The sequence below is a fragment of the Oryctolagus cuniculus genome, chromosome 2 (genome assembly GCF_964237555.1).
Source record: "Oryctolagus cuniculus chromosome 2, mOryCun1.1, whole genome shotgun sequence".
Lineage (NCBI taxonomy): Eukaryota > Metazoa > Chordata > Mammalia > Lagomorpha > Leporidae > Oryctolagus > Oryctolagus cuniculus.
Genome location: NC_091433.1, coordinates 77897324 through 77969412, shown reverse-complemented (window position 1 = coordinate 77969412; position 72089 = coordinate 77897324). Strand labels below are relative to the sequence as shown.

At 43.8% G+C, this 72089-nt stretch overlaps 1 long non-coding RNA gene across 3 annotated transcripts; it reads right to left on the bottom strand.

Annotated features, from left to right (window-relative positions):
• Positions 1 to 19513: 19513 nt before the first annotated feature.
• LOC103352203 (uncharacterized) lies at positions 19514 to 56815 on the bottom strand. Of its 3 annotated transcripts, XR_011386333.1 has the most exons (6): positions 56584 to 56815; positions 52194 to 52320; positions 51835 to 52064; positions 43692 to 43839; positions 31656 to 31739; positions 19514 to 20960 (listed from the first exon to the last, which is right to left on the bottom strand). It is a non-coding gene; the product is annotated as an uncharacterized lncRNA (long non-coding RNA). The 3 variants fall into 3 exon arrangements; XR_007914058.2 differs by lacking the exons at positions 19514 to 20960; positions 31656 to 31739; positions 43692 to 43839 and adding an exon at positions 43884 to 51693; XR_007914059.2 differs by lacking the exons at positions 19514 to 20960; positions 31656 to 31739; positions 43692 to 43839; positions 56584 to 56815 and adding exons at positions 43884 to 51693; positions 55883 to 55949.
• Between the last annotated feature and the right edge of the window lie 15274 nt (positions 56816 to 72089).

Below are 72089 nucleotides of genomic sequence, written 5' to 3'. Positions count from 1 at the left end.
AATAATTACTAATCATTAATAATGCTATTACTAATAATATTGTTGCTGATATTACCAATAACAGTATTAACATTAGTATTTCTATTAGTATTACTTAAATAGCAGATGATTAAAACATGCTTTATATAGCATTTCACTTGCTGACAAAAAGGTTTCTAAATAATTAATAGGTCCCTTCCCATTGAAGATCGACAGGGCCCTCCCCCTCTTCTCATAATCCCTGACAGCTGCACATGACCCCTGAGAAGAAGCACAGCGCTAAAGTGGGCCACCTACTTCAAGAGGTGTCTGTTCTGAAACTAAAAACACTCGCATCACCAAAAACCAAAGGCTGGCAGAAAGCACACACAGAATGAGGGCAGATTCCCATTGCCAACCCTGAAATAAAGTTGCATTGATAAAATGTCTAAGGCATGCTTGACCTCATTGCATCCTCAGTCTTCCTAAACCAAAAGCCATCTGAAGTGTGATAAAAATATACTTCCTAAATGTGCCTGCTGCATTACTGAAAACACTCAGCATCTGCACAAACCAGAAAGTGGGGCTCCCCTCCTTCCCCCATGTCCCTCTATGCCTACCCAGGCCCAGCAACTCTTAGAAAACAGCTCAGAAGAAAGAGTGCAGCAGAAAGCAGGTGTATTGGCTTATGTGTGTTAGCTGCTGAAACAAATAGTCCTAGCATTCCAGTTAACACAAAAAAGTTTTCCTTCCTTCCACCCTAGCCCTAATTGGGTGTGAAGATGGTGATGAGGGTGTTAGACAGTTAATGCTCCTTGTATTCATTCAGGAATCCAGGTACCCATAGAATCTGCCCTCTTATGCCAGCGGCTTCCAAAGTCATCTTGAGCATCGAAACCAGGGAGCAGATGTGGGAGGAGTAGATCGGACGCAGTGTGTCTGCTTGGTTGGACCTAGAAATGGTGACTGCACTTAACTTTCCTCTGGCTAGAAACCCCTCTGCAAGGGAGCTGAGATGTGCGGCCTGGCTGTGGAGAGGAGCAAACAGGCCTAGTGATATCCTAGCCTCCGTAGGCACATCAGTGATGCTGTGGCCTTCAAATGTACAGCTACAAGTATAAGAGTAAAAACACAGGGCACATTGTTGGAAACTGTGTTTTATTATTTTTTTATTTTTATTTTTTTTGCTCACAGTTCCACAGAATCAGAAATTGAGAGTGGAAAAATAACTTATTGTTTTGCAGTATATGAATATATTAGAAATGCAGAATTGCTCTCAATTTGCCTCAACTACAGATCCAAGAAGGGAATTTAATTACAACTTACATTTGAGAGGGGTGCAATAGTGATTCATGTAGGCAATATGTTGGCAAATATTGAATGAGTCTGCGCTATTACAAGTCACGACAAGAAACAAATTGAGTCCTTAAAAATTTGCCTAGAGAAGATGAAAAGAAATATCATGTGAAGACAAATTAAAAGCACACTTATAAGCATGAGTTACTGCAGAAAGCAGAAGAAAAGCACCCTTAGTACAAGGTAAGTCAGCAAAGCTTCCAGGAAATAAGTTATAAGGAAGAACTTATAAGCTGTAAGGAATGAGTGTTCCAAGATTTAAAATAGAGGAAACGGGAGGAGAGGGTTATTAATGATATAGAAAAGGCCAAAATGATACTAAAAATGAAATAGGATGAGTAAAATCACTCTTGGAGGAGTGTAGGGCACGACTGGAGTAGAGGAAATGAGTCGGGGATGTGGAAACAAACCTGAGTCCTCACAGATTGCAAAGGAAGTGGATAGATGTGAGAGCATAAGAGAGGAAAACAGCTATGGACAGAGAACTCAGAGCATCGCAAACCTGTCGTGAAGATAGGTTCTACAGTTGGTTTTTTTTTTTCTTTTTCTTTCTCATACAAAACATTGAACTCTTTACCTAGAGTAGAGTTAATTTTCTGTATATAATGTTAAATGAAGATAGATCTTAGTAAAAAAAAAAAATAACTGGGAACAGGAGAGGGAAGAGGAAGCTGGCGGGTACGGTGGGAAGAATCACTGTGTTCCTAAAGTTGTATTTATGAAATGCATGCAAATAAAAAACATAGGTTCTGGAGGAAAGGCCATGAAAATACTTCGCAGAGGTAATGAAATACCTGTATGTGGAGGTTAAGAATCATTTAATTAGGCCAGCGCTGTGGCATAGTAAGATAAGCTTCTGCCTGTGGAACCAGCAACCCATGTGGGTGCTGGTCTCTGTCCCAGCTGCTCCTCTTCCTATACAGATCTCTGTTATGGCCCAGGAAAGTAGTAGAAGATGGTCCGAGTGCTTGGGCCCTTGCACCCACGTGGAAGACCTGGAAGAAGCTCCTGGCTCCTGGCTTTGGATTGGCCCAGCTCTGGCTGTTGTGGCCATTTGGGGAGGGAACCAGAGGATGAAAGACCTTTCTCTGTCTCTCCCTCTCTTTGTCTGTAAATCTATCTCTTAAATAAATAAATACATAAAATCTCTTTTTTAAAAGATTTATTTTTTACTTGAAAGAGTTACACAGAGAGAGGAGAGGCAGAGAGAGAGACAGGTCTTCCATCCGATGGTTCACTCTCACTTGGCCACAACGGCCGGAACTGCGCCGACCCGAAGTCAGGAGCCAGGACTTCCTCCGGGTCTCCTATGCGGGTGCAGGAGCCCAAGGACTTGGGCCATACCTCCACCGCCTTCCCAGGCCATTGCAGAGAGCTGGATCAGAAGTGAAGCAGCTGGGACTAGAACCAGCACCCATATGGGATACCAGCACTGCAAGTGGCGGCTTTACCTGCTGTGCCATAATGCCAGCCCCCATACGTGGTCTTTTGATTCTCAACAGACATTGACCATAATTGAAGATCTACAAACTCAAAACAGAGTTTTAGCTATTGAAGATTATATACATATGATGTTTATTTTCATTATAATACCATGGCTAAAATGGAGGTAGGCAGGAGGGATCTCCAGGTGAAATGTACCAAACTTGAGTGTTTCACTGCTGGAAGAACTGATAGATGACACACAATGAATAGGAAGAAATGACAGATGACACAAAAAGACTAGAGAGATAGTCCTTGTTCATGAATTGGAAGAATGAGATTGTTACAGTGTCCACACTACCCAAAATACCCTACGGTTATTCTCCATCAAAATACCATTGACATACTTGCAAAAATAGGAAAAGCCATTTTATTCAAAATAGCCAAAGCAAAATAATAATAATAATGATAATAATAAATGAAATAAACTAGAGATATCACAATACTGACTTCAAAGCTACAAAGTTATAGTAATCAAAACACATGGTAGTAGAATAGAAACTGACATGTAGATCAATGGAAACAAATATAGAACCTGAGAACTTAGTCCATTTACACACAGCCAACCGATTTCTTAAAAGATTTATTTATCTGAAAGACAGAGCAATAGACAGAATGGGGGAAATAGAAAAAGAGGTCTTCTGTTTGCTGGTTCATTCTCCAAATGGCTACAACAGCCAGGTCAGGGCCAGGTCAAAGTCAGGAACCAAGAATACCATCCAGGTCTCCCACATGGGTGGCAAGGGCCCAAGTACTTGGGCCACCTTCCACTGCCCTCCCAGGCCACAGCAGAGAGCTAGACTGGAAGAGGAGCAACCAGGACTAGAACCCCGCACCCATATGGGATGCCAGTGCCACAGGCAGAGGATTAACCAAGTGAGCCACGGCGCCGGCCCCTGGCCCCTGCTCTTTGACAATATAGTCTCTCTGAGCAGTGGTGCTGGGAGATCTGGGCATTTGTGTGCAGAAAAAGTGCAAATACATCCTACCTTTCATCATACACAAAAAGCAACTCAAGATGAACAAAAGACCTAAAGGTAAGACCCAAAACTGTGAAATTGCCAGGAGAAAACTCGGTGGAAACACTTCAAGACTTTAGTATAAGCAACACTTTTTTGGATAAGATCCTAAAAGCACAGGCAACAAAAGCAAAACAAGGCGAATGGTCAAACTGAGACACTTTGGCCCAGCAAAGGAAACAATCAACTGAATGAAGAAACAGCTGACAGAATGGGAAAAGGTATTTGAAGCTATTTATCTGACAAAAGATCAATATCCATAATATATGAGGAACTTAGGGAAACTCAACAGCAACTGAAACAACCCACACAGTCAAGAATGGGCAAAGGAGGGGCGAATATTTGGCCTAGAGGTTAAGACACCCTCATCCCATGTTGGGTGTCTGGGCTCAGTACGCAGCTTTGGCTCCTGACTCCAGATTGCTGCTAATGCGGGCCCTGGGAGGCAGCAGTGATGGCCTACATAACTGGGTTCCTGCCACCCATGTGGGAGACCTGTGCTGTGTTCCCAGCTCCTAGTTTCAGTCCCAGTAGGAAGCTGTTACAAGCACTCAGGGAATGAACCAGCAAATGTGCTCTCTCTCTCTCTCTCTCTCTCTCTCTGTAATGGGAAAAGCATCTGAACAGACAATTCTCAAAATAAATGCTAGGGGCTAAACTAATATATGAAAAACTGCCTTATATCAGAATCACTGGCCATCAGGGAAATGCAAATCAAAATCACAATGAGATCTCATTTCAGCTCTGTTAGAATGGCTATTACAAAGTAACAAATGCTGACAAGGATATGGAGAAAGGTGAACCCTTACATACTAATGGTGGGAATGTAAATTAGTACAGCACTATCAGAAACAGTGTGGAAACTCCTTAAAATACTAAAAATAAAACTGCCATATGATCCAGCAATCTTGCTACTGGATATTCATTAAAAAAATTCATGGTATCAAGGAGATCCTCACATTGCCACATTTACTGTAGCACTATTACATAACAGTCAGGATAGGAACCAACCAAGGTGTCCATCAACAGAGGAATGGGTAAAGAAGACATGGTATATACACACTCAATGTAATGTTAGCCATAAAAAAGAGGAAAATCCTGTGATTTGCGACAAAATGGAGGCTATTATGTTAAGTGAAATTAGCCAGACACAAAAAAGACAAATGCTGCATGTTCTACTTCATTTGTGGAAGGGAAAGAAACTCAATCTGAACACAGAATACATGTAGTAGAGGATGGGAAAAGTGGGGCAAGGTGGGGGTGAGAGGGAGGTACCAAGGTACCAAGTCACAGTTCAATTGAAGGAATAAGTTCCCAGTGTTACTCAGCAGAGTGGGCAGCTCTGGTTCCCAACAGCCTACTGTGTGTTTTCTAAGGCAGTAGATGTGGGGAGCAACTCGGACTAGACTAAGTTACTGGAATTAAGACTTATTCTATGCATCTGCTTTCCCACAATATGGCGCTGAGAAGGGAGTAACAACTTCTACGCAGCTGCCTCTCGCCAGCTTGAGTGATGACCTGCAGGAGCTGATCCTGCTCCTGATTGGAGGAGAGCAGCGTACTCGGCGGCGTGTGGGTAGCAGAGTTGGGATTGGTGGAAGAGGACTATAAAGGAGGAGAGAGACAACATGCACCAGGAACATCTAAGGGGAACATCTATCTGAAGGAACACCTGTGCAGCCCCCGAGAGAGCCGGCCGGCGGTGTGCCGCTCCCCCGCGGAAGTGGGGAAAGTGGCTAGGGGGAACCGCCCTTCCACGGAGGTGGAAGGGATGGTAGCCAACCCGGGAAGAACCAGCAGCAAACCCGGGGAGGGCCGAGCAGACAAAAGAACAGCGCAGGGTCCTGTGTCGTTCCTCCATGAAGAGGGGGAGCGACAGTAGAAGAGACCAGCTCCAAGACTCCATTCTTAAAGTAACGTCAGAGGGAGAAATGTTAATTATGCTGGTTTGATCAGCACACACTGTATGTACGCATTGAAATGTCACATTGTACCCTATCAGTTTGTACAATTATTGCTAAACCAAAAAATGTCACATCTTAGCTTCTGGGAGAGTATAATTCTTCAACCAATAGTGAGTGCTTAGCCAGCCAGTAGTGCTGTTAGCGTGGAAGAAAAGACAGCAATCGGAGTGCTACTGCGGTAGTTCAAGTGTGAAATAACAGGATCTGGACTAGGATGTTCAGATCTTGGAAATATTTCTATTTCCCCATAATAATATGTTCAAGTTGGGAAATAAAATATTGTTCCATTAATCTAGGTCTTACTGGGGTGTGGGGAGGTCTTTGCAAGTTTATGTCCATGTTTAAAATAAAACTTCCTGGCAAGGTAATTCTTTGGCAGAAAAATCAAATCAGCAAATCTCACATTTTCCTTCATAGGAAAATTTTGTTTAGCTGCACTGACATTCTATTTGGCCAGGGAGTGACTCTTATTCAAAGGCAAGCTTTGTGTATTTTGTACATGGATGTCCTTTGTATTTGAAGCTGACAACATTTGCATAATTATAAATGGTCTGGGTTGATGTAACCTGCTATACTAATGGAGCTTTTAAAGTGCATTTGTATTTTCAGAGCCCAAAGAAGTACATAATGAGTATTAGTGAGCCTTCCAAACAATTTTTAGCTCACTCCTGGCATTGATCAACTGTTATGCTTAGTGTGGTGAAACTTTCTTCCAGATAAAACCCAACTTTGGCCCTGCAGTCTGTTTTTCCAATGGCTATTAATCAGTTCTTCAAGCTGCCTCACATTCCTCTTGGAGATAGGGTGTCAAGTAAGCAAAAACAATCATGGGTTCATCCAGGAATTGGAGCCGTGTGAGCTAGTATATGTGCTAGACCGCTTGACTGGGGCATATTGGTCTAGATGGGAAAAGACTGGTTCCTCTCTATGGTTGCATAGGTTCTATTGCTTGTGTATCACCATCCCTCATAGCCTCACAAGTGCTGAAAACAGTGCGTGATCCAAGCTTGACTGCCAAAACAAATGCATTTCTTGAGATGTGAACTGAATTTAGCTTTACAGTAACTTGAGATCATTGGTTAGGGTTTATATAAAATGTTTTCTTAATGCAACTGTATTTCTCACAAAGAATTTGATCTATAGGGAAAGAAACTAACAAGACTTTTTAAATAGAGACCCAAATCAGTCCCCTTATCCTTGTAGTGCAAATAAATCATATTACTAGGTGATATGCATCCCATATTGGAGTCCCTGGGTTCAAGGCCTGGTTCCACCCTTCATTTCAGCTTCATGCACACCCTGGGAGGCAGCAGGGGATGGCCCAGGTAGTTGGGACACTTTACCTACGTGGTAGACCCTCCAACTTCCTCCGTCTGTCTTTCCACCTTTCAAGTTAATATAATAAGAAAAAACGTTTTAATTATTTTCAAAACTAAATTATGAAAGCCTTTTATAAAAACATTTGGGAGTTAGAAAAAAAAAAAAACAATAAAAGTGCCTTAAAGGGAAGAGGGAAGAAAGCAAGCTTGAACTTTCAGATGTTTCAGACCTTGCAGCTCTTAAGACTTTTTTAAGAGACTTCTACCACCCGTCCAGATGTCCAGGCTCTTGTGCTCTGCACAGACCTGGAGCCCACCACTAACAATGGGAATCCCCAGAGCAAGCTCTTCTCATGTTTCCAGCTCTGATGGTCAACGCAGAAAAGCAGTTTTCAAATCAGCAAACCCCTGCATATGCTTAAGGATCTTCTTTGAAACTTTCCCTCTGGCTGGCGCCGCGGCTCAATAGGCTAATCCTCTGCCTTGTGGCACCGGCACACCGGGTTCTAGTCCCGGTCGGGGCACTGGATTCTGTCCCAGTTGCCCCTCTTCCAGGCCAGCTCTCTGCTGTGGCCAGGGGGTGCAGTGGAGGATGGCCCAAGTGCTTGGGCCCTGCACCCCATGGGAGACCAGGAGAAGCACCTGGCTTCTGCCTTCGGATCAGTGCGGTGCGCCAGCCACAGCGGCCATTGGAGGGTGAACCAACGGCTCTCTCTCACTGTCCATTCTGCCTGTCAAAAAAAATAAAAATAAAAAAAAAAAACTCTCCCTCTGAAGCAAATCACAACTATTTGGGGTTGTTTATGTCCTTGTATGGAAAAAGAATGCATTTTGCTGGAGAAAAACAAAAATAATGAACTAGATTTATGGTTAATTTCTTTCAATTATCTTCCTCAGCAGAATCTTAATCTGAAGATATTCAATGAAATAATGTCTCAGTTCTGAAGAAAGTTGCTGGAATTGCAAACATAAAGTAGGGAATAGATTCTTCATTTTTAGGCTGCATATTGTAACAATCCAGGCCGCCTCCTTGCCACCAAGATCTGGGCACTAAATTTTGCTGTGAGTGAGGAAGCAAATGCAGCAGTTGGAGGGTGAGGACAGCATTGTCTCATTGCTGCTTTCCAGCTGTAGTGACTGTCTCGTGGTTACGTAAGACAGCCTTGTTTTGGGAAATGCACACTCAAGTGTTTAGGGTTAATAGAACATCAAGACAATAATGGACTCAAATAGTCAGAGGAAAAACAAGAGGGAAGAAACACAATGCTAAATCAAATGCTGTAAAATGTTAATGATTGGAAATGAGGAAGTCTTTTGTACTGTTTTGCAACGTTTCTGCAAATTTGAAATTATTTCAAAATACAAAATAGAACAAATAGAAGAGGGTACAATCTGTTGAAAGGCCTCCAACAGGCCAAATTTGGGAATATTTAAAGCTCAAAAAACTACTGATTATAGTTGATTGTTATCCAGAGAATAAATCAGAATCCTTGATCCACATTATATTTAAAAAAAAAAAAAGACCTGCTTATCACCTCCAGAGGCTACAATTATATTAACATCTTGCTCTGAAATATTTTAGTGAAAAAGTTAATACTCTATAGTTTTGAAAGAAATTATCGCCATCATCAGTTGCTAATGAAAGAATGCTTTTCTTCTCAGAAGACTGAAAGCTACTATGCATTGAAGAAATAATGAGGCAAAATTACCATTTAATAACCACCAATGAAATGATCAGTAATGCAAGGATCATCAGTGCATGCTGGAAAAAACGCATATGTGTAATTACATAGGTAGAAAAATAAAGCAAATGGTAAAATGTTAACAATATTGAATTTATGACATGGGTACATAGATATTCCATTCTTTGGTAGTTAACCATACAGTGATACAAAAACTTCCCTGATAACCAGTGCCATTCCATGACTGTAATGTGGAGATTCAGGTGTAACTAGGTTGTAACTAGGAGATAATTCATTCCCTCAACTGTGAAAAGATCATGGCATATTTGTTATTTTGCCTCCCTCTCAACCACAAAAATATACATAATAAAGAGGAATTTTTCGTTGGCTGCTGAATTTCTCGAGGAGTTTAATTCCTGAGAGCGGCAAGATGATTTGCTTTGCACAGACAGGGGAGAGTTCCTGAAACAGGATAAAGTGGAGTGGGAAGCTCTGCCCTTGAGGTCCACGGGAAGGGTGCTACTTGGCACAAAGTGGAGAACCAAACCGACTGATAGTCTGACACACTCAGTTGCACTTAAGACTTAAGATCTTAGAGTTGCTGTTATTCATATATGGATAATCAAATTGCTCCTTATCGTCTATTTTTATCAATACACGTCTATCTCAAGAGAAGTCTGAGGAAGTAGTTAGAATTCAATTGTGTCATGTATTCATGGGTAGTGGTTCTGATACTCACTTTAACTATGAGCTGTCTCCATGGTGGAGACTGAAGGTCAAAGACCCATCAACTCTAGCATAACTCAGTGCAGTTCTCAAATTGACAAATTATATCACATCTCATCTTCAAAGACAATGTCCTCTATTTCAAAAGCTATTCAATAAAATCTCTCACAGTAAGTAACATTAGTTGCATAATTTAACATTTCCATTGCTACCATAAAACATATTTGGGGGGCCGGCGCTGTGGCGCAGTGGGTTAACGCCCTGGCCTGCAGGGCCAGCATCCCATGTGCGTGAGACTCGGCTGCTCCACTTCCAATCCAGCTCTCTGCTGTGGCCTGGGAAAGCAGTAGAAGATGACCCAAGTCCTTGTGCCCCTGCGCCCACGTGGGAGACCCAGAAGAGGCTCCTGGCTCCTGGCTTCAGATCGGCACAGCTCTGGCTGTTGCGGCCATTTGGGGAATGAACCATCAGATGGAAGACCTCTCTCTCTCTCTCTCTCTCTCTCTCTCTCTCTCTGCCTCTCCTCTCTCTGTGTAACTCTGACTTTCAAATAAATGAATAAATTTTTAAAAAATATTCAAAATTCTCAGTTATATCTAAACATCTTACCCATACTCAGTCATATCTAAACATCTTACTCATATAATTTCTAAATGTGTTATGAACTAACTGGTCCTTGTACACAAGACCAGATCTGACCTGCAGCTGCACTGTCTCTGTGGCTGCAAATCCTAACCTCCCAGAGGACTGGAAGATGCTTCATTGCTAGTATTTTACCAAACGGCAGTGTATCACTCAAAGCCACCCATTTGTCGTGGGTGTGCCACAAACTCTCAGATGGAATAAGCCAGCTCTGTAATCTTGTGTAGCAAAACCACCAACCAGTGTAGAAGGAGAACAAAAGCTAAAAAACAATATTGTCTTAAATTGTAACTTGCAGGGAGCTGGTTGAGAAGGCACAATGAACAGTTCTGTGAAAAACTTTCAGGGATTGTTGCTTCAAACACGTCAATCTTCACAATGGTTTGGAAGAGCTCTGACTTTAGCATTTTCTGACTCCATAATTAGGTCTTAGGATGGTTGCGTCCAAAGAGGTGCGCATAGTCCTCTCCTCTGAGTGTACGTGAGAAGATTCACTGGAGGACTTTGATATTTATTTATCTTACAAAAACAAGATGAGAAGTACACTACAGATATTTAATATGCTGATTGACAGTAGTGCCACCTGTGTTAGCCAGGATTCCCCCCGGCAAAACAGACCAACCTGATCTATGGAGATACGTGAGAGGTTTACTGTGGGGCTTGGCTCATGTGGTTGTGAAGGGAGAGAAGTTCCACAGCCTGCTGTCTGCGAGGTGGAAGTCTGCAAAGCTGGTAGGGTCTGACTCAGTCTCAGTCTGGAGGCCTGAGAACCGGGGGAGCTGAGGGAGGTGGCGGGGGGGGGGGGGCATAAGCCTTGGAACCTGAAGGCTGGAGAACCAGGGGACCCAGTGTCCACAGGCAGGAGAAGACAGTGTCCCAATGCAAGCTGGCAGAGAGAATTTGTCCTCCTTTCCTCTTTGTGTTCTCTACCGGGGTCCTCGATGGACTGGCTGAGGCCTGCCCACATTGATGACGGTGGGTCTTCCATACTCACCTCACTGATTCAAAGACTAACCTCTTCCAGAAACATCCAAGGCTTTCCCAGCTGGCTGAATGTTCCGTAAGAAGTCAAGGTGACACATAACGTAGTGACCATGGCACCACCCTCAGGCTGTGGATAAGCCATTCCTGTGTGGCATCCTGCATATCAGCATGTGCTCAAGGGGGCTGGCATCGTGGCACAGTGGGTGAAGCTGCCGCCTGCAGCTTCACCATGACACCAGCATTTCATACTCACGTCCTGGCTGCTCTGCTTCTGCTACGTGCCTGGGAAGGCAGAGCAAGACGGCCCAAGCACTCAGGCCCTGCTACCCATGTGGGAGACCAGGATGGAGTTTGTGGCCCACAGCTCTGGTTTAGCCCAGATCTGGTTGTTGCAGCCATCTGGGGAGTGAACCAGTGAATGGAAGGCTCTTTCTCTGTCAGTCCTTCTCTCTTTGTCACTATGCCTTTAAGATAAGTAAATAAATATTTTAAAAATGCATTCAAGGGAAGATGGGGGCTTCCACCATATACACACTGACAGACCCTGTCTTGGGCTCCACTGTTTTTGGATCTAGCACTATTTTGTGTGACCCACCTAGCTGGGTGTGAATGAAATGATTGAGTCTTAGCCCAAAAAAGCCTCACAACTTGGACAAATGGCATAGACGCCACGAAAACAAAAGCAAAAGCAAAATCTCTTTGAAGATAACAATAGCACAAGCACAAGAGAGGAAGAAAGACCAAATTGACATTTCTACTCGCCATAGATCTTCATTGACTAGATGATGTGGTTAAACTGATAATGACCTCAGGTTTTTAAAATCTTTGAGAAGAATGGCAAGCATAAAATATTATCAAGGCCTTTGAAATGTGAATTTATATCCAATTTCATTCATGATGAACCTCATACCTGAGGACCCAATGTCCTTGGAATAGTACTTGATGAAAGGATGAGGCCATTATGATATGCAAGCCATAAAAATTAATCATCTGAAATTTGAAGGCACACCTCATAACTTTTTTCAGTAGGATTTACTCATAAGATACTTAATCCTGGGGCAGGTGCTGTGGCTTATCAAGCTAAGCTGCTGCCTATGATGCCCCAGCAGCCCCTAGTTGCACTGATTTGAGAGACAGCTGCTCTACTTCCGATCCAGCTCCCTGCTAATGCACCTGGGAAAGTAGTAGAAGATGGCCCAAGTCCTTGGGCCCCTGCACCCACATGGGAAACCCAGATGAAGCTCCTGGCTCCTGGCTTTGGCCTGGCCCAGCCCCAACCGTTGCAGCCATTTGAGGAGGAGATCTCTCTCTCTCTCTCTCTCTCTCTCTCTCTCTCTCTCTCTCTCTTTACCTTTCTTTCCTTCTCTCTCTGTAACTCTGCCTCTCTAATAAATAAAAATAAATCTTTTTTTAAGTTTTATTTTTTTACTTGAGAGTCAGAGTTACAGACAGAGGGAAAGACAGAGAGAGGTCTTCCATACGCTCATTCACTTCCCAAATGGCCGCAATGGCTGGAGCTGAGCCTATCTGAAGCCAGGAGCCAGGAGCTTCTTCTGGGTCTCCCACAAGGGTGCAAGGGCCCAAGCTCTTGGGCCATCTTCTACTGCTTTCCCAGGCCGTAGCAGAGAGCTGCATCAGAAGTGAAGTAGCCAGGACTGGAACCGGCACCCATATGGGATGCCAGCACCGCAGGTAGAGGCTTAGCCTACCACACCACAGTGCTGGCCCCAAAATAAATCTTTTTCAAAAAATATATTTAAGGCCGGCACTGTGGCTCACTAGGCTAATCCTCCGCCTTGCGGCGCCGGCACACCGGGTTCTAGTCCAGGTCGGGGCGCCAGATTCTGTCCCGGTTGCCCCTCTTCCAGGCCAGCTTTCTGCTATGGCCCGGGAGGCCAGTGGAGGATGGCCCAGGTCCTTGGGCCCTGCACCCGCATGGGAGACCAGGAGAAGCACCTGGCACCTGGCTTCGGATCAGAACGACGCACCGGCTGCAGCGCGCCGGCCGGGGCGGCCATTGGAGGGTGAACCAACGGAAAAAGGAAGACCTTTCTCTCTCTCTCTCTCTCACTGTCCACTCTGCCTGTCAAAAAATATATATATATATATTTAATCCTGTTCTTTGTAAACTTTTCAAAAATTTAATGATGTGCGTTTCTGAACATGCATTCAATAGTACATGTATAAAATTCATATACGAAAAACAATTCATGCATATTTTGAAAACTGCATGAATTTCAACATTGTTTTTCATCAAAATAAACTTATCTTTTCACTTCGTTTTTCCACATACTTTTTGGTGTGCCTTCCTATAAATAGTATTCCCATTTTAGTAATTCGTGGACAAGAATTTGCTATTGATGCTTGAAGACAATCAACATTGAGACACAGGGTAATCATGAGTGGCATGGCTCATCATACTTGGGCAAATTTCTGTGTTGGAGTACACAGCCGTGATAGCTTATTAAAAGGACCAAGTGAGTCATGTCGACCGAAGTAGCTGATTCATGAAAGAGTGGGAGCCCTGAGATCCTGGCTGTGACTAGCAGAGGCTGTGGAGTAGCCCATGTCTTAGGAACAGTGTCAGCTTGGGCCAGCTGCCTGCAGTCACATTTCAGGTGCTCTGAGCAGCTTTTTGGTTTCGCTTCCAGATGAGACTCTGAAATCAGGTGAGTTTGCCTTAAACATTGCTTTCACCTAAGAATTCCTGGGGAAATGTGTATTTCTTATTCCGGCCACGGGTTCTCAAAGGCTTGTATACCACAAGACAGAAGTAACAGCAGAACAATTACAAATACTTGACATTTGCTTCATGCACGGTACTGTGCTGAGCAGTTTCCACGCATTATCTGTCTCATTACTAAATGTTTCCAAAGAGGTTTTATGACGCTGACCAAGCCTCATCTTAAAACAACTGTGACTCAATGCCTTAATTCACATAAGCCAAATACATTTGCAGGCTGATTTTCCCCAGAAACTATCATAAAGCTCAAATTTTCTCTATGCAGAGACTTCAAACTTGTCTGAAGTACTGCAGCTTTTGAGAGATCACTGAGTCTGCTTTTAATTCCTTCTCCCGCATGCTTTTCAGAATGGGATGCATGGGGACCCCACTCCCTACCACCCACTACTTCTCACTGTGGCCCAGCCCAAGGACGGTATAAGGCCTGCAGTGGTTCTCAGGGACAGGGCCCTGCTGCCATTGCTTGGAAATGCTACTTAAGGAAGTGACAAATGGCAAGGTGGCTGTTCCCTGGGTCAATAAGGACTCCAGAGATTCACAGAGCCTCTCTTGCTTCATTGCAAAACTTACTCTCTGAAAAGAGGGGAGGTCAGTGTAACAACCACTCAGCAACACCCCATACAGGCCTGGGGTCTGCTGTGTGCTGTTACATTTGTTTTCACACACACATACAGGTTCTGGAATCATACAACTCACAATCTCAGGTCAAACGCTATCCCCTAACTTACAAGACGGGTGACTGTCAACCGAGTGTCCTCATCTAGAAAGGATGGCTAATAATGACACCTACCTCACGGCAAGTGTTGTGGCACAGCTGGTTAAGGCACCACCCACAACACCAGCATCCAGTATCCAAATGCTGGTTCTAGTCCCAGCTGTTCCACCTCTGATCCAGCTTTCTGCTCTTGCACCTGGGAAAGCAGGTGCTTGGGTCCCTGCCATCCATGTGAGAGGCTTGGATGGAGTTCCTGGATGGAGTTCAGCCTAGACCAGACTTGGCTATTATGACCATCTGTGGGAGTGAACGCGCAGATGGGAGAGCTATCTCTCTTCTCTCTCTATCTCTCTCTCATTTTCTCTCTCCCTCTCTCTCAGTTGATATGAAGATTAAAGGAATTCTTTTTTTTCTAGATAAAGTGGTGAGAAAATGCCAGCTAAATAGAAGGCATCCAATGTATATGGGCTATTTAAATTTACATCTCCACAACACCACTAAAAGGTAGATAATGTTACAATTATTCCCATTTTACAACAGAGAAAATAAGCTCAGAGTAATTATTTTCTTGAGTCCTACAACAAATAAGGGGTGGTACTAGTGTTTGTAGTTAAATTGGCTGTTCTAACCCAAATTCAAATTCTTTTCTTTGTAACTCACAGCCCCATAAGAAAATAAATAAATAAATAAAAATTTATGTTAAATGAGGACCACAAAGAACCTCATAGACAAGTTAAAGTTGTGTTATATCTGATCTTCATTTGTATTTCAATCAAAATATCTGGAAATCAAATTTGATCAAAATCCATTCCAACATATACCTATTAGGGCAATGGAATGTGCTCTAGCTTTTTGTGTGTGTGCTTTAGCTTTTGAGGGAGTATTTTGTAAGATGTGGAGAAATCTGCAATATCTACGTGTGGAAACTGGCCTCAAAGCTACAAAGTTTACCAGAAAATAACCCCTTCTATTGTTTATGTCTGAATACATTTAAATACCTACCCGATTTCTGAATGACATGCTCCCCCTACCCTAGGTGTTTTTTTTTTTTTTGTTTTTGTTTTTTTTTTTTTTTTGACAGGCAGAGTGGACAGTGAGAGAGAGAGACAGAGAGAAAGGTCTTCCTTTGCCGTTGGTTCACCCTCCAATGGCCACCGCGGCCGGCATGCTGCGGCCGGCGCACCGCGCTGATCCGATGGCAGGAGCCAGGTGCTTCTCCTGGTCTCCCATGGGGTGCAGGGCCCAAGTACTCGGGCCATCCTCCACTGCACTCCCTGGCCACAGCAGGGAGCTGGCCTGGAAGAGGGGCAACCGGGACAGACTCCGGCGCCCCGACCGGGACTAGAACCCGGTGTGCCGGCCCTGCAAGGCGGAGGATTAGGCTAGTGAGCCGCGGCGCCAGCCCCTACCCTAGTTTTACTCTTTGGGTTTGCTTCTACAGATACTTCTGTGATGAAGACAAAGCTAACTCGATTTTTTACAACCGGAGATGCTTCGTTTTTATGAGCAAAGCAACTGTTGAAAACGAGAGGGCTAAGCAAGCAACAACAATGCAGCATGCTTAGCTTTTTCCCATGCTGTAGATAACTGGAATAGCTCAGGCACCACATCTAATCGTTTACATAAGTCTTATGCAAGAGGTGTGAGCCAGTTCTTTCCTGAAACAGGGCCAAAGCTAATTGAGATATTTAAAGGCCTTTGCTTCCTAATATTCCTGGGAAGCCCAGCATACACTTACTTTACTTAGTTCGCTTCGGTTATTTTTAAATTACTTGGGTAAACATGAACACACAGACACAGACACACACACACACACACATTTATAAACATCCTTGCCAACACAGGGAAAGCTCACATTGTGTTTGTTCAAGTAGCTTAGGCTGGTCGGAAAGGGCAAAGAGAGAGAAAGGTTTGGTATAATTAATTCCACTTCTTTCATCTTCCCTAGAAATGTAGGCATGCTCCGGATACGTTTCAAAACAAACGGTTATTATCCCTCAGACCTTTTGGAGGAGAAGGTCCAGCATAGAGGGCTAACAGCTCCACTAACTGGGATGGAGATTTGATTTTTCTTATTTTAATGAGGAAAGCAAGGCAGCTAAAAGTTAAGCCACTTGGCTCAAGGACAAAGAGGAAATCAGAAGTAGAGACAGAGAGGTTTCAGAGATTCTGTATCAGAAGAGTGAAGAGCAGCAAGGAGGGAACGTGGAAGAAGAGGAAAAGATACCACGCAAGGAAATCTCTAAGCCCTGCTGAGAGCAGGCTTCCTCTGGGGCTTTGTTTTCCTTGGTTCCCAGGGCCTAATGCAGGATTGTAGGTGACCCTATGGGCTTCTCTCTGCCGCTGCTCTTAGAATATCAATGAACTCAGCAGTGACTCCGTGCAGCTATTGCTGTAGTGCCTGGGGGACCCAGCATTAAACAGGCTCCTCTTGTTTCCTGCCTTTATGGAACTCGCTAGGGTGATAGGCGTTAGCTCAGTGGATCTCAGCTTTGACTGCAAGTAGAATCAACTGAGTTTTCATAAAATGTGCTTGGGGTCTATTCCCCCAGTGATACTCAGCATTCAGTGGAGGTACTCAGTGAGGGTGGGGGGCCGGTCCAGAATCTCAGTGGAACATTGCTCCTGGAGGCGCTCTGCAGGGGGTCATGCCCTGTTCTTTATTTCTGTATGTCAAGTGTATTCCCAATGTATGGTCACGTGTGGAACTCCATGGGAGTAGTTCAGAGATGGGCACTTTTAAAAAAATCCAATAGCTATGAGGGTACTTCAAAGAATTCATGGAAATTGGAATTAAAAGAGAATTTATTCTGATCCAAACATTTCTGACATGCACACATGGTTTTTTCATAATATATTTTCCATGAACTTTATGAAGACACTTCATCTGCATGGGATGCCAGGTATTTTTTTGAAGCACCCCTGTTCTGTATACTTTCACTGTTTACTTGCAAAATTATAACTGGTATGTCAAACTTGTAAATTCATAAATATCTGCTCAACACAACAGGGGAGACAAAATTTTATCTGTCTCCTCCGAGATTTGGGCTGGGCCTGAGAACTGACAGAAGAGAGATTAACAGGAGAAAAGCCCACACATTTATTTAACATAAGTTTTACAGGATATGAGATGTTTCCTAAGAAAATGAAAGGAAAAACAAAAAACAATAAAAAAGAAAAAGAGAGAGAGAGGAGAAAGAAAGAAAGAAAGAAAGAAAGAAAGAAAGAAAGAAAGAAAGAAAGAAAGAAAAAGAAAGAAAGACCCAGAGAAGCAGTTTGAAATGAACCTTACTTGCTGCATGTTTGAACAAAGGGTAGTAAATTAAGAGAATGTCACAAGACAAGGGAGCATGGGCTAGGGTGGTGAATGGTGGAACAACAGCTAGGAAGGTAAGAATTAGTTTAAGATTTGTTTGTGCTGATTGTTCCTGGTTTCAGCTCCCTGTCTCTGGTGATAAAAAAAAAGTTACTTTCTCTGGTATAGAGAGGGCATTTTCAATATTGTGGTTTTAGCTCCTGCTTTCAGGAAGAAAGAGATCAGAGCACTGTTCTTGTACCTGCTGTTTTTCAAATGCCTTTAGCTCAAAATAGTTCTCCTGCCAAAGCGGTATTCTGGGGGGTGGCATCTTCTCTAACTCTTGAATATAATAGTATGAGAACTTCCCTTAAAATAAATGAATAAAAATTAAAGAAGTGAGTCAGATTAAATAACTATATTAAATAAGCAAGAATACAAGTTCTGTGAAGTTATCGCAAATATCATGAAGTTGGTAGGAGTGACTGCATATTAGGAAACACTACCGTGTATGGTGAAAAATCAGTGTGACAGTGCAAGCAGGTCAGGGATTATCTGCGTATTCTTGGTGGTGGCGCCCAAGAAAACATCCCCTCTAAGGCGGGAAAGACATGAAGCTGACTTTGGTCAATTTCCTCACTGGCCCTTCCCTCATCTGCTAAAAGCTAAGCTATTGAATGATCAACTGACCCAAAGAATACTGAGAGACAAATATCTTGGGGTTTTTCGTGCGTTTGTTTTGAGGAGCAGTAGCAAACACATGGGAAAGAACTAGCATAGGGCATAAGTCCTCAAAAAATGGACAAGAAAGGTGCAGCAAAGGAAAGCTTAGCCATCCCTGTGGCCCCTGGGAGAACTGTCCTGGTATCTGAAATCTGACAGGCACTTGAGATTCTCATTCCCCTGAGCTGGGCTTCGGAACTCACAGTGAGAGGCCTGCTGAGAGGCTGCGGACAAATTAAACTGAAAAAAAAAAATCCTCAGAAATGTAACAGTGGACCACAGAGAATTGATTTTTGCTGAAATCACTTTCTGTGAATCAGGGCTGGACAACTTGGCTTTAGAAAGGTAGTTCCTTCCCTTATGGAAAACTGGAACACTGTGTGTGTGTGTGTGTGTGTGTGTGTGTGTGTGTGTGTGATGTGAACCCATCCAGAGGGCCCTCACCAGAGCTGAGCTCCTGCCAGCACTGTGCCCTTGAATCCTCAAAACTGTGCCTCTTTATAAATGTACCTAGCTCAGGTATATTTGTCATGGTAATAAAGAAGTAATTCTCTGATACAACAAAAATAAACCCTTTTAAAGTATGTCTGGTACAGTGCTCTTTTCCCCATGCTGCCATTTGGGGTGCACAGTCTCACATCCAAGTACCTAATGGACCCAGCCAACCCAAATACCTCTCTCTGAATAGCGATTATAAGTAGATCTACTGATCCACCAGGAGAAGATGAATTTCAATTAGCATTTAGAATAAAATTACATGAAAATGACTAATTCACCTGATAAATCAAAACCAAGCAAGAATTTAATTAATAATGTAATCAATCTTTTTCATATACAGTGAAAATTCGAAAACCAGTTTGTAATTTTTTCTTTCCAGCAACTGTTGATTTGTTAATTTCCTTCACTTGATGTGATCAGTACTGTTTGTGTTGTGGTCTGGGTCAGAATTCTCATCTCAGGCCAAGACCCAGGTCTTCTTGATCTTTTCATGTCTCTTCTCTCTCTCTCTCTCTCTCTTTTTTTAAAGTTCCCAATTTTTTTTAAAAAAGATTTATTTATTTACTTGAAAGTCAGAGGTACACAGAGAGAGAAGGAGAGGCAGAGAAAAAGAGAGAGAGAGAGGTCTTCCATCTGCTGGTTCACTCCCCATATGGCTGCAACGGCTAGAGCTTCGCCAATCTGAAGCCAGGAGCCAGGAGCTTCTTCCGGGTCTCCCATGTGGGTGCAGGGGCTCAAGGACTTGGGCCATCTTCTACTACTTTCCCAGGCCACAGCAGAGAACTGGATCAGAAGTTGAGCAGCCAGGACTTGAACTGGTGCCCATATGGGACGCTGACACTGCAGGCAGTGGCTTTATCCACTACGCCACAGCATCAGCCCCTTCATGTCTCTTCCATGTGACCCTAGACCCAGGCTGCTTTATACTGAGGTTGTCACTCTCGTGTTAAATGCAGAAAATAATCTCTTTTGTTATACATGTTCAAAGTGCTGGTTTTACATAGTCTTCACCAGCTATATTTAAAGGAGTTGCTTTCCTGCAATGATTCCTATTATTTGCTTGCTACCTGATGGGAAGCTCTGTTCTCTTTATTACATGACCTTACATTTCTCTCTCTCATTCCACCTCCCATATTCTGTGCTATTATAGCGATGAAAATACTTAAAACTTAGCAACTTCTGTCAGGAAAAGGAATTTGAGAAGATATGAGCCCTCTGTTGCTCTAAATCGGTTGACCCTGTAAAGTCAAATACCACTGAATGTTCTACCAAGAGGTAGAACTTCAAGGCATCATTGTTCAACCATTTCATACTCACTATTCCATGGATCATACTTGCAGTATGCAATATATAATATGTTCTGAATAAACAAACTCCTCAGACAAACAGTATGATCCCTGTAAGATGTTTTTCATGTTTTAATCTAGCCAAGTAGCTCAGCCAGAGCAGAACTAGCCACGAACATAAACGCCAGTTAGCATCCTGTCGTGGCCCATCCAGGTTACTATGGCAAAATATTTTAGACTGAGCAAGTTAAAAACAAAAATGTACTACTTATAGTTTTCAGAGACTGGAAAATGCAGGATCGAGGCGCCAGCCGGCTTGGTGTCTGATGAGTGTCCATTGCTGTAGATGATGTCGCCTGTGCGTCTTCGTGCGGCACAAGAGGCGAACACTCTCCCTCGGGCCTCTCGTTGAAGGGCACTAATCCTGCTCTCAAGAGAAGTGCCCTCATGGCCTCTGCACCCTCCAAAGGCGCTACCTCTTAATACCATCACCTTGTGTGTTGGTTTCAACACAGGAATTTTCAAAGGATGCCAAGAATCCCTTACTCCAAATTCTCCTCCTGAAATTCTGTAATGAGAGGGACATTTCAATTATTACATTGAAAACTCAGTTATTTCTATAATGGGCTTTGTATCATGTTATCAAAAGTTAAAATAAGAGAGGTGGGGCATTTGGTGTAGGAGAGAAAATGACAGCTGGGGTGCCCTCATCCCATACCTGAGTGTCTGGGCTCAAGTACGTTACTGTTCCACTCCCAATTCCAGCTTCGTGCTAATGTACACCTTGGGAGGCAGCATGTGATGGTTCAGGTATGTGGATCCTTGCAACCCATGTGGGAAACCCAGATTGAGTTCTTGGTTCCTGACTTCAGCCTGGCCCAGCCCTGGCTGTTCGGGCATTTGGTAATGAGCCAGGGGATAGGAGATCTCTGCATTCTTGTCTCTCTGTTTCTCTGCCTTTCAAATAAAAATGCAAGTTAAAATTTGAACTGAATTTAGTGAACAGATACTTGAAATAGAACGGGATTCCGGTAGGTGGCATAGGAACGGCAACTGCGTCTCAGCGGTTTGTGAAATGGAGTGAATGAGCAGGGATTGAGAGATCAATTAGTCTGGTGGAGAAAGGGAACAGAAACAGGCATTGTCTGGTTCCCAGCACTGGGAAGAGTTTCCCTATGCCTGTGGCATAAAGCCTACAGAGAAACTCTGGGTGTAGGCCAGCACTGCTCAGTGGAATATTCTGCAGTGATGGAAATGTTTCCTATCTGTTCCATCCAATATGGGAACCACTGGCCACACTTCCACACTTGGCTACTGGGCATTTAAACTGTGGCTCACGCAAGTGAAGGACTGCAATTCTAACTTGAGTTTTTTCATATACATAACCACTTATGGCTAGTGGTTACTGTATTTATCACAGGCCTACATCATGTTCCCTATAAGAGTTCTCTGATTGCTTTAGTTCCCTCCTCCTTCATTTTTTAAATTGCAATAACATTTCCAAATGAGATACACCAACTTAGGTTTACTGTTATTACTACTGCCATATACTGACTTCCTGCTAAGTGCTTTTATTGTTACTTTTAACCCTAACAAATCACTTTCAAGATAAATATTAATCCACATCTTTTAATAGATGAAGATGCTGAGGTTTAGAGATAACATTAAGTTATCAAAAGACAAAACTGGAATCTAAATCTGTATCCTTGCGACTTTAATATCCATACTTTTCCCACTATACCATGCTAAAGGCAACAAATATATAAAAATACTCTAAAAATTATTTCTTCTGCTGCTTTTCTAGAGAAAATCATTCCTCTATTACATTTTATTGCATAAAGAATAAAATTTCCTGCCACTGCATTTTTCTTTATGCCTATTTCTCTGTGTGTGTCTGATTCAGCCAAAGCGAATGACTGTTGTCTACAGCAGAAGTAGCTCTCGGGAAACACAAATGGAATCATAAAAGGTATGGACAAATGGACGACTAATGGTGCATAAATTGCTACCAGCACCCTGGGATACAGTTATTTTTAAAGCTGGTCAGGAAGGACGGTTGCACTTTCCATTGGATGTTATTTGAGGTAACTATTCATAGCTAAACACTGAGATGGATTAATCCCGTTAGCACTCAGTTCAAATCCTGTGTTCTTATGATAGGCCATTAACAAATTAAAGAATAAGAATCACACACAGAGTTCAGTGGCAAGCTAACAATGTATTAATTCAAGGAAGGCCTCATGTTGTACCTATAAGTATTGTGATGCAAAAATACCGACAGCCTAGAGATCTAACACTTACAGACATCAACCATGAACAAACATTTCCATATTTGAATGAATTCATGAGAACAATATTAATTTTAGAGAAGGCAGAAAATACTATAATTGGCAACACAGTTGTAAAAAGAACCAATTCATGAACTTTTAAGTGTTCTTTCCAATGGTTGGATGTAGGCTTCCTAAGCCAGAGCTTAGATGGCAGTAAAATGAGCCAAAATGGAAAAAGAAAAGATGATGGATCCAATGAGACCCACAGTGTCAGGAAGGAGGCCAGGTTTATGAATAAGCAAGCAAGGTCAAAGGTCAGCTGTTTTAGGAACAATTGGTGCCCAGAGATAGAAGCTTGAAGGGACCACTTAAAAACTAAGAGTCTCCAATAGAAAATCAAGTGATAAACGAAGTAAAAGTGTAAGGTATCTGGCAGACTAACAGTGGATCAGATAGTCATAAAAAATGCAAATGACTGGGCAGTTGGCATTTACAGGATATGAGTTCATGCAAGTAAGAACCAAATGAGGTCAACATAGAAAAATCCAGCCACTGGGGAGACTCACTGTAGAAGACAAGACATAAAATCTTTGGCTGAACAGTGTAGGAAGACCTAGAGTTTCAAGAAGGAAGCAAAATACGGGCCTGAATAGACAGCTGAGGGTGAGCTAACTGCAAGACCAGCTCATTGCAGAGCAAGGAAGCTGTTCCCTTAGAATCAGAAACAATGAGGGCTGGTGTTGGGGAGAAGAGCGATGTGACAAGACAAGGCTCAGTTCAGGCTTTAAGGATGCTGTTGAGACCAGGGGCCAGTCAGTTAAGCTGCTGCTTGCTACGTGGGCATCCCTTATCACAGCGCTGGTTCAGGTCTGGCTGCTTTGCTTCCAACCCAGCTTCCTGCTAATGCTCCTGGGAAGGCAGCAGAGGATGGCTCACATGTTTGGGCCCCTGCTACCCATGTGAGAGACTCAGATGGTGTTCCTGGCTTCAGCCTGGCCCAGCCCTGGTTGTTGCAGCCATTTAGGGAGTGTAAACCAGTACAGGAAAGATCTCTTTCTCTGTTTCTCTTTCCCTCTGTCACTCTGCCTTTCAAATACATGAAATAAATGTTTTTCTAAAAAACAGATGATGAGACCACTTGAGGTCTAATCTTGTTGAAAAGAAAGGGTAGCTTTACGGGGATCAGCACTAAAGACATCTCTCCCCGGGGCCAGCTGTATCAAGTTAGGGGCACCAGTGTCCCCACTTGCCTGTGGATAGATATGGAGATGAGCAGCGGCATCTTAGAAGGTAACAGGGGGTGACAGTAAACTAATTCTCTTTACCCCTGTCGCTCTACCAAAAGGCATAATCAGAGGTAAACAGATTTCACCCTGGTCAGGGTAGATGCACTCTCTGACAGGGCGATCTCTGATAGCAATGGCAGAGGCTCCTTCGTTCCATTTTGGTATCCTCTTTCTTCCCTATAGAAACCAAATGCTGCAGTGTCTTAGGCACCATCGATTTCTCAGAAGAACTACTGTGTTTGTGTCCAGAATGGGGAGGACTGTGAGTACCAAAGGCCACGCTCCGCCTGCAGTACCCGGCAAGATGTCACCGATGTAAACCCAGCAGGGCACTCCCTGGAAAGCTCGCATGACTCAAAGCTCTTCTATTGCAACCCATGTACCTCTGTTTATTTATTGTATTTCCCCACTCACGTGTGTAAAAGTCATGGCAAGTACAAAATTTAAAAGTGTTTGTCTTGTTTTCTTCATCTGCTAGGGACTTTGGCTTCTGAGAAGAGTTGAGAATGGGGAAAAATTGGGGTGTGGCATGCATCTTGGAGCCCACTGTCAAAAAACTCTTCCTACCGGGCTGGCATTGTGGTGCTGCAGGTTAAGCCACCACCTACGATGCTGGCATCCCGTATGAGTCCCAGCTGCTCCACTTTCTATCCAGCTCCCTGATAATGTGCCTAGGAAAGTAGCAGGAGATAGCCCAAGTGTTTGATTCCATTCGCCCATGTTGGAAACCCCGATGGAACTCCAAGCTCCTGGCTTTTAGCCTGGGCCAGCCCTGGCCATTGTGGCCATTTGGGGGGTGAACCAGTTAATAGATGATCTCTCTCTTTCTCTATCTCTCTCACTCTCTCTGTCTCCCCTCCCCCCATATCATTCTACGTTTCAAATATATAAAAATGTCTTTAAAAAAACTTCCTCAAGTTCCCATAATGTTGCTTATGTTTGAGTCTTTCTTATAGTCTACAAAACTCTAGTTGTAGTGTTTCAGTTTTTTTCTTGAGACTAGAATCAACAGAACACTGGAGCTACTTGGAAAATGACCAATCTCATTATTACCATAAGAAAAGAACTAAAATAAAAAAGTATGAAGGATGCCTATAGAAGTGTACAGAGATTTTCTGTAATAAAGAATTCTATCCAGTAGCAAAGTATGCCCAGAAGGAGGCAAAGATACTATTGAACAGTGAGAAAGAACATTGCAAAGGCATTATCAGAGTCATGCTGTTTTTAAGGATTACGTTCTTCGATAGAGATAAATCTAACAATTGGAATAGTGTTTTCTCAGAACTAATTTGCAAAGCGTTGGCTTCTGGAAATCTCTGACTTGTTCCTTTGTTTATAATTATTTTCAACATTTGCTTTCTGTTATCTATGAGAAGATTTGAAAAGAACAGGTCTCAACTGGGTCACAGACTGTAAGAATGACTGCCCATTGGTTAAATAGGCAATTGTTAGGTAGCGTGTCCGCATGATTTTTTTTAAGTTATCAGAACTAAGAAGAAGCTTCCAGAATCGAGAAAAACTACAAAAGAAGCTCATTTTTATAAATGTTATTATCTTATGTAACCCCCTGGAAGACACCCAGTTCTCACTTCTAAGAGCTCTTAGGAGTCAATTTGTCATTTGATATTTTGTAGACTTTGCAGTAAATTGGAAGAAGTAATTCTTCTACTAAACTTCAGTGACAATTTGTACTTTAGTTCCTTGGGAACCTAAAAAGAAGGAAGTTGTTTTGTTTGTTTTTGTCTTCGTTTTTTATATCTTTCCTCTTTAGACTCAACTCATTCCATTATCTAGAACAGCTTCTACATTGTAGTAAAATGGCCAACCATTGCTTCTATAACTGCATGGAATTTCAGAGATTTTTGCTTCTTTGGGATATAGAACAAAAAAAAATACAAAGTCATCATATTTTTCCAATCTGTCCCTCCCCCCTCAACTCCTGCTGGCATTCGCCACCCAAGTATTATCTGTACTGGGAATGCGCACCCTCCCATGCCCTCCCGTCCCCTCCTCTCCTTCTCTCCCATGCTCCTCTCTTCCTCGTTAACCCCTCCTCCCTTCCGGGCCTTCCCATACTCCTATTCTGCAGGTTCCTAACTAACAAATACACACACACACACACAATTTAGTAGCCAAAGGGAAAACGAGATGACATTTTATGGAGAGCAGAGCAAAGACTCAGCAGTAAGTCTATTGCAAGGCTCTCTAGCAATGCAAATGCAGAGAACAAGGTCTAAGTAAGGAAGCTTAGGTCCCTGTCCCCGACTCCAGGATTACCAGGGAGTCTGCTTATGCTCCAAAGCACATCGGGAAAGATAGAACATCTGGCAGGGAGAGGTCAGTCCCTACAAGGTGCAAGAGCCGGCACGTGGGCACGGGAAGCAGCAGAGTGACTCAGGTGGGCGTGTCCTTCACACACAGGAATTGTGAACACGGGAAGAAGCCAGCCCACGGACAGGCTCACATTGTCTCCAACCAGCAATCCGCACGCTCTGCCATGCAGCGGAGTTGGAGGACCCGAGCTGGCCAAGGAATGGAAGGGCACCTGAGGCTCCAGGACAAGGAAGCGTGGGCCCCAGACTGGAAAGTGAGTTTAGGATTCCGACTGATCCCTGCTAGGGGAAACCCGGCCACAGACCGGTGACCTTGCCCTGGGCCCCTCCCAGCGCGCTCTGAGTGTCAGAATTGCGATCACTGGCTGTCACTTGACTCCCACCCACCTCCGACCTCCCCGGTGGTCCTCCTTCCACTCTCGCTGCGCGGCCACCGCGGTGGGCTTCTTCCACGTCTTTAACTAGTCTGTCTTTTCCTGCCTCCGAGTGCCTGATGACGTCATTCCTTCGCATCACTCTGTCATAAACGTGCATATCCTTCCAAGCCCAGCTCAGATACGACCTCCACAAGGCAGCCTGCAACCGCCCCACCCAGAAAGAGTCCAGTCCTTGTTAGTTGTGCCGGAAGTGTGTCTAACAGTGCAAAGAACGAGGGCTGACCAATCTGAGACTGAAACCTGGTTCCCTGTGGTGTTTCTGTACTGACCACAAAATATGGTGGATTATATTTATTTGTGGGCCTGAGCTATCTCCTCCTGTTGGATTATTCACTTGCAGAGACAGCCACGAGAGCTCCCCATTTTTGGAGGCTTGCATAATACACACAGTCAATATACCTCTGACCAATAGAATGGACTTCAATGTGTGAAAATAGAATTGACTCTACCGGTTAATAGATACTAAATTATACTAAATCACTACTTACCTAAAATAGGGCACAATGTAATTTAACAAATCAGTATCATAGAGCCTATATGTATGAATGTATTCAAAATATCGGATTGCCTAGTCACATGTTTTTTATGTATATCCAATTTGTTTTCCAAAACGGTATCTCACTTTAATAAAGTATTATAACCTATTAATCATTTACCCTAACTTCTGCTTAGCCCTTATCAAAAGTTCAGACCTTGGCAAAATTTTGCCCTCTACTTGGTAAAGAACTATTTTCTTTGGATTTAATCTGGTTGTTCTGTTGTAGAGCATTTCTTATCAAGATGGCTTCACAGACTTAACAAATTACCAAGAGTTGAAATGTCATTCATTATTGCGGCAATGCTGGCTCTTTTTCGAGCATATCCTGTGTTTTCTCACTTCACCAGGGTAGGTTTATTCCCCAGGCAGATTTGGAACGGCAGCTAAACACCCCTGTGGAATGAACAGACCCCTTTTGTAAGAGCATGCTAGTTTCAACCCCAAGTCTCTTAACTCAGTGGGGAAAAAAAATAAAATGCAACTTGAAGAAACCCAGCGAAACCAGGAAGTTTGCATCGCCTTCACCCTACACCATCTTTCCAGGCAGACATTCCTGTGGAATGAGGAAGACACAAACAGGGCCCCTTTGTTCTAGGACTGCACATCTTGAAGAGAGCTTCCAAAGCCAACAGGCTGAAGGGGTGCACGGTTGGCCCTGGGAGAGGCTGGCAAGCGCCCGCAGATGGTTCCCGGGAACCTTCCACTGCTGGCTGAGTGCTGACAGGCCCTGGAGCAGCAGACGAGGCTGTTAACAGGAATACAGGGCCCAGAGTCAGCCGTCACCCTGCTCACATTTCTCAGACCATCCTCCATGCCGCTTCTCTCTTCCAAACAATCCAACGAGAGGTTTGCTTTCTAAAAGTGTTCTCCCCTCAAGTGTCTGTGTTGCTGCTGCCCCACACCGGGAATAAATAAAAGCCTTAAGGGGCACTGAGGCCTGGGGAGTTAGTCCCTGCCCCAGCAGTCCCTAGGTTCTTCTGGACTACAAGGGGTGGGGAAGGCCGGCCTTGGCAGCTGCTGCCTCCAGAAAGTGCGCGCATCTCGCGGGGTGCCTCCCTCGCCTCTCCCCCAGTCATGCTTTCGGGTGCCTCCCAGGGAGGAGAGAAATCTCTTTGCTTACAAAGCCACAGGAACCCCTGCAGTCGGTGCGTCTTCTCCATCTTCCTTTCTCCAAGAGAGCCTTTGCTTTCCTAAAAGCACATGCCTGTCCCGATGCACAAGACACTGATGCTAGCTAACAAAGCAGGGTTTGGATATTTCTAAACCAAGAGACACAGGCAGACAGAAAATGCCGACTGCTCTCATACTGATTTCCTTTTCTTTCTACCATCATAAAACCCTTGACATTTAGCTGAGGTGTCGGACTGCCTGGAATAGTGACTCCACTTCTCAAAATCCCCAGCCACCAAAGAAGGTTGGATGGCCAGATTCCAGCCGATGGGATGCAGGAAGAAGCTAGGTGCACGTAGGAGAGCGCATACCCAGAGCCTGGGGCTTGCTCATTCTTCTAGTCGTTCCTCAAGCTTGCTGTCCGCACGCAGGATGCAGCCTCCAAGGTAGCATTCCCAGGATGACAGAGAAACAAGTTAGAGGGAAGGAGCCAGCACCGTGCAGCCGCAATGCCAGCCCCAGAGTGTCTATCTTTGCATCACTGCATGAGAAAGAAATATATTTCTATATTGTTTATGCCACTGCTAACTTGGGTTTCTATTTTATTTCTTGCAGCCAAATATACTTGAAGTAAAGGTGCAGCCAATGAAGCATAAGCTTACAAAACCCGTCACTGGCCTGGTGCTGTTCCAAGACCTAAAAAGGAACTTTAAAATTCTTATTACCCTAGTTAGATCATTACACATTATACATATATATTGAATGATCAAATTGTACCCCATATGTACAATTACAAGTACCAAGTGTCAACTTAAATTTTTTTTAAAAAGATGAGTAATGCAACACTAGATATCCTGAATCAAGTCTGGGGGCCTGAGCACAAGACCGGGGACTGCCAGAGTGTAAACCTGGAGATGGATGGTGGGTGACCCCCACGCCCCTAGCCCTTTTGTCTCTGGGAGCTGCCTCCTTCAGAGAGAAGGAGGTGGGGGGCTATGACTTGATTGTTAGTTTCTGAGTTTTACCAAATAAAGTAGAGTCTAAGACAAAAAAAAAAAATTAAAATGGGTAGACACATCTTTGATCTTCAGAAATCTATGACACTGTTGTTTGTCACAGGATTTAAAGTTAATATTCACTGTAATAACACTAGATGTTCAGTCAAGAAGAATCCAGATGCCGGCACCCTGGCATAGCTAGTAAAGCTGCTGCCTGTGACACTGGTATCCCATATGAGCACCAGTTCGAATCCCAGCTACTATACTTCTTATCCACTTCCTTGTTATTGGCCTGGGAAAGCAGTAGAAGATGGCCCAAGTGCTTGGACTCCTGCACCCATGAGGGAGACCCAGAAGAAGCTCCTGGTTCCTGGTTTCAGATCAACCCAGCTCCAGCCGTTTTGGCCATTTGAGGAGTGAGCCAGTGGATAGAAGATCTTCCCCTTCTCTGTAGTTCTGCCTTTCAAATAAATAAGTAAATGTTTAAGAAAGAAAAATCCAGAATATAGCAAACAAATTAAAAAATCTGAATTCTGTTTTAGAGTGATTTCCATTGAAAAGTAAATATAAAACTTGCTCTGGGGGCAGTGGCTTTACCTGCTATACCACAGCGCCAGCCCCGGTTTTTCTTTCTGGTCTTATTTTCCTAAGTTCCCCCATCGGGAATTTGTGACTCAGTTCATATTCCAGTAATCTTATCATTTCATTTCTTCATTGACAGTAGCTCATCCATAAGGTCTCCTACAAAATGTTAGGTCACCTGTGGAGGATGGTGCAGGGCTTCAAGGGAGGTGGAATTGTCCTGAGTTCTCTCTCTTTTATTTTTATTTTTTTATTTATTTTTTTTTTTTTTGACAGGCAGAGTGGACAGTGAGAGAGAGAGACAGAGAGAAAGGTCTTCCTTTGCCGTTGGTTCACCCTCCAATGGCCGCCGCGGCCAGCGCGCTGCGGCCGGCGCACCGCGCTGATCCGATGGCAGGAGCCAGGAGCCAGGTGCTTTTCCTGGTCTCCCATGGGGTGCAGGGCCCAAGCACCTGGGCCATCCTCCACTGCACTCCCTGGCCACAGCAGAGGGCTGGCCTGGAAGAGGGGCAACCGGGACAGAATCCGGCGCCCCGACCGGGACTAGAACCCGGTGTGCTGGCGCCGCTAGGCGGAGGATTAGCCTATTGAGCCGTGGCGCCGGCCCTCTCTTTTATTTTTTTTAAGATTTATTTATGGTTGGTGCCGCGGCTCAATAAGCTAATCCTCTACCTGCAGCGCCAGCACACCAGGTTCTAGTCCCAGTCAGTGCGCTGGATTCTGTCCTGATCGCTCCTCACTCCTCTTCCTGTCCAGCTCTCTGCTGTGGCCGGGGAAGGCAGTGGAGGATGGCCCAAGTGCTTGGGCCCTGCACCCGCATGGGAGACCAGGAGAAGCACCTGGCTCCTGGCTTTGGATCAGCGCAGTGCGCCGGCTGCAGCGGCCATTGGGGGTGAACCAATGGAAAAGAAAGACCTTTCTCTCTGTCTCTCTCTCTCACTGTCCACTCTGCCTGTCAAAAAAAAAAAAAAGATTTATTTATTTATTTGAAAGAGTATACAGAGAGAGAAGGAGAGGCAGAGAGAGAGAGAGGTCTTCCATCTGCTGGTTCACTCCCCAATTAGGTGCAACAGCTGGAGCTGCGCAGATTCGAAGCCAGGAGTCAAGAGCTTCTTCCGGGTTTGCATGCGGGTACAGTGGAGCAGCCGGGACTCGAACCAGCGACCATATGGGATGCCAGCACAGAGGCTTTACCCGCTACACTACAGCACTGGCTCCTCTCTTTTATTTTTTAAGATTTATTTATTTATTTTAAAAGAGTTGCAGAGAGAGAGAGGGAGCAACAGAGAGAAATCTTCTATTAACTGTTCACTCACCAGATAGCTACCACCAGATCTCCCATATGGGTGACATGGCATGTTTGGGCCATCCTCCACTGCTTTCCCAGGCAAGTAGTAGGGAGCTGGAATGAAAGTGGAACAGTTGGGACATGAAGGGGCGCCCATTTGGGATGCCAGCATTACCAGGTGATGGCTTTACCACAATTCCAGCGCCTTTTTTTAAAATGTATTTTTCTAGCCCAGGAGTCTCTTAGATTGTTGGGGACAGAAAGCACAGCCTCACCCAAGACTTAGTTCTGCATAAGTGACCCTTTTCTACACTCATGTCAGCGCTTGCAGGAGTGTCCAGGCTCTGTGATGTGAGCCAGGTTTTCACTGCAGAGAAATAATTGCCCGTACGCATCTTGTCTTTAACTGAGATGTACTTACTCTTGCATCTGTCTTCCAGGGCTTCCACAACAAAGCATCACAAACTGGTTGCTTCAAACGTCAGAAATCTATCCTTTCTTAGTTCTGGAGGTGAGAGGTCCAGAGTTAAGCTGTTAGCAGGCCACGTTTTCATTGAGACTCAGGGTAGAATATTCCCTGGCCTCTTCCTACCCGCTTGCCATTCTTTGGCTTGCAGCTCTGCCTATGTCTTCTGGGGGCACCCCGTCTTATCAGGGTGAGGATGAGATCCTGTCTTTTGGAAGGGGCATGATTCAATCCATAAAGAACCCTTAGTTATCTGTAGGGTGGCCTGACATCATGGTGAACAGATTCAGAAGGCCTCAATGGATGATAAATTCAGGCTACATTTCCATGTACATAAACAAGGATAACAATACACAACTTGGCTCCCACCAAAGGTTGTAACAAAAATATAAGTGCTTCATAGCCTTTCAGTGATGAGAAAAGTGTTGTTAACATCATCAAAGATAAACACCACTAATGTGGTTACATAGTTGAAATCTGGCATCTCATCTCACACCTTCCTTTCAAATATTTATTTCATTTCTTCGAAAGGCAGAATGACAGAAAGAGAGATAATGAGACGAAGAGAAAGAGATCTTCCATCTGCTGGTTTACTCCCCAAATGCCCACCATGGTTCAGGCTGCGCCAGGCCTAAGCCAGAAGCCTGGAACTCCATCTGGGTTTCCCACGGGCGTGGCAAGAGCCCAAGGATGTGAGCCATCTCTTGTGCTTCCCAGGCACATTATCAGGAAGTTAGGTTGGAAGTGGACATCTAGGACTTGAAGCAGTGCTCTGATATGGGATGCTGGCTCCATAAGCAGTGACCAAAGCCACCAAGCACTGGCTCCCTTGACAGTCATTTTGACCTCCACTCCATTCATCTATCAGACCAAGATACGATGATTTGTGTTTTGCTGCCCCTGCACTCCCTACCAAGTGATGTCAGATGATGAAGACAATCCTCGACAATACAGCTAAGTCGCCCACTGGATGAAGCTTTGGGTAATGAGAAAATGTCCACACTGTTTTAATAATAACTCTAAATTAAAAGACTGAAAAATGTCAGCAGAAGACTTTCGAAGACTAGGTGATATGAGTTTATCAAAACCAATAGCACTGATTGTATATACAACTCTACTGTTTGATGCAATAAGGAAGCAGTAGAGTCCTACTTCATACACCAGTGAATTGGTCCATAGAAGCATGGACTAGTTTCAGTTTTGCAAAGGCCTTCAAAATCATGTTTTCATTTAGTTACTATAGGATAACTGAAGTGTTTTTCCTTCTACTTTGGATGGATTTTATGATGTAAGGTTGGTAATACAGATTATGTCATGCTGGGTAGATGTTCTCCTTGGTAATCAAGTATGTCTTTGAATAAAAATGAATGTGAACTCTGTGAAAACAAGGGGATAGGGGCTGGTGCTGTGGCGTAGTGGGTAAAGCCACCACCTGCAGTGCCAGCATCCCATAGTCGGTTTGAGTACTGGCTGCTCCACTTCCAATCCAGCTCCCTGTTGTGACTTGGGAAAGTAGTAGAAGATGGCCCAATTCCATGGGCCCCTGTACCCGCATGGGAGACCTGAAAGAAACTCTTGGCTCCTGGCTTCAGATCGGCACAGCTCTGGCTGTTGCTGCCAGTTGGTGAGTGAACCAGCAGATGGAAGACCTCTTTCTTTCTCTCCCTCTCTCTCTCTGCCTCTCCTCTCTCTATGTAACGCTGACTTTCAAGCAAATAAATAAATCTTTTAAAAATGGGGATAAAAGGATATTGAGATTTATTTATTTATTTTCACTGTATTTGAAAAGCAGAGAGTGAGAGACAGAGACATAGATCTTCCATCCACTGGTTCACTCCTCAAGTGCCTGTAACAGCCAGGGCTGGGCCCAATCAAAGCCAGGAGCCCAGAACTTGACTCAGATCTTCCTCATGGGTGACAGGGACCCAAGTACTTGAACTATGAACTGCTGCCTCCCAAGGTGTGCATTAGCAGGAGATTGGATCAAAGGTGGAACCGCTGGGAGGCCTTCCAATAAGGGATGTGGGCATCCCAAGCAGTGACTTAACCTCTGTGCTAAATGCCAACAGAGACTGAGATTTTAGAAAGAGATTGTTGATAATTAGAATGTTGAAGAAAGGGTGGAGTAAAGGGTGAATGTTGTTCATATGACTCCCTTTTAATGAGTGTTGGAAAAACAAGGCAATCTTCCAAATACTTAGTTCTATTTTGACTTAAACACATTACTTGACTTAAATGCCCTTTAACCATGACCTTCTACAATTTCCTGTACAATATTCCACCATTTAGCATGTAGCTGGCTGATTGATTTCTTTACCATTTGAGAGTCTCCTTATTGTTTTAACAACTGTGTGGAGTGCAACTTTGTTCTCAGTGCGATAATTAAGCAAAGCCAAGATACACGTAGAATAAATTGATATGTTCAGAAAAAGCCTCAAGCAGAACAGAAGACAAAGCCTGAAAAGAAGACAAAGCTTGAAAGAGTGCAAACCTGAAATTAGGATACTCTCGGGTTGCACAAAGAGACCACAACGTCTTTGCGCCTTTGTTGCAGCCTGCAGCAAATCATGGCGTGATAACCCGACACTCAACAGGCATCCAAGAGAACGGAAGCTGCACCCCTGACCCTTTTTTGTGGCTCCCAGGGCCTGCCCTAAACCTTAACATAATATGATCCTACTTAGCATATACTTTTTCTTAGAGTAGGGTAGGGCATTTCAACCAAGCATTGGCAGCCCACGGGAAAGACGGTCGCATCTAAGGGTCAGGGTACATTTCTGTTGTCACCCAGACAATCTCCCCTCAGCAGCCGCCCATCTTCTTTCCTTAACAACTTCATCAAAAATCAGTTCATTTCCTTTAAAGGAAAAGATATGGGATAACACTTTCTGTTGAGCGGCGTGAGAAGTGAAAAAAATAACTCCCTAAGTGATTTTCTTCATGTAAGCTTTCTTATGACTGGTAATAACACACATAACACCAACACCGAGCGTGCAACTTGAAGGAGCTGTGCGCAGGGACTCGCTCCCAGGAGCACAAGTAGAATGAGAAATGGGATCTTGGCAGTACCCTGGACACGTCTCTATAGGAGCACCTTCCAGTCACTCCCCACCCTGCTGCACTCTGGAAGACAAACAGGATTCTGCCCCCTCTCTCCGTAGATGAGCGTTGCCTCCTCTCCAGACTGGTTTAAATGGGATCGGACAGTACGTACTCTTCTGTACCTGGCTTAACGTCATGTGTGTGGAGTCCGCTGCAGCTGTAATTTGTTCCTGTCTACTGCTGACTCATAGTACTCTGTGCTACGAAAATGTAGCAATTTATTTTTCCGTTCTACCTCAGATGGACTTTTGGACTGTTTCTAGTATTTTGAGTTTAAAAAAAGATACTAATAAAAATTGTGCATGTCTTTGGGGAGCACGTGTGCGTATTTCTGTGGCTGTACATCAAGAACTGTAATTTCTGGGTCATATACAGAGGTATATTCAACTGGTCTTAAAGAATCTGCTGTTAAACCTTTAGGAAGTCTGCAACCCACATGACAAACACAGCTATTATTAAAAAGCAAGTTATTAAACTTACAATTAAATAACAAAATTATTTTAAGAATGATAACAATAAGTACTCAAGACTTGCTTCCTAATTATTGTACTGCATTTTTCTATTATCTGTGTTCTTGAAGTTATTTGCCCGTATCATGTCTGCATAGCAGAAACGTATAATGGTGTGCTACTAGGCATTTTTTCTACTCTGCTTTTAAGAACATCTTGCTGGTAGCGGGACATTGGTTATGGGGGTAGTATTTACATCATGGGAATTGGCATTCATGAATAAATTAGTGTTTGGTTTGTCATTTAATTGATCACCGAGACTTAAGGATGAGATGGAGAAAGCATGAATATTAATCATGCAGATTAAATGCAAAAGTGCATCATATGTGTAGCCATTACATTGTAAATAGCATGAAAAATTGAGAAAATACTTTTCAAATATTTGAAAAGTTGTATCTAATTCCGCACAGAATTGCTCAAATAATCAATAAATCAGTGAAGTTTCAAAATGTACTTTTTGGTTTCATTTTCATCTTACGTGTTAAGATAAACAGAAATATGAACATTTATGCTGGAACTCTAGTGGGAGGACGTGATGTATTTCTCACTAGTTCACTGATGAGAAGGTTTAATCATGCACAGTTTTAGATGAAACTACCAAATTTACCATTACCACCAGCAGTACATGGCAATTTCAGTTGCTCCTAAACATACTAATTTTTTTTGCTGCAAGCACATTTTTAAAATTTTAGTCTTAGACATTTCATTTCATCTGTAGTGGTATCTTCTTATTGTTTTTAATTTTCATTTCTTGAATGATTAGTGGTGTTGAGCATCTTACTGGAGGTTTGTTAACTATTTGTACCTCACCTTTGGAAAGTATCTGTTTTAAAATATTTTGAGAATTTTCTCGTTGAGTTGTCTGCGCTTTTGAATTGTTATTTAGGAGTTCTTTACATATTAATTCTCGTATATCCACTTTATATCTGATGTCTTTTCTGTTTATCTTTTATTAGATACACAGATAACCATTTATTTGACTTTTCAAACATTTTAGATCTTTAATGTAGTTACATTTATCAATGTTTTCCTTTTTGGTTTTGGAATACCTCTGAGCAGAACATTTCCAATGTAGATTTTCTCCGATCTTGCCATCTAAAAACTGTATTGTTCTTTCATATTCAGACCTATGCATCTAGAATGTTGTGGGAATGTAGGTAGCTAGGAGAGGAGCTACGGTCTGATAGCTTCTTGTGGAACAGCGCCACAGCGTGGGTGGGTGATTGACAGCTCCGGGCAATTGGCAATTTGACAGCCACCGCAGGCCTGCCATGGGACAGCCCAGCCCTGCCCACATGACAGATAGCCTCCTGTGCATATCCAAACTCCCTTCCCTTTCTCTGCACAACCCAAGCCCCTCTTTCTGTGTACCGTGCAGTCCCATTTCCCATGCAGCACGAAGCCCCCTGGCCCTTTCTGTGTAGCAGAAACCACAAGTTTCACAGTGCTGCTAACCTGCATCCAGAGCTAGCTGCAAGTATCCCATGTGGCTGTGGGATGTTTCCCTACCACCCACACCCCTGTGACCTTCAGGTCATTATAATGTCATTGTAATAAAATTACCATGGGAGGCACGCCCACTCTCATCATGCACCTGATGCCATGACACTTCCAATATTTCCTTAAAAGAACAAAGAAATGAGCGCTGCTCAAGCCCTGCCTACAACCCAGCCCCCATCTGAATATGCAGCTGGGCTCCATCCTGGAAAACACCCCTTCTATCTCTGGAGTTTATAAAGGAAAGGCCCAACCTTGTAAAGAATTTTTTTTTCTTGGTTGGGGCTTTTTTTCTGGGTCAGAATTTGTGCCTCAGACCCATGTTGTTCTGTGCCTTATCCTTTGGTCCTTAACTCAAGGCCTCTGATTTATTTTATTTATTGCTTGGTGTGGGCAAAACAACAGCCACAATCCAACATTTTCCTACAGTTTTGCCTCCCTTTATTGTATTTGTTAATTATTTATTTTCAAAGTCAGTTACAGAGAGATGGACAGATCTTCCATGCACTGAATCGCTCCCCAGGTGATCACAGCAGCCAGCACTGGGCCAGGCCCAAGCCGGGAGCCAGAAGCTTCATCCAGGTCTCCCAGCTGGGTTGCAGAGGCCCAAACACTTGGTCCATCTTCCACTGCTTTTCCCAGGCCTTTAACAGGGAGCTGGCTGGGAAGTGAGGAAGCTGTGACAGGAGCTGGTGCCAATACAGGACGCTGGTGTCTCAGGTGGCGACTTTATCCATGATGCCACAGTTTCATTTTCTTGCCTAAAGAATCTTAACATGGAAGTATCGGACAATGTGCAGCAGATCAGTCTTGTTTATCCCATTTTGTCTCTAAACTGCCATTCTTTTTTTTTTCTTTTTTTTTCTTTTTTCTTTTTTTTTTTTTTTTTTGATAGGCAGAGTTAGTGAGAGAGAGAGAGAGACAGAGAGAAAGCTTTTTCTTTTCTGTTGGTTCACCCCCAAAATGGCCACCACGGCCGGCGCACTGCGCCAATCCAAAGCCAGGAGCCAGGTGCTTCCTCCTGATCTCCCATGCAGGTGCAGGGCTCAAGCACTTGGGCCATCCTCCACTGCACTCCTGGGCCACAGCAGAGAGCTGGACTGGAAGAGGAGCAACTGGGACAGAATCTGGCACCCCGATTGGGACTAGAACCCGGAGTGCTGGCGCCGCAGGCGGAGGATTAGCCTAGTGAGCTGTGGCACCGGCCATAAACTGCCATTCTTCCTCCCTGTTTCCAGTTGGCCATCTCCAGTCTAAGCCCGTCTGTTTATTGTAGCACTTCTGTAAAAGTTGACCATACTCAAAAGTGTCCAGAGTTGTTCCTGCTACATCTTTGATCCTACACGCTGAATAAAGGCAAAATGGCAGATAGTTTGATCCAATGTTTGATATCTGAAAGCAAGAGTCATCTCATCTTAAGTAATGAAGACCTAACCCCTCCACTCAACCAATTTCACAATAGGTTCTGTTCCCCACAGACTCCCGTTTCTAGTGTGATGATGTAATTGTCGTTCATAGTTACCAACAAGAAAAACCAACTCTATTGTTTAAAGAAAAAAAAGGAATATTGTGAAAGGATTTGGGGCAGGCACAGAGTCTCTAAGTGAGCCAGAAAATTAAGCTTAAGGGTTGCTTAGCCAGAAACAAGGGCCAAAATCCTGCCTTGGAATGGATCTGGTGCTGAGTATAGAAGCTGCATGCAAACACCAGTGGAACTGGACACGGATGTTCCTGCTGGCACTGCGGCTCATACCGGCCCAGAACACTGGACTGACAATGGGTTAGGGCTACACTTCATTGTGACCTCCTCTCCCAGAGTTTCATAAAGTGGGCAGGCCACCAAAGTCCCTACTATTTGGGCTTTCCCTTCATCTAACTATCTCATCTCTTCCCTATGGTACTTGACCAGGAGATAAAAGGCCAGGATAAAGACGACGACCTTCCTGTTTCCTTTCCTCTGTCTCTTTCTCTCTCCTGTAGTCACAAATCCATTGATGAGGAGGATCTGACAGGATAAGATCAGTTACAACTGAACAAGAGAATGCAAGTACAACTTCAGGAATACAGTGATTCTTCCCACTGTACCTGCCCTCCCACCTACACTCCCACATCTCTTCCTCCTCCTCCTTCTATTCTCATTCTTCCTTTTAACTAAGATCATTTTCAATTAATTTTGCATACATACGATTAACTCTATACTAAGTAAAGAGTTCAACAAATTGTATGAAAAAAAAAAAAACTATTCCTGAACAGTTGAGATAAGGGCTGTTCAAGGGCATCTTGAAGTGTTAATTTAATTTCTATAGATTACCTTTTATGTGCTCTATTAGTTATCACAGACCAGGGAGAACATATGGGGACTGGCTTATTTCACCAACTATGATATTGTCCAGCTTTATCCATTTTGTCACAAATGACAGGATTTCGTTTTTTTTTTTTGCTGCTATGTAGTATTCCATGGTGTACATATTCCAAAATTTCTTTATCCAGTCTTCAGATGATGGGCATTTGAGTTGATTCCATATCATAGCTATTGTGAATTGAGCTGCAATAAACATGGGGGTGCAAATCACTCTTTTATTTACTGATTTCATTTCTCTTGGATAAATTCCTATAACTGGGATGACTGGGTATGGTAGATTTATATTCAGATTTTGAGGCATCTCCATACTGTCTTCCACAGTGGCTGTACTAGTTTACATTCCCACCATCAGTGGGAATGTTATTTGTTGATTTCTGTATGAAAGCCCTTCTAGCAGGGGTGAGGTGAAACCTCATTTTGTTTTAATTTACATTTCCTGGATAGCTAGTGATCCTGAATATTTTTTCATGTGTCCGTTGGCCATTTGGATTTCCTCTTTTGAAAAATGTCTGTGTAAGGCCAGTGCCACAGCTCACTAGGCCAGTCCTCTGCCTGCAGTGCCAGTACCCCAGATTCTAGTCCCGGTTGGGGTGCCAGTTCTGTCCCAGTTGGTCCTCTTCCAGTCCATCTCTCTGCTGCGGTCCAGGAAGGCAGTGGAGGATGGCCCAGGTGCTTGGGCCCTGCACCCGCATGGGAGACCAGGAGGAAGCAGCTGGCTCCTGGCTTCATATTGGTGCAGCGCACCGGCCGTGGCGGCCATTTGGGGGGTGAACCAACAGAAAGAAGACCTTTCTCTCTGTCTCTTTCTCACTGTCTAACTCTGCATGTCAAAAAAAAATGTCTGTTTAAGTCCTTTGCCCATTTCTTAATGGATTGTTTGTTTAGTTGTTGTTGAGTTTCATGAGCTCTTTATATATTCTAGTTACTAATCCTCTATCAGTTGCATAGTTTGCAAATAATTTCTCCCATTCTGTCAGTTGCCTTTTCACTTTGCTAAGTGTTTCTTTTGCAGTGCAGAAGCTTCTCAATTTTATGTAATGCCATTTGTAAATGTTGGCTTTGATTACCTATGCCTCTGGAGTCTTTTCCAAGAATTCTTTGCCTATGCCAATGTCTTATAGCGTTTCCCCAATGCTCTCTATTAATTTGATGGTATTGGGTGTCAGAGTTAGGTCTTGGATCCTTTTTGAGTGGATTGTGTGTAATGTAGGGGTCTTACTTCATACTTCTGCATATGGAGATCCAGTTTTCCCAGCACCATTTGTTGAAGAGACTGTTCTTGCTCCAGGGATTGATTTTAGCTCCTTTGTCAAAAATAAGTTGGTTGTAAATGCTTGGATTGATTTCTGGCATTTCTATTCTGTTCCATTGGTCTATCCATCTATTTTTAAAACCCTACAAGTTTTAAGCAAAACAACCCTCTTCATGATCACATTATGGAAATGAGAAACATAGAATGCAAGGTATATATTCAGGCCACCCTAAATTTTTCTCAGAAGGCCCAAAAATTCTTTAACAAACACTTCAGTTATTCTTTGTTCATTTCAAAAGATTAACACATAGATGCAAAGCAAACCAAGATTCTGTTAAATACAATATAAAGCAAATTATACTTATTATTTCTCAGATTATTTTTCAGTACCAAATTTAAAACAAAATCCTTCCCTAAAACTAGTTAATATGAAATTTCAATTTTCTGTATAGCAATTCCCTGAAATTGATAGCTTCTCTCTTGGGTGAAATCCAGACTCACCTGTCTGTAGCTGCTGTTTCCCTGAGCACATCTTACTAGACTAAATGATTTCAGAGTGTGGCTTAGCACAGTTTGAAGTATTTATTTCTTTTCTTTCTCTGAGTAAGTCATTTCTGCTTATTCTACAATGGTTTCTTAAAGAGTTCCAGCTAACACATAACCTTTGTGCATGTTCCATTGGATCAATTCAATTTCATTAGTTTCAATTCTGTTTGGTTACTAAATATCAGTTGTTTCAAAGTGGGTGGATGTGTTTGAGCATCTTATTTTTGGTGATATATTTTTAACTGATTGCACAGCTGAGAAAGGTTATCAATCTGAGGCTCAATGGCAAGTCTACAAACTAGTTAGGAGAGCTGGTAAATAGTCAATGATGCAGTATACCTGAACTTGGGTGCAGTGTTGGTTGATGTTACCTTTGTTTTCCTGATTAAGGATGCTGACTGCCAGACAAAAACAAAACTTCCCAAGGAGCTTTGGTAGACTCACGTCTCACAGACATGGATTGTAAATGCTAGAAAAGATAGGAATCTTTCCAAGCAACTGACAGCACAATGCAACATAATGCCAAGCAATTGCCAAGTTAAATTGGAAATCACCCAAAAAATGTCCTGACAAAAGCAGTCTTGTGGTAACTGCTTGAATAATGCACAAAAATATTGATAGCATTTTCCAACATCTGTTAAGCCAGGATGAAATATTCTATATGAAATACTTTTTTTAAGATTTATTTATTTGAAAGGTGGAGTTATAGAGACAGAAGGGTAGAGAGAGAAAGACACAGAGATAGAGAGATATCTTCCATCTGGTGATTCACTCACCAAATAGCCACAACGCCCAGGGCTGGGCAAAGATGAAGCCAGGACCCTGGAACTCTGTCCAGGTCTCCCATGTGAGTGGCAGAGACCCAAGCACTTGGACCATCTTCCGCTGCTTTCCCAGGCACGTTAGCAAGGATCAACACCCATATGAGACTCTGGCTTCACAGGTGGTGGCTTAATTGGCTGTGCCACAATGCTGGCACCAACTAAGCAAAATTCTTGATAGAAGTATCATGTGAGTCAGATCACAAGGATGTATGCTAAAGGTGTTCTGGAAAACTTACCACTAAATTGTACCAGCTCTTACGCTACGTTCCTGAAGACTCTGAGCTACCATGAGTGTTATTTTCATAGTTTGATTTTTCCAGGTTCTGAGACTGTCTGGATTAATCACACTCAAAGTTTTGAATGGAGAAAACAAATAGAATATAAAGAGCTAAAAAAGCAACCGTAAGTCTTTGAATCACAACATTCTTTACGCCCTCTCTTTTAAAGCAATTTTGTATCGTAGTAAGTCACGTGACACATTTTAAGCATTTTAAAGGGACCAGTTCAATTGTTTCAGCCCGTCATCAATGTTGTGCAAGCATCATCACTAATTCCAGAACCCCTCTGTTGCCCTAAAATAGCCCCTCTTTGAAAGGTGGCGCATACTTTGGGAGGGGCAACCCATGAAGTCTTGCACAACCATTTGCACACTTTCAAATAACTTTTTCATTCCAAGGGATAATAAAAACCTTAACTTACTAGAGACAGGAGTCACTTCAAATAAGAAGAGAAAATGTCACAATCAGTATCAATCGTCCACTATTTTGGGTTGTTGTGGTACCCACCTCCAGGATGGCCTCCAACAACCTCAGCCTCTGTGTCACACCGTGGGTAATTCCCTCCAAGATTGTATCAGGATCGGTCTATGTGATCAGTAGAATACTGCACTTCCGAGTTAGGTGATAAGGGACGGCATGGCTCTGAATCACCCTTTCTCTCAGACGGCTCCCTCTGGAGGAAGTGAGCCACCATATCATGAAGACACCCAAGCATCTCACGTAGCCAGGAACTCAAGCCCTCTACAACCAACAGCAAGGAACTACAGTGTCATTCCAACAATATTGTGAATGCATCATCTTGAAAGCTCACCTTCCAGCCCCAATTAAGCCTTCAAAGGATGGCAGCCTTGGCTGACACTTTGACCACAGGTTCACGAGAAACCCTGAGCCAGAGTTACCCAGCTAAGCTTTTCCTGGATTCTTGGCCCTTAGAAACTATGTGTGATAATAAAGATCTGTGGTTTTACACTGCCAAGTTTTAAGGTTGTTACAGTGTCATGGATAAGTTATACAGTGGTGGGACCTGTGCTGTGGTGCAGTGGGTTCAGCTGCCGCCTGCTGCGCCAGCATCTCATATGTGTGCCGGTTCAAGTGCTGACTGCTTTACTTGGGATCCAACTCCCTGCTAATGTGCTTGGGAAAGCAGCAGAAGATGGCCCCAGTGCTTGGGCCCATGTACCCACATGGGAGACCCGGAAGAAGCTCCTGGCTCCTGGTTTTGGCCTGGCCCAGCCCAGGCTGTTATGGCCATTTGGGGAATAAACCAGCAGATAGAAGATCTCTCCCTCTCTGCCTCTTCTTCTCCCTCTCTATAACTCTGCCTTTCAATTAAATAAATAAATCTTTTTTAGGAAAAAGTTATACAGGGGCATAAGGATGATAATTCAGCAAAGCCAGTAGCACGAGAAGAGGAAGTACCTCTGCCATATAGGGCAACTCCTTGAGGTCAGTTGGTATACAAAGTCTTTTATTGGCTCTCATCTAGAGCAAGTTCAACTGTAACTTCTTTTTATATAGTCCTTTCCCTGCCACCAGAATGCTCTCTTGAGACTTCCTTTTCTAATTAAGGCAGTCCCCAGTTAATTTCCTCTACCCTACAGAAGTCAATAGAGAGGGCTACCTAGTCTGATTCTCTGGGCCCCCTTCATGACCAGACACAGCGGACTGTGATGCAGAATCTGCACAGCGATGGGCTCAGAGAAGGTTGACACAGTACTTTCCAGAAGCGCCTTCCAATCTGCCTCTGTGTTTGCTTTCATTGGACTTTACTGAAAGAGGTAAAACAAAGGAAAACATAAATTGGATGCAAATAAAATGGAAAACCGACTTAAATATGTAGAGGATCGTGAGAGAGATATTTAAATCAGGTATTAAACCTTCATCACCCTCTACCCTTCTGGAAAAGAACTGGATTCACTCTCCTTCTCTACTTAAACCCTCTGTGCTTTGATTTGCTTCAACCACTCTACAATGTTTTCTCTTGGCACCAAAATATGTTTATAAAATCAAAACCCTCAGTCTGTTCAGATCTTGTTAAAACTTGTTATGCTTTGCTAACTCCTAGTAAAGTAAGCACATTTTTAGAGTTCAGGCCATAGATTTAAGCCACTTTCTATTTTATTTAAGAGAGACAGAGACAGATAAAAAGACTCCCCAAATACCCGCAATGACTGTGACTGAACCAGGCCAAAACCAAGAACCAGGAACTCAACGCATGGGTGGCATCCATGTGAGCGACAGGAACCCAATTACTTGAGCCGTCACTGCCTCCTCCCAGAGTATACATCAGCAGGAAGCTGGAGTCAGGAGCCAGAGTAAGGAATCAAACGCAGGACCCCTATATGGGATTCACGTGTCTTCACTGTTGTCTTTACTAGGCCAAATGCTTGCCCCTTACACTACTTTTGACCAGATATTTGTTTTACACCATCCATTTGTGTCGTCTGGCAATCTGGAGGTAGGATTAAATTTCTTTTTGCAGGGATGTGGACCTAAAATATATTTAATGATTCTGGGAACCAACTTTCTTAGACTTTCGGCAGCTTTTTGATGGCAACGGCGAGAACTTGCCAGGTGCTGTCCAATTACTACCAACAGCTGGGAGCCAAGGGAGCTCATACCCTGTCTCCTCACATGAATATAATGCAGACACATGTTGTTAATCGGGCATGAAGGGCAGACATCAGATCCAGGGACCTGTTGGCCTTTGAAGCAGCACCTACCACTCTGCCCCCAAAATAAATCAATATGTGGCTCTGGGGCTCTCAGTATCAGGTCTGGAGACAGAACAATGGTGTCTTCAAGACTGGCTCCTTTCTGTTTATCCTCTCTTGTTTCGGTTATAAATACAATTCCAGAAATAACAGATGTTAAAATTCATATCTATTTAGTTCAAGAGGAAAAATTTTAGACAAAGCTGAGGATCTAACTGGGTGGTGCCCAGTTACCCACACTCTTTTATACCCTGCCCTTCAGTCACAGAAACTGTGACTTGTAGCAAGGACGGTGGGAAGGCATGGCTTTGGTTGGGTTACGTTAAGTAGCACAGGTTTAGAGCTTCATGGGGGTGCGAATTTAGCCTTCCAGTTAAGACACCTACATCACATGTCAGAAGTACCTGAGTTCAATTCCTGACCCTGTCTCCTGACTCCTGGTTTCTGTCAATTCAGATCCCAGCAGGCAGCAGTAATAGAGGGCTCAAGTACTTAGGTTCCTGCCACCCATGTGGGAAATCTGTATTAAGTTCCTGGCTCCCAACTTTGGCCCAGCCCTGTCTCAGCTGTTGTGGGTATTTGAGGAGCAAACCAGCAGATGATAGCTCCATCTCTCTCTCTCTCTCTCTCTCTCTCTGTGTGTATGTGTGTGTGTGTGTATTTCTTTGCATATATGTCTCAGTCTCTCCTCTCTCTCTGTCCCTCAAATAAACAAATTTAAAGCATTTTTTGAAAAAAAGATTTACTTTCTTGAAGGTCAGCATTAGAGAGAGGGAGAGACAGAGACAGACAAAGACCTTCCATCTGCTGGCCCACTCTTCAGATGACCGTGACAGCTGGTGTTAGGCCAGGCTGAAGCCAGGAGCCAGGAGCCTCTTTCATGTCTCCCACATGGGTGGCTGGGGCCCAAACACATGGGCCGTCTTCTGCTGCTATCTTGGGCCATGAGCAGGGAGCTAGATTAAAATTGGAGGAGCTGGCACACAAACTGGCACCCGATGGGATGCTGGCTTCACAGATGGTGGCTTTACCCACTAGGCCACAGTGCCAGCCTCAATTTAAAACATTTTTTAAAGATTTTATTTATTTATTTGAGAGGTAGAGTTACAGACAGTGAGAGGGAGAGACAGAGAGAAAGGTCTTTCTTCGGTTGGTTCACTCCCCAAATGGCCGCCACGGCCGGTGCTGCGCCGATCCAAAGCCAGAAGCCAGGTGCTTCTTCCAAGTCTCCCATGTGGGTGCAGGGGCCCAAAGATTTGGGCCATCTCCTACTGCTTTCCCAGGCCATAGCAGAGAGCTGGATTGGACGAGCAGCAGCCGGGACTCGAACTGGCGCCCATATATATGGGATGCAAGCACCACAGGCCGAGGATTAACCTACTGTGCCATGGCGCCGGCCCAATTTAAAATATTTTTAAAAGAGCTTTACAGTGCTGCCTATTCATGAGATACGTTCCAGGGCTGTCAGTGGATGCCTAAATCCACAGAGAGTATTGAGTCTTCTATGTATTATCGCTTTCCTATACCTATGATAAAGTTTAAATAGATGAATTAGTCACAGCAAGGGGTTAGCAACAATAACTAATAAGAATAGAAAAGTCATCAGAGCATACTGGAATAAAAGTTATGTGAATGTTCTCTCAACTGCTGTGGTAATATACACAATATAGATATATTGGTTAAAGGAATGGTTCATGACCTCATTGTAACAGAATGAGGCTTCATTTAAAGCTTATGAATTGTTTATTTCTGGAATTTTTCCATTAATATTTTTGGACTGCAGTTGTCTGTGAGTAATAGAAACCACAGAAAGTGAAAATGCAGATAAAGGGGAACTACTATATAATTAAAGTCCCTAATTAGTAAAATTTAAATTTAGCAAATGGGAGATTATCTTGCTTGAGACTGATCTGTTCAGAGAGCCTGTTAAAAGAGCCAGACTCGCAACACAGAGACTGTCTTTACTCATGACTGCCTTGACAAAACCAGCCGCTCCTACTCCTACAGCTGAGGAAACGAACTCTGCCAACAACCTGCAGAAGCTTGCAAGCAGGTCCTTCCCCGGTCCAGCCTCCCAGTGAGAACACCGTCTGGCTGACCCTTTGAGTTCAGCCTGAGACCCTGAGCAGAGCCCCATCCAAGTGCCACCAAGACTTCTCATCCACAGAGACTGTTGTGTTGAGCTCCCAAGAGTGTGGCAATTTGTGGTTCACGGATAGGAAACCAATACAAGTCTTCACCTCATTCCTTTATCTCCTTCCCTGGAGGTGATCTTGGGAAATAATGCTCACCTTGTTGGGATCAAGGAAACACAAGTTAAAACAATGAGATACCAGCTCACACCCATCGAATTGACAAAATTCCAAAAGGCCTGACAATCCCAATAGTTTCATTAATAAGAAGCTCCATATACTAGAAGTGGGAATGAAATTGGCATAGCTATTTGGGAGAGAAATTGTGTAACACTGTGAGACCCAGTAACTTTACCTCTAACATTCATTTATATGGGTCTCCTACATAGGCTTTTTTTCCCCCAGATTTTATTTATTTATTTGAGAGGTAGCATTACAGACAGAAGGAGAGACAGAGAGAGAGGTCTTCCATCCACTGTTTCCACTCCCCAGATAGCCGCAACTGAGCCAATATGAAGCCAGGAACGAGGAGCCTCTTCTAGTCTCCCACGCGGGTAAAGAGCCCAAGCATTTGGACCACCTTCCACTGCTTTCCCAGGCCATAAGCAGAAAGGTGGATTGGAGGAGGAGCAGCCAGGACATGAACTGGTGCCCATATAGGATGCTGGAGCCATAGGCAGAGGCTTAGCCTACTATGCCACAGTGCTGGCCCCTCCTACATAGGCTTCAATATACGTTATCTGTTATATCATGAAGAAGATTGGGCTCCCAACCTCATGCAGGCATTTTAGCTCCAATGTCTCCTGTTGTTAACAAATTAATGTTAGTGGGTGATGGATTAGGGTGGATGTGTCATCCAATTATGGAATCCAGAGGTGTAGCCTTGGGGAAGTAAATGGACTGGATTGGGTTGCTGCAGTGGAGACCCATGATCAAATCATGATGACTTTATTTTTTTTTAATTTATTTGACTAGTAGAGTTACAGACAGTGAGAGAGAGAGAGAGACCAAGAGAAAGGTCTTCCTTCCGTTGGTTCACTCCCCAAATGGCTGCTATGGCCGGAGCTACACTGATCCGAAGCCAGGAGCCAGGTGCTTCCTCCTGGTCTCCCATGTGGGTGCAGGGCCCAAGGACCTGGGCCATCCTCCACTGCTTTCCCGGGCCTCAGCAGAGAGCTGGACTGGAATAAGAGGAGCAACCGGGACAGAATCTGGTGCCCCAACCAGGATTAGAACCTGGAGTGTCAGCGCCGCAGGTGGAGGATTAACCAAGTGAGCCATGGCACCAGCCCCATCATGATGACTTTATAAGGAAAGACCACATGGAGAGTCAAGGAAGTGTGCACTCTCTGTCTTTCTCAGCTTCCTGGCTTGCCATGTGATTGTCCCTCTACATATGTTCTGCTCTCGTCAGAGGCCAGACTAATGGAGCAGCCTGATCTTGCACTGTGAACCTCCAAAATTGTATGCCAAAATAAACCTTCTTCCTCTTTAAGAAATTCTTCTCAGCCATTTTATTTGTAGCAACAATGAGTAGTACATTATCCATAAATAATATTTGGTATTTGTTTGTGTTGAAGATTTTACATACACAGAACACTTGCGTAGCCTGATTTTGAAAAATGTAAATAAGAATTAACTCCTGACAATTTTGGAGCCTGAGAACCCAAAACCAAGGTACTAGTAGATTTAGTCTGATGAATTTAATTTAGTTTCAGATTTAGTTTCTGATCTGCTTTCTGGTTCACAGACGGTATCTCCTAACTATGTCCTCACATTTTGATACCAAGATTTGTATGTTGATGTATATAAATCATATAGATCATTCTTTAATTTAGCAAATATATATTATATATATATAATATGTATGTACACCACAATTTATACATTCCCTAAATCATACCAAAGTGAACACACTTGTCCTCATCTTTGGAACAGTTCCTTGAGGGTATGTACTTAGAAATGAAATTGTTAGTTCACATAGGTATTAGAAAATTTCTCTTTAAAATGACTGTGCCAATTTCTCTTACTTCTAGTACATAAAAGTTCTTAATACTTCAACATTTGAGTTTTTCAGGCATTTTAATTTTAGTCTACTTAGTAATTGTTAAATGGCATCTCACTCTTTTAATTTGCATTCCTCTTAGTTTTAGTGAGCATTATTTTATATATTTTTGGTCATTCTGATTCCACCTTTGTTAAATTGCTTGTTCATGTCTTTTGTCCAATTTCCTACAGGACAGTTATGATTTTCCTTGTTGCTTTTAAGATATGTTTTATATTCATTATGGGCTGGCGCCGCAGCTCACTAGGTTAATCCTCCACCTTGCGGCGCCCGCACACCGGGTTCTAGTCCCAATCGGGGTGCCAGATTCTGTCCCGGTTGCCCCTCTTCCAGGCCAGCTCTCTGCTGTGGCCAGGGAGTGCAGTGGAGGATGGCCCAAGTGCTTGGGCCCTACACCCCATGGGAGACCAGGAGAAGTACCTGGCTCCTGCTATCGAATCAGCGCGGTGCGCTGGCCACGGCGCGCCGGCCGCGGCGGCCATTGGAAGGTGAACCAACGGCAAAAAGGAAGACCTTTCTCTCTGTCTCTCTCTCACTGTCCACTCTACCTGTCAAAAAATATATATATTCATTATGAATCTGTCACCAGTTACAGGCATTGTCAATGTCTTGTTCTAGACAGTTCCTCTTAAGAATTGTAATGGGAGTGGCCATTTGACATAGTGATTAAGAGACTGCTCGGTTGCCCATATCCCATATCCCATATTGGAGTACCTGGGTTGGAGTCCTGGTTCTGCTTTAATTCTAGCTTCCTGCTAATGTGCACCCTGGCAGGCAGCATTGATGGCTCAAGTGGCCGGGTCCCTTCTACCCATATAGGAAACCCAGATTGAGCTTCTAACTCCTGGCTTCAGCTTGGCTCAGCCATGGCTGGTCAGACTTTTAGAGAGTGAATCAGTACATGAAAGATCTCTTTCTTTCTCTCTGCCTCTCAAGTAAATATAGTAACTAATAAAAATATATATATACCAGTGTCACACTTTGATATTCTCAACTGCAAAAATGTGGCTTACACCATCTAACTCACAAATGAAATCTAGTAAAAGCACTGTGGCTAAGAGAATTGGCTCTGGAGTTGAGCAGAGGTTTTATTGAATCCCAGCATTACCATTTGCCAGCTCTCTGGTCTTGGACCACTGCTTTAAGCTCTGTAAGCCTCAATTTTCTTATTGGTAGAGATCATATTACTTGCTTTAGAGAGTGAGAGGAATAAAGCCCTAGCTACCTAATACTTGTCACATACTACGCCTTCCAAGCAATGGTAGATGCTATTATTGCTGTCAAAATAAGAGGTATACACAAGTAACAAATATGAAACAGAATATGATAGTTTCTCTATAAGAAAAGTAACAGTTTACTGCTGACAGACTGTCAGGTAAGAGCAGGTAAAGCAGAAATTAGGACTTCCCAGGGATACATGGGGTGTCAGGGAAAGGTTCCCTGGGGAAATGCGTTTAAAGACACCTGGAAAGAAGGATGGATAAGAAATAAATAGAACTGGAGGGGACGAAGATGTTTGCAAATGAAACAAGAAACATACAGAGATATTAAGCAAAACAAACAAAAACAAAAAAACCCTAATGTTCCAGCTGTGCCAAAGTGTGGGTTCATGTGAGAGGAAGCTGGTAGACCAGCTGGAAAGAAAGGTTAAACCCCAATCATGATTTATGGAAGTTCTTGAATGGCTTAGGACTTTGAAGTCAGGCAATGATAGAAGAACATTTAATCTTCGAAAATATCAAAGTACATTTTGCACTAATTGATGTCCCACAGCCTAAAAAGGATCCTCTCCGTGTAACTGCAGAATGTTTTTGGCTGTGGGATAACATTCATCACACAGGATCATGAAGGACTTACCCAGAGAGGGGAGTAGGGCGACCTGGAGAACTGTGCACATCACAAATGAGAAAGAACCCAGCAGAGAAGTCAGGGAAACCCAGCGCGAGAGCCCTGGCACTATGGAATCCAGCTGGAAGCCGCTCCATTATGCCCATGTAGAAATTAACAAGATGTGTTGTCGTCAAATTCTTCCATTCAGATAGAATCAGATACGGTTGTTGATACGACCCAGGAAAAGCAAGGAAGTACACAAGCTTCCCTCACAGGCATTCCTTATGGGTCCAGAGAACTGTTCTAACCACATTGAAACATGTCTGGTTGAAATATATTTGCTTCAGAAGATTTTGTTTGGGACAGAATGTGTATCATTTGTTTCCTATCTAAATCATAAATACTCTTTTTTTTTTTTTACTTCTTTCATCTATTTGTTTATTTGCAAGGCAGAGAGAGTTCCCATCTGTTCATTCATATCTCAGATGCCCCAGGTCTTCCACATGGGTGGTAGTGGTAGGAAGCCAGTTATTTGAGGACCTGCATTAGCTGGAAGTTAGACTCAAGACCCGGAACCAGGTGTCAAGGCCAGGTACCCTGGTGTGGGAGATGGGTCTCTTAGCCAGGGTTAGACTCAATGCCCGCCCCGCTACACTACTTTTTAACATGGAACTTGGTTGTTCAAAATCACATCTTTATTTCAAGTATTTTAACTAAGATTTTTTTTTCCAGTTTAAAACTAGACAATTGAATATCTTCAGTGCTAAGATGAAATGAAGTATGAAGCCATGAGGAGGTAGAGGGTCAAGCATGTCATTAAGTGAAAGAAGCCAGTCAGTCTGAGAAGTCTATATCCTGCATGATTCCGACTACGCAGCATTCCTGAAAGAGGCCAACAACGGAAAGAGTGAAAAGATCAGCAGATGTCGAGGGTTAGGGAGGGAGGGGGAGATGAACAGGTGGAGCTCATTTTTAAGGCAGTGAAACTCTTCTGGGTGGTGTTATGAATATCACGGTACTTACGTGTCAGGACAGACAGCACCAAGAGTGACACAATGGTCACATGACCATTAACTTTCAAAGATGCTGAGGTCTTACTGCTTTCTTAGCAACTGAACATTCCAGAACTTATTTGACAGCAAAACTCTATCCATCCAGATTATGAGTCTGAGGTTAGAACTGTTCTTTTCTAATCACATTCTAGGCTTCAGCATGGTGAATTTTTTTTTTCAGCCAGAAAATGGTGAGCAATTCTGTTAGCAAAACCAGAAGTGAATCATACTAAAAAAATTTCCATCTCTTGTTCTCCATCCTGCCCAATTTATAAAAACAACCCAAAGACATTTCCAAAAGACAACTAGAGAGTATTCACTGTAAGTTACCAAATTGATGTCCTTCTGGGTCTAGAAGCCTGTGGTGGTGTTACTTTCCCAGTGGGCCGAGAGAGAGCTGGACCAATCTTGGTGGGACCAGAACATTTCCCTCATTCCTAAGCACATTTTGTAGCATCTAGGAAGAAGGAAGTAAATAGCAGGTGTGTTACCCATTGTTTATTTATTTTTGAGAGCCATGTCTTCAACATGTCAATCTTCCTTCTCATCTCAATTTAATTGTTAGAAAATATGAGGCTTTTAAAAAAGATTTGTTTTATTTATTTGAAAGAGTTACAGAGAGAGGTAGAGACAGAGACAGAGAGAGAGAGAGAGATATCTTCCATCTGCTGGTTCACTCCCCAAACGGCTACAACGGCCAGAATTGAGCCAATCTGAAGCCAGGAGCCAGGAGATTCTTCCGGTGCTACCAAGTGGGTTCAGGGGCCAAAGGACTTGGGCCATCCTCCACTGCTTTCCCAGGTGCATTAGCAGGGAGCTGGATCAGAAGTGGAGCAGCCAGGACACAAACCAGAGCCCACATGGGATGCCTGCGCTGCAGGCCAGGGCCTTAACCCCCTGTACCATAGTACTGGCCCCCAAAACATGAGTTTTTGAAACAAAGTTACCATAATAAAAATTTCATTACCTTTAAAACAACAGTAATTAATTAATCAGAACACTTTTTCCTTGTATAAATCAGAAACAAATTTTAAAAGTATAGCACTGAGGCTAGGTTTTTATTAAAAGACTTTATTTTGTTTCTGAAATTCTTATTTATTTTCATTTATTTGAAAGGTAGAGGTACAGAGACAGAGTTATCTTCCATCCATGGCTTCACTCCCAGATGCCTACAACAGCCAGGGCTCGGCCAGGACAAACCAGGAGCCTGGGACTCAGTCAAGGTCACCCACATGAGTGGCAGGGACCCCAGCACTTGGGCTATCACCTGCTGAACTCGACCACAATTATGTGCACTAGCAGGAAGCTGGATCGGAAGTGGAGGTGGGACACAAGCCTAGGCACTCCAATAGCGGATGTGGGTATCCCAAGCAGCAGCTTAATCACTGTGCCAAATGCCAATCCAAGACTTCATTTTCTTAGAGCAGTGTTAGGTTCATACTGAGACTGAAAGAAAGATACAAAGCTCTCCATGAACCCCTCTTCCCACACACAAGCCTTTCCTAGCATAAACATCCCCCACTTAAATATAGCTTGTCACAATTGATGAGCCCACATTGACAAGCATTATAATCCCAAATCCATAGATTATGTTCGGGTTCACTCTTAGGATGTTGCACATCCTGAGGGTTTTGCCACCGATCCACCATTAAAATACCACACAGAAGAGTTCCACTGCATGAAAATTGTGCTCTGTCTACTCATAATCTCTCTTCCCGCCACAACCATTGGCAACTAATGATCCTTTAGTTATTCACCTATGGAAGGACATCTTGGTTCAAGTTTGGGCAATTCTGAACAAAGCTGCTATAAATCCATGTTGGGTTTTTGTAGACATTGTTAAGTTTTCAACTCCTTGGATAAATACTTAGGAGCACATTTGCTGGATCTTACGATAAGAGTGTGTTTAGCTTTGTGAGACGGTGCCAACCTGTCTTCCAACGTGCCTGTGCCATTTTGCATGCCTACCAGCCCTGAATGAGAATTCCTGCTGCTCTATATCCTTGCCAGCATTCGAAGGTGTCACAGTGCTCTGGATTTTGCTTATTCTAATAGATGTGTGGAGTAGTGATAGCCAGCTTTTAATTCTTCATCCCCAAAGACTCTTCAGTATGTTTTTTAATTAAAAACTGTCATCCTTATTTTATAAAACAGAGAAATGAGCCTCTGAGAAGTTAAACTTGACTTCTAATAGTAAAGATGTGAGACTAAAGAGAGATATGTCTTATGAATCATTATTATCTGTATTTGTTATCTGTCAAATCTTGATTCACAAATGACACTTGAAATGCTATTTTTCATAAAGAGTTTCTATATTTGTTAATGAATTAAGTGAGGCAATTTAAAAATTTTTCTGTCTATTTGCTATAATTTCCCCCAAGTAACTAACTGCTCCAGATGGCATGTTAGAGACCAGAACACAGGATATTAAATGTTTTTAGATCATAATACCATCTCTAATAATACTTTCTTCTCAATAACATGGCCAATCTTTTTCTTCCTAATACCATCTAATTAACCAAGATGAGAGCTGCCAGTAGGAAAATTCCTGTTTTCCCTTTTGAATTAGGGCTCTTTTTAGATAACTTTGGCACCTGCAAAACTTGGGCAGAAACACATCCCACACTAGTGAGCAATTTGGTCTTGTTGGTAAATAAAACATACATATGTCTAATCCATTCATTTAAATTAAACACCAGTTACATTCCAGGCACATTTAAAGGCATTGTCTTGGGCAGGGTGGCTTCACAAACTGTGTCTCGGATCTTTTACACATACTTCCAGGTGGTGCAAAGTAAGCACTTGGGCCTAAGTCCTTTCCTCTTTTGCTTTGTTTTGTTTTGTTTTCTTCCTTTGATCCAAGTCCTAAGAATTCAATGGAGCACCAGACCTTGTTTACAAAGTAATTCTCCACTCAACACTTGTTACATACGCTTGCCCGTGTTGTCATCTTCTGGGCCACGTGCAAATGGTGGCTGTCCCACCACGGTCAGCACTGCAGAAAGTCTTCCTGGAATCTCAGACCCAAACTCCCTTCATGCTTCCTCCTGTTTCCATAAAACCCGACGCTGTGAACACTATGCCATTATAACACGCGAGAGAGGCTCTCGTTTGCTGAGCCTGCTCGGCACAGAGGGAAATGGAAACCAGCAGCTACCCCTGGGTCTCCCATCCTTGGCCACCAGGGGCACACTCGGTGCTGGCAGAGGGAGCCGGTGACAGATGGGATGTTAACAAGCACTGTTGGAACACGACTTGGCCGTGTTCAGGCTCTGTTTCCAATTTCTTGGCTGCTTATTTTGGTGGAAGTCGACGGAAATGAGTTGGGTTGGAAAACGTCATATGAACAAGCAAGGTACGTGTGGCAGCAGCTTACTCTGATCAAGGGATAAGATCCTTGAGAGACCTCCCTCCCCTCACTCTGTAGGGGCTCAAACACCACAATTAAATCTCAAATGTGGTTTAAATACAGTCCAGCCAAAAATAAGTAAATAAATAAACAATACGGTTTGGATTTAAAAATACTGACTTTTGTTTTGTTTGGATAAAAATGGTCTGTCTCTCTGATCACCGCCTCGCTCCCTGCCTACCCGCTAAGATGGGTACTTGGTATAGAAGGTGGCAAGGGGTGGCCACACCATCTCTTGCATTTGGGGGGAAGGAGGCCTCTGGTCTTGGGACGGATGTGGAGCCTGCTCGGCCAACCTCTGCCGGCCTCGGGGGCAATGTCACTCCACACGTGGGACATGCGCTTGGAGTGGAAGAACCCCGGGGTCATTGCGGGGCTGGCGTTGAGGGGAATACTTCCAGGAGTAAAACCCGCAGTGCGGGATCTAGGCGAAAGGGGCCGCGGGAACACAGGCAGCGAGTCAGAACCAGAGGGCGCCCTTGAGCCTGTGCAACTTGGTACTCAAAGGAGCATTTCTCTGCCTGACCGCGATGGACTGTTCCCTGTTTGGCGTGTGGCTGCCTAAGCAGGTGTTCTTCCCTGGAGGAAGCAATAAGACGGGGCTCCTGACCTCAGCTTGTACAACAGATTCCAGAAGAAACAGTCAGGGAATCAGCAAGTGGCCATCTCACTCTCCAGTCTCTCTCTCTCTCTCTCTCTCTCTCTCTCTCTCTCTCTCCCCTCCCCCCATTCCGCTACATAATTGTTATGTGGCTATAGCAGCACAGGCCCCTCCCCTATCTTCCTGCTCTGTCACCTACAGAAAACTCTATAGTTAATTAATCCCTCTCCACTAAAGAACAAGATAGATGACTTCAGCTAATCCTTCCCTGTGACAAAAGCATCGCCTGAAAGACTTTGGCTTCATTTAAATTAGCCTTGTACCGTTTTTGTAAGTTCTAAATGTTTTGCCATTTGAGTATATAGTTTCAATGAAATCATAGTTTGCATGATGGAAACAACGTTGTCTGTCGTTTTATTGTTACTGTTGGCATTAATTTTGTTCTGTGGTCTTTTGCAGAAATTTCATTTCCCTTCCCCAGGCAGATGGGTGCCTTGAGTTATCAGGGCTACAGCTTAGGAAAGTCAGAAATGATAATAAAAAAAATCACATACCAACCACATGCCAATTATTTCTGGCATGATACTTACACTGTCCCAAATCTTCACAGAAATTTATAAAAATAAGTGTAGCCTTTGACACTATTCTGTAGATGATGACACTATACTTAAACAGATGTCAACCTGTATCTGATTGGCTACAAAACCCACCTTCTTTCCTGCTTCTGGGAGAAATCTGGAAGTTTCGATGCTGATGAACAGCTGAGAGCAGCAGTCAGAGAGGAGCCATGTAGACACGCCAGTCACCCATGGATTCTTGAATATCAGAGAACAGAGCAGAGACAAGTGTGGTTGCTATGCCAGAGTGAGCTTGGGTCCCCAATCAGACAGTCAAGAAAATACGAGACAAGAAGCTCCCCCAAGAAATGAGAAGAGAAGAAACTCCATGGGGTCATCTGTTTACTAATAAAGACACAATCAGTAGAAGACTTCACTACAATGGAGGGTGCCTGAGCCACATTCTCTGCATTCTTGATGTCATCTGGGGAGCTCATTAAGCATTCTATAATCCGAGGAGCAGGAGGAGAGCAATTTGTGTCGTTTTGACTTCCGAATCCCATGCCTTCTACCAACGCTCCAGGACTTGGATGGATGTCACATCGTTTGAGTTCAAAGTATAGCTTATGAGTGATTATCTAGATATCACACAATTCTACCCTGCTACCTTGAAGCTATTGAATACTTTGCCATGTTTTCAGTTGCAGAATTTACTCCATTACATTTCCTGTTATTTTCATTTGATTGTACAAAGAATGGTGATGAACTAGTCTGCAAAAAGAAGCGAGAGCTCCTGCCTCCAGCAGGGTAAGGAGACGTGTGTGTGTGTGTGTGTGTGTGTGTGTATGTGTGTGTGTTTGTGTGTCCTCACAGAGGTGGGAGGGGTGACAGCCTGAAGAGAATATGAAAGACCCGTGAAGGAGGGGGCCTCTTGTGGTGTGTCAGAGCCCAGGCTGCAGGAGGAGGGTGCCCGGGGAGGCAGAGCCCTGAGAACATCTGGGAGGGGTCCATGAGGGAAGCAGAGGTGGCAAACCAACCTTTCGTGTTGGAGTCCACAGTGTCGAGGAAAATGTCCCCATGGTGGGGGGAGGGGCGCAATCAGATTAGTTACATGTTGGGAAATTGACTAAATAAGTCAGGAGATGATGGGTGGTGGGAGGGGGGAGGAAATGCAAAGGACCCAGTGCTAGTGGGTTGCCATAGGTAATAGCAAGATAAACACCAGGTTGTTCGGTAGCCAATCCCTCCACGCCTGGTTCCAGGGCGACCCTCAGGTACCAAAATCCATGGATGCTCAGGTTCCTGATCAAGGTAAGAAAAGGTGGAGTTCTTGCAATGCCCTACTCACATTCTCCTACGTGCTTCAGATCATCGCTGGGTTGCTTGTAATATCTGATATGATATAAATGCTATGCTATGCAAATGGTTGTGATACTGTGTTGTTTTGGAGCCAAAGACAAGAAAAAGTTTGTGCCTGCTCAGTATGGAGGAGCCACATAGCACGTGAACCACATCCAATCCAGGATCGTGCATACGCTGCCACGTCTCTTTAAATTGGAGCAGCTCCTCAGACCTTCCTTGTCCCACAGCTGTTTCGTAAAATCGTCCCCCAGCCAGGTGTGCGGCCTCTCTCTGGATTATTTTTCCTCCATCCAGTCCCCTGCTTCAGTGCCAGTTGTCCTGTGTGTGATAACATATTGCTACTTTTCCGACTCCTTGAGTTCAACCAAATTCCAGAAGTAGACACGTGTGTTGAAGGATGGATTGTTCATCACATAATTTTCTATTTTAAAAATAGTTACTACACTATGGATCAACTCCTGAAGAATTACAATAGTTTGGGATTATATGACGACAATGAGTGGACTAATTGAGAGGAACTAATTCATAATCTGACTAAACAATTGTAAATAAATAACTGTGCAACAAAATATACAAGTCATATACTACCTGCCACATCCACAGTGTGAATATGGCATTAATTACCAACTGTTTATTTCTTTTTTTGAAAGATTTATTTGTTTATTTGAAAGTCAGAGTTACACAGAGAGAAGGAGAGGCAAAGAGAGAGAGAGGTGTTCCATCCGCTGGTTCATTCCCCAGTTGGCCGGAGCTGCGCTGATCCGAAGCCAGGAGCCAGGAGCTTCTTCCAAGTCTCCCATGCAGATGCAGGGGCCCAAGGACTTGGGGCATCCTCTACTGCTTTCCCACTCCATAACAGAGCTGGATCGGAAGTAGAGCAGCCGGGTCTCTAACTGGTTCCCATATAGGATGCTGGCACTGCAGGTGGTGGCTTTACCCACTATGCCACAGTGCTGGCCCCCTGCTTATTTCTAAAACACTCCTGGAGGTGGTTTTCGGGCATGGTAGTGAAGTTTCCAGTTAGAATGTCCACATTCTACATAGCAGTTCCTGGATTTGACCCAGCTCAGGCCCCTGACCCCAGCTTCCTGTTAGTGCGGTCCCTGGGAGGCAGTGTTTATGGACCAAGGAGCTGCGCTCTTGTAGGTCCTGTGGGACACCTAGATTGAGCTCCCAACTCCCTGTATCAGCTCCTCGCTTTGCCCGCAGGCTGGCTTTGGGCTGTTGCAGGAATTTGGGGTATAAACTAACATGGTGGCTCCCTCTGTGTGTCAATCTCTGTTTCTCTGCCTCTCAAATAATTAAGACGGACCTGTTTCTGTTCTGCAATGGGTCTTCCCTCACTGTGTTGGCTCAGTGTTAAGTTCTCACACTGGTTTCTTCCTGCTAACAGAATGCTGTGGTACCAAGAAGAGACTTGTGAGTAGAGAAAGTGAGAGAGTAAAGAACTAACAGTAAGAGAATGGTGAAACCACCCGAGAGCGAGGGATTATTAGGGGCACCTAGTATCAGGGATAAAACAAAGAAAGAGGTGGGAGAGAAAGCAAGGGTAGGAGAATTGTGCTAAATATAGGAGGAAATCCACATGAAACACACAGGAATATAACACGCTAATTACCTAACAAAACCTTCATCTCACTGAGCAGTAATAAAACCTCAGGATTCCCACGCTATTCTCTTCCCTGACAGTAACTCTGAACATGGCAATGTTAGGAATATGTGTCCAGCGTCAAGACTGACCCTCATCCTGGGTATGCAGTATGCACGGAAACCCTAAGCAATGTTAATGCACATACCTTTCTACTAAAACAAATTTGTTTTTAAACATTTTTAAAAAACAAGTGTCTAATTAACATTACTTCTGAACTTTTAAAAATACTTAAGAAAATGATATTTTGTTTTAATCCTTTTTCAGATAGTAGTAGCTGGGCTTGTTTGATTTTGATTACTGGGCATGTGCTGCCCCCTGGTGGTCTCTGATTGCCCAAATCTTTAGGCGAATGAGTTTGGTATTTTCTGCTGCCTGCTGGACATTATACCGGACATTACACTGCAATCTCCCTCATCTTCTCGTTCTCGACATTCCTGCTCCTGCCACTATTCCCAGCTCTTGGCATCACACCTGACATAACACAGGATCTAGTACGAATACCTATTCATCAATAACTGCTAGTTGGATGAATGAATGATGTTTGTCACTCAGAGTAGAAAATGTGATGGCATTTTAAATTCTCTTTACTCCTCCATCCAATGGCCAAAGTTCTTTACCCACTGTCACCCCCTCTGTTCAAATCTTTATCCCTTCACGTCTGGACTTTTTCTCACTTAGACGTCTTTCCTTCCTGCTGAAATCTCACCTCTTCTCTGTGCCAGTGTCACACTTTTCTTGAATGTATGTAGCCCTTGCTTCATGTAAAACCATTGTGTGAGTATGGTGGCTGAATGGATGAGGATCAGAGTCAGCAGACACAGGTCTGGACTGCAGCTTTGTCACTGACCAACCGGGAGCACTAGGTACATTAGTATCTTCATCTATAGAGTGGGGGTAGTAACCATTCACTCCTGGGTGTAAGTGTACATTCATGAAGTCTAGGAGAGTAGGAATGTTACTTTAAAGACTTTCTATTCAAATCATTGCTGAAGACAGAGTAAATTGTAAGGATAGAATTGCTCTAATGGTTAGAACACATTTTTGGGGGGAAGGCAGAGTTACAGAGAAAGGAGAGAGAGAGGGAGAGAGAGAGAGAGAGAGAGAGGTTTTCCATCTGCCAGCTCACTCCCCAGATGGCTGCAATGGCCAGGTCCTGGGCTACACTAAAACCAGGATCCCAGAACCCCATCCGGGTCTCCCATGTGGGTGGCAGGGGCCCAAGCACCTGGGCCATCTTCTGCTTCATTTCCAGGACTGTTGGCAGGGAGCTAGAAAGAAAATGGAGCAGCTGAGACTCAAACCAGCACTCACATGGGATATAGGCATCTCAGGCCACAGAATGACCTGCTGAGCCACAACACTGGCCACACTGGCCCCAGACATCCTCTTGACCTGTCTTTTGGGTGTGAAAGTAAGACTACTTTCTTCATCCTCCTGCTCAGAAGTCTGGATCACAGGAAAGAACTGAATTCAAACAGCTGACTTTCTGTTTAGTGAAATCCAGATATCTACAGCCAGTTGAGGAAAGAGGACAAAAGTTGAGATGCCTGAAATTTGTGGAGAAGTAGAGGGAAGGGGTTTTTAGAGTGAAAAGAAGTGTTTGGATTAAAAAAAAATCAGTCTTGTCTTCTATTCTGTTCTGTATTTATGCCCCTCATTTCCTCTTTTAGAAGTTTGTGGCAGGTTGGCACTGTGAGTAGTGGGTAAAGCCGCTGCCTGCAGTGCCAGCATCCCATATGGGTGCTGGTTCAAGTCCCGGCTGCTTCACTTCTGATCCAGCTCTTGGCCTGGGAAAGCAGTAGAAGACACTCCAAGTTCTGAGGCCCCTGCACCCATGTGGGAGACCCGGAAGAAGCTCCTGCCTCCTGGCTTTGGATCGGCACAGCTCCGGCCATTGCAGCCATCTGGGGAGTGAACCAGCAGATGGAAGACCTCTCTCTCTCTCTCTCTGCCTTTGCCTCTCTGTAACTCTACCTTTCAAATAAAATAAATAAATCTTAAAAAAAAAGCTTGTGGCAACAATGAATATCTGAGTGACATCTACGGGATTGAAGAAGCAGAAAAAGGTTTTGTGGGCGAATGCTAACCAGGTCCCTAATGAGCTGTTATCATTGCCATTTGTTCAGGAGCAGATCCGGCAGGTAGACCTTCAGTGATACCTCAACGTGGTGAAATGAATTTCTGCTTCTCTCTGGGCCCGCTGGTATTTCATCTTCATGTGGGTTCTGAGACAAGGGAATACTGAGCTCAGGAGCCACAGCTAGTTCTTCCACACACGCCCCACACCCAGAACCTTGCATCTTGTACATATGAAACTGACAATGTCTTTTGATTGAGCTGTCCAGATGCGTGGCACTAACTTTTCATGCATACGTTTTTCTTAGATGGACAGGGCTAAGTGGGAGGATTTAACCTTTTAGTCAGTCTCCTCCAGATCTCAGCTCTCCCTCCCCTTGCCAAACCTTTGAAGAGGGGTTTCCCTCTTTCAGAAAAGGAGACGATTTTTGGATGAAATTCCTTGTCATTCTTCCAAATGCAAATCGTGCTTGGGGTTTTAAATTAACTCTACTGAACACATGCTGGGATCAAAGTGGACGCTTCAGTCCCGCAGGACTCTCCGAGAACCTCCTTCTAGGAGAAGCTGCGTGCAGCCCTCTTGTCTCCTAGGCTCCAGTCTGCGGTGCCAGTGGGAGGCCTCAGGGCGTTAGCTTCTGTGGGTAAGGATGAAATGGCCTCTGGATGACCAAATTCTGGTTTGCGATCTGTGCCAGTGAGAAGAAGGTTCTTTTGATCTACAGCTGGAATCAATGTGTGTAACTGCTGATTTACGTGTCAACCCCTTGAGAGCTTTTGCTCCAAAAGATCACTCTTTAATAGGGGCCAGCAGCAAGGACTGGGCGTGGGGAGACAAGCATTGGAGTTGGCTGCCTCTCACCGCTGGGGCTGCTTGTATAGAGCCTCTCAAGCCACATTACTCTCTTAAAACTGAGTAACAAATTCATCACTAGGAAAACTAGTGCTATACATAAGGCTGCAGGGGGAAGGGTTACTGGATGTAAGCACAGAGAAAAATAACTCCAAATTTGTGTCTTGCTACATATATGATTAAAGCCAAAAGGTTCCAACTTCCGGAGAGTGGTTATCTCCGAGATGGCGGAAATGGTGGGATGTGGGTAGTTCTCTCACTGTATTTGTGATGTTTTTGTTCTCAAACACAGAATGCACCAGGTAAAATTGAGGCCTTGTTAGCCTAAGGTTAGTGGAGCGAAGAGGAGGGCAGGGTCAGCAGCCCTCTGCATTCAACCACAGGCTGAGTGATTGTGAAGATGGCCACACTGTTGGGCTGGCTTACGGACTTAGAAACATTGGATTTGTGCATATCCTTTTGTAACTTGTATTTTTCTCCATACCACTTGTTCTGGGATTCATTCTATTGATACATACTCATAATTAATTCAAGTGAACTGCTGTGTGGTACCCCACTTTAAGACCTAACAGTCATCTGCTCTATTTTTTTTTTAAGATTCATTTATTTGAAAGGTAGAGTTGCAGAAAGAGGTAGAGACAGAGAGAGAGAGAGGTCTTCCACCTGCTGGTTCACTCCCCAAAGGGCCACAATGACAGGGGCTAGGCCAGGACAAAGCCAGGAGCCAGGAGTTTCTTCTGGGTCTCCCATGTGGGGGCAGGGGCCCAAGCACTTGGGCCACCCTCCACTGCTTTTCCAGGTGCACAGCAGGGAGCTAGATCAGAAGTGGAGCAGTCGGGACTTGCACGCCGCCCATATGGGATGCTGGGGCTGTAGGCCGGGGCTTTAATCTGCTGTGTCCCGCTCTTATCCATGAGGGACACATTCCAAGACCCCAGGACCCTGAAACCTCACATAGTGTCAAACTCTGCGTGCTAAATTTATTGTTATACATGCAAACCAATAAGATTTCATTTATAAAGTAGGTACCGTAAGATATTAACAATAAAACAGAATAATGAGCTAAGCAACTCTAACAATATACTCTATGAAAAGTTGCTTAAAACTGATGGATTGTTTCTTTCTGGAATTTTCCATGTGACATTTCCAGATCTGGGTTGACCATGGGTAATTGAAACCACAGAGAGTGAAAGCCTGGATAAGGAGAACCACTGCGGGTCAGCTTCTGTTTTATTATGATCGCAAATAGTGCTGCTGTCAACATCTTTGGTCATGCTTCTGGGGTGAGATTTCTCAGCCTCAGCACTTATTGACATTCTGGATGGGATAATTCTTAGTCAGATCTGCCTCAGGCATTGTAGGGTGTTTAGCAATATCCTTGGCCTCTACCCACTAGATACCAGTAACACCTCACCCTCACTGCGGGGCAAGCAGACACCGTGAGCAAACACTGCCAAATGTCCTCTGGGGACAAAAGCACCCCGCGGAGCAGCACCGCTCCAGAGTTCATGCTTAGGGACAGAATCGCTGAAATGCTGAGTCCAGGCATCTTTGGCCTACCAGAGGCCGGCAAGCTGCTCTCTGAAGTCGTGCCAGTGTATGCTTCCAAAAAGAAATAAGGATTCTTATTGCACAACAGTATCAGCAATCCTTCAGGTTAACTTATGGATATCTACTGGTGAATCTTACTGCCTGGATTACTCGTTTAATTGCTGGCTTCTCATGAGGTTGAATTTAATGTTTATTCACCACTTGAGTTTCTTCCCATGTGAACTCCTATTCAGATACGTTCCCCTTGCTTAGGTTGTGCTTTGTGGCTTTTTTCTATATCACAGTGGGACTTTAAAAGTTATTGAATACAAACACAAATACAGCCACTCATTCCACAAATATTTTTTGCGCATTTATAAATCTTTTAGAAAAGAATTCATTGAGGGTGACATTTATTTTTTGAAATTTATCTGTTTTAAGAATTATTTTATTCATTTGAAAGCAGAGTAACAGAGAAAGAGGGAAAGAGAGAGGCAGAGACAGAGAGAGGGAGAGAGAAAAAGAGAGAGATAATAGCCCATCTGCTTGTTTACTCCCCAAATGGCTAAAACAGCTGGAGCTAAGCTAGACCAACACCAGGAACCTGGAATTCCATCCAGGCCACCCCCTTGGGTGGCAGGGGCCCAAGCACTTGGGTCATTTTCTGCTGCTTTCCCAGGGGCATCAGCAGGGAGCTGGATCAGAAGCAGAGAAGCCAGAACTTGAACTGGTGCTCAAGATTGGATGCCAGCATCTCACGCAGCAGCTTTCACCCACTGCACCAAAACACTGCCCCCTACTGTTTTGAAATTTATTTAAGATCTGAAAAGCAATTTCTAAATGATCGGCTTCTCCAGAAAGCTATTTAATGCATCATGTCTATCATGCTAAAACATGCATTAGACACAAATATAAAAAACACAGAACAAGCCACCATTCTTCAACATAAATGATAAAAGGCCTAAGGAGCTTCATGGGTGACTTGCAAAACATGGACTCTTTAAGCATCATTCATTTTGCACAAATGGATGAGTGTTCAGTTCCATAGGAATCAGACCTCGCCATATAGCTCCAACACAGAATATAAACAGGCATAGTGTCAAAATAGAGCCGCCAGTTCTCAAAAGCAGCCTTGTCAACTAGGCAATGAAACACCCTGCATTGTGCCAGTCTGTCGTCCATCATTGAATACACTGGTAGTAACTTCGGAATGGAAAAAAAAAACAAAAAAAAACAGGAGGTATAATTCCTTTTTGTTTCCTCTGTTTAAAATAGAAAACAAACATCATTTCTGTTATACACCAACATCTCGAAATTCACCATTTTTGTATCAGAGAAGAACTAGGAACCAAACACGTTAGTGAACGAAGATCCAAACGCGAGAACACTTTCTCACGGCACTCAGGAGGAGCTGCTCCGTCACAGCTGGCACTACACAAGACGAAGAAGTCTTTGCAGAGACTTTAGGACACTGTGAAGATCCTATAGCAAGGCTCTTCTCCAGATGTGACTGTGTCAGCCTGGCTCCAGGTCCCACACACAGTCTCAGCAGATGTGGCACCCCCAGCATCTGGGCTGTGGGTGCCTAAGGGTGATCTGCCAGGATTTAGCACCCTGTGGGCTCTCAGATGGGGGAGTAGCTGAGCACCTAACGTTCCATCCAAGTATTGTTCTATTCCGGCTGCAACTTCCCGAATAGCACACTCTTATCATCTGCGTTTCCTAGAGATTTCTTATAATTTGCATAAGTTTCTAGATCATCTGCAAATTGTGAATTTTAGCTCTTTGGGAATCTTTAAACTCCCACTCTGTTCGTGAATGCTCCTTCATTTTCAACAGTAGGATCTGTGGGTCCTTCTCTCCTGAGGAGCCAAGCTGTCTCCCTGATACCAACTCCGTCTCCACGTCCAGCTGTTTTCTGTTTCTCCTTTTTGATTTTCAATGTCTGCCTTTTGCTGTTGTAGATCAGACATCTTTCCCTGCTCCTGAGTGCTGTTTGAAGGTCTCACTGTTTCTGTAGGTTGGCGTCCACCTATCTGAGTCCTCTGCTCCCTGGAACCCACACATCCCAGTTTCATTCTGACCACTGTAGGGCATTCGTTATTTTCCTTGTTTGTCCTTTATGGAAGCCTTCACACACACTGCTTCATAAGAGACCCATGAAGCCCAGCATTCGCTCTCTGCTCTGGAATTTGGGCTTCATCTCCTACTTGAGAGCCATTTACAAGTGATCACCACCTCCTCCCCCGACTCCTGATTACGGTTCCCCCATTCTCTATCCTACTCAGCTCCCTCACTGCACCCTGGGTCTAGCCTGCAGATCCCAGAGCAATCAGCCACTGGTCTAATCCACAGCCATGTCTACAGAGAGCCTCTTTTTAAAAATTTATTTATTTATTTGAAAGGCAGAGTGACAGATGGAGGAGAGACAGAGAGATCTTGCATCCACTGATTCACTCCCCAAATGGCTGCAATACCTGGGGCTTGGCCCGGCTAAAGCCAGGAGCCTGGAACTCCATCCCGGTCTCCCATGTGGGTGGCAGGGAACCAATTACTTGATCATCTTCTGCTGACTTCCCACACACATTAGTAGAGTCAGATCAGAAGCAGAACATCTAGGACTAGAACAGGCACTCCAATGTGAAATGTGGGCATGTGGGGTCCTGGCTTAAACCACAACGCTCACCCAGGATGACATTTTAACAGTTAAGTGATTTGCAACTTTTTTTTTATTTGACAGGTAGAGTTAGAGACAGTGAGAGAGACAGAGAGAAAGGTCTTCCTTCTGTTGATTCACCCCCCAAATGGCCGCCATGGCCAGCGCTGTCCTGATCTGAAGCCAGGAGCCAGGTACTTCTCCTGGTCTCCCACGCGGGTGCAGGGCCCAAGCACTTGGGCCATCCTCCACTGCCCTCTTGGGCCACAACAGAGAGCTGGACTAGAAGAGGAGCAAGCGGGACTAGAACCCGGCACCCATATGGGATGCCGTGCCGCAGGCAGAGGATTAAACAAGTGAGCCACGGCGCCGGCTCACGGCCCCGATTTGCAACTTTTAAACAGCTGCTCCTTGACTTACAGTGGGATTGTCTCCATCATGAATTGAAAATAGGCTAGGTTGAAAAGGCATTGAATCCACCTAACCTACCACGCATCCTAGATCAGCAACACAGTACACGGCAGTGGTCTCAGCTCGAGACTGGGGGGCTGACTGCATGCACCCAGCATTGTGGAAGAGATTCATACTGCACACTGCTAGCCCAGGAAAAGATCAACATTCAAATCTGAAAGCACGGTTTCTACGGAGCACTTATCACTTTCACACCATTGTAAATTCAAAATGTTTTAAGTTGATCCATCGTAAGTCATCATCTGTTTTTGGCAATTAGTGTGAAAAGAATCAAAATGGAGTTTCCTGTCTCAATGCTAACCACAAAAATTAAGCCAGGAGTGTAAAAAGAAAGGGTTTTTCTGCATACTAGGCTGATAGACTCTGCCAGAACCGTGTTACACAGAGGTCATCACTATCTTTTTTTTTTTTAAAGATTTATTTATTTATTTGAAAGTCAGAGTTACACAGAGAGAAAAGAAGAGGCAGAGAGAGAGAGAGAGAGAGGTCTTCCATCTGCTGGTTCACTCCCCCAACTGACCACAATGGCCAGAGCTGGGACCATCCGAATCCAGGAGCCAGGAGCTTCCTCCAGGTCTTCCCATGCAGGTACAGGAACCTAAGGACTTGGGTCAACTTCTACCACTTTCCCAGGCCATAGCAGAGAGCTAGATCAGAAGTGGAATAGCCAGGACTTGAACCGGCGGCCATATGGGATGCCACCACTGCAGGCAGCGGCTTTACCCACTACACCACAGTGCTGGTCCCAAAGCAAATGCATTTTATTTATTTTTTATTTTTTAAAAAGATTTATTTATTTATTTGAAAGTCAGAGTTACAGACAGAAGGAGAGGTAGAGAGAGAGAGAGAGAGAGAGTCTTCCATCCACTGGTTCACTCCCTAATTGGCCACAGGGGGTGGAGCTGCACCAATCCAAAGCCAGGAACTAGGAGCTTCTTCCAGGTCTCCCATGTGGGTGCAGAGGCCCAAGGACTTGGGCCATCTTCTACTGCTTTTGCAGCTATAGCAGAGAGCCAGATTGGAAGTGGAGCAGCTGGGACTTGAACCGGTGCCCATACAGGATGCCAGCACTGCATGCGGCGGTTTTATCCACTACGCCACAGAGCTGGCCCTGCAAATGCTTTTTAGATTTCACCATTAAGCTGGATATTTGTTGCAGGTTTTTCACAGATTTTCCTAAACAAATTAAGGCAAATCTCTCTATTCTTGATTTGCTAAAGGTTATCAAATGAGTATTATATTAGCAGAATAATTTCCTGAATTATTAATTTTCTCCATATTTACTAACATGATGAATTTTATGTTTCCTAAATAGACCTTATTTTGGGTTTGGTATTGTGGCGTAATTGGTTAAGTTGCTGGCTATAACCCCAGCATCCCATATGGGCACCCACTGGAGTCCTGGCTGCTGTACTTTCAATCTAGCTTCCTGCTAATGCACCTGGGAAAGCAATGGAAAATTATTCAAGTCCTTGGGCCCCTGCACCTACCTCGGAGACCCAGATGAAGCTCCTGGCTCCTGGCTTTGACTTGGCCTGGTGCTGGCCATTGTAACCATTTGCGGAATGAACCAGCAGATAGAAGATCACTCTCTCTATCTCTCCCTCCATCTCTCCTTGTAACCCTGCCTTTCAAATAAATAAAATAAATCCTTTCAAAAAGAGATATCTTATTTTACTTTCCTAAGAAAATGTCTACTTAATTGTGATGTATTTTTAAAAATAACTGGGGAGGGAGTTGACAGTTTTTATTTGCATGTATGTACAAAAGTGAGATGGCCCAATAATTTTCCTTTCTTTACAATTCTATGGACAGAAGATTTGTTCTTAGCATAGCAGTTATCAGCCTCATGTTATCAGCCTCAGTTATCAGCCTCAGCATATGAATTTTTTTTCTCTTTCAATGAAAACTTAAGTGGCGTGACTCTACAGAGGGGTCTAGGATGTAACTGTCCTATTGCATGGGCCTGGGCTCTTATCCCCTATCCCCACCTAAGCATTGAGCTCAACTCCCTGCACTACTGAGCCCAACACCCCCGCAGAGCAATAGCATTAGCTTAATATTTGGTCTTGATTTCTAGAACCGATTCTTGTTCAGCTACATATTTTTCTAACAAGTGTTTATAGTAGCCCTTCCTTACCTGCAGTTCAGTTTTCTGGTGTTTTAGTATCCTGCCATAAACCATGGTTAAAAACCAGGCGGTGGGAAATTCCAGAGAAAACAATAATCTCATAGTGTGATGACATGTCACAGCCTTCTGTTCCTCCTGCCCAGCCTAGGACGTGGCTCATCCTTTGGTCTGGCGTATCCATGCTGGATACACTACCTGCCAGCTGGTCACTTTGCAGCCCCCTCTTGTTAGGAGATCAGTGGTGGTTCCCCAGAGCTTGGACTCATGTATCCCTTGTTTGACTTCGTAATTGTCTCAAGGGCTACAGTAGTGACACTGGCGATTTGAGTACACCAAAGAGGACCCATAAAGAGCTTCTTTGCCCTGAAAAGGTGAAAGCTCTTGATCTGAAAGGGAAAAAAAATCATATGCTGAGTTTAGTAAGAATAAATCTGGTCAGTCATTACAGTTTAATGTGAAATTATTTAGTAAGTCAGTGTCTCTAGCCTCCCAATTCAAATAAAATGAAGCTTCTTTCTGCTTTTATTTCCAAAAAAGAAAAAGAATAAATCTGTGAAATCTTGAGTGAAAAATACATTCATGCTAGTTTTTCTGGTACCCCTCAAACTGCAATGGTTATGGCCACAGTATACAGGGAGTATGGAAAAGGCAACAAATCTGTGGGTGAAGGACATGAATATGAAGCATTCCATAGGTAGAAAGATAATTGATATATAGATAGATGATAGATGATTGATAGATAATAGAGAAATAGATGATAGATTGATGGATAGATGATAGATAGATGATTGATAGATGATAGATAGATAGACAGATAGTATGAATGTACAAGGTTCAGTACTACTTATGGCTTCAGGCTTTCCTGGGGTCTTGGAACATACTTCCTGTGGATACAGAAGTGTTACTCGCCAAGTTATTTTCACCTGTGAACAAAGAGGTGCTACTCACCCTAATTACTTGGGTTTATTTACCCAAGTGGATCTGATTCTTAGTGAATAGAAATCAAAACCTTCACCAGAAATAGTTGCCACACAAAATAACTTGTTTGTGGCAAATAAGAAAGCTATAGGGGATTATTTTCCAAGCCATGACTTCCTGAGCCAAGGAAAGTACTTTTATCTTAGGTGAAATGAGGGGAAGTTCTTGTCATCACATGTGAGGGTAGGCGCAAGCTCAGGCAGGCGCAGTTTAGGAACAAGCTTAGGCATACAACACACGTTACTGGGATAAAGTTTAAGGTCTTCCTGGGGCAGAGATCTTAGCATTAAAGTTAGGGGAAGATTTGATCTCAGTTGCTTTGCACATGCACAGCAGTGCTGACTGTGGTTTCAGCTGGATTCTTGGGTCAGCCAAAGTCACCTAGCTCCTGGCTGAAGCCACCTGTTTCCTCTGGGCCTGAAAGAACTTCTGATGAAGCACTACTCTTTTTGCCTGGTTACCTGGCAGGTGGGGTGTTCTGCTCCAACTCTTGTTATGTGGGTTCCAGAGGGACTACTGTATTTTAGCATACACCCACTTGGATCTAAGCATCATGCAGCCAAGGGGTTGTATTTTGTCCATCATATCCCAAATCCTGCCTAAGTGCCTGGCACAGAGCAGGAGCCCAATAAATAGGCATCAAGTGAAAAACTATGGGAGTGTGTGACTCTCACCCTCCTGCCCTCACCATACATGTACTTGCACTTTTGAGTGAGGGCACTTACTGAGAGTGGATCCTTTCCAACGGTATAGGCGGCACTAAGGAGACGGAGCTCCTGGGAAATACAAGGTGTGCGTCCCATCCCCTCCTCCACTGGACCACCCAGAGTAAAAGCCTTATTTCCCCTTCCCATCATCCCCAAGCTCAGCCTCTATTCTTTCCCCCACCCCGAGTGCCCACTCTCTCTGGCCATTTTCTACTCCCTCAACTCCAGATTGACCTGAAACCCTCATCCCCCAAATTTCTTGCTTAGTTACAAACCCTGCCTCCTACTCCCTAGAATGTTCTACCAAGTCCTCACTTGAATCGAAGCATCATGAGGCTACCAATTTCATTTTGTTCTTTGTTGTGCTCTAAAGCCTAGAGGAGTGCCTGACCCAGAATGGGAGCCCAGGGAATATGTTCTGAATAAAACCAACAACGAATGAATGTAACCACCACCCACACAGAAATACCATGTGATATAAATACACAACATGCAATTAAAAACTTCTGCTTTAAAATAAAACAAAAATTAAAAATATGCAGCCTAATGCCTGGCTACATAATTTAAGTGTTTTTTTTAAATAGTTTCCCAATATGTGATAATGTTTCAGGCTTCCTTGCATGGTTTCTAATACAATAAAGCAAAGTAACAGACAAAAGCTAAGAAAATTAAAGTCTTCTGATCTAATGAAGAATAAAAATAGGAAGAATGCTTTGGCTGCAAAATTCAGACATGCCTTTAAAAACGCATGTGTAAATCCACAGCCTCAGTTTCCAATTAGAAACAAACTAAAGTCCAAAAGCAAGGCATTGGCCTTCATAGAAGTCCTCCACATTCCTAAACCTAAACTAGAAAAAAGAACTGGATGAGGCCGGCGCTGTGGCATAGCGGGTAAAGCTACGGCCTGCAGTCCAGGCATCCCATATCCCGGTTCTAGTCCCGGCTGCTCCTCTTCCAATCCAACTCTCTGCTGTGGCCTGGGAAAGCAGTAGAAGATGGCCCAAGTTCTAGGGCCCCTGCACTTGGCATGGGAGACCTGGAGGAGGCTCCTGGCTCCTGGCTTCAGATCAGCGCAGCACCGGCCATTGCAGCCAACTGGGGAGTGAACCAGTTGGGAGTGCCTCTCCTTCTCTCTCTGTGTAACTCTGACTTTCAAGTAAATAAATAAACATTTTTTAAAAAGGAAAAGAAAAAATAACTGGAGGGCTTGTTTATAAATTTTATTTTGTGTAAAGACCTCTAGGATC